The following is a 60948-nucleotide window of genomic DNA, read 5'->3' on the forward strand; positions in this document are numbered from 1 at the left end:
AATTATTTTGATAACTAAATTTAATTAAGTTGGATTAATAATTTATCGAATAACAAAAAAATTTAATTAAAAAAATGAGAAAAAAGAGACACAAAAAAAAAGAAAAATCTAGTTAAATTTAATTAAAAAATAACTTGTTCATCTAATATTTTTCTATATCGAATAATATATATGCTGTGGTTCTTAGAAAGTACTACACAGCCTTGAATGAATTTAGTTCATTTTTCATTAATATCTTCTTCTAACTATAAGACTTATTTGATTTCATAATCAAAACTAATATGTTTATCTGGGTTCAAACACAACCATAAGAACTGAGTTAACTAACTACACTTTTTTTTTTTTTTTAAGCAAATAATATATAATAAGATGGTTCTTGTCAGTTACACATTATAATAAAAGCAAAACATAGTCTTCCTTTTCTTAAAAAACAAAAAAAGAAAAAATAATCGCACACCAATGCTACTTTCTTTTTAAGATTTTGAATGAACTTTTTATGCCCCCTCTCTCTTTTTTGTGTTATATATGTAAAAACTTGCATGACTTTAGCACAAACTTTTAAAAAGTGATATCCACATCGTATTGTCTTCTAAGTTCTATCCATTTATTTGTTGGTTTAATGTTATATAAAGAATACTCAATTTGGTTCTTGAAGTTATATCCGAGTCTCAATTTAATTTTGGAGGTTTTAATTATCTCTATTTAGAGCAACTCCAATGTTGGAAAATAGAGTCCCTCTTCTGACATACAGAGACTCAATTGCCGTTAGAGTAAAGAGAGAAGGGAGACTCTTCACGTAGATCAAGGTTGAAAGTCCCTCTAAAGAGAGACTTGCAGTAGCCAATAAAATTATGACATGTGGTAAATTAATAAAAAAAATTAAAAATATATTAAATATATATATATATATTTAATTAATTATTTATATTAATTATATTAAATCATAATTAATATAAATAATTATATTAACTCAATATCAAATATTATTTATATTGTTATATTGAATCATAATTAATTAAATTTATTTACATAAAAAATAAATTTAATTTTTATATATTATAAAATAATTTTTAGTTGGATTATTTATTTTTATTTGTAAAATTTAAAATACTAATCAAATTTGAGTTATCTATTTTAATATTTTATATTTTTATAGTATTGAATTATTTTAAATCATAAATTCAAATAATATTATTATAAAAAATAATAATTATATTAATTTTAAGTATTTTAATTAATTAATTAAGTGGAACCACAACATGGACTAAAGTTAATTTCTCCTAATGGAGAAGAGAGAGATGCTTTGAGTTCCTATTTACTGTTTTTGACGCAAAAGCTTATGTAGAGTTACTTTTTATGACAGGTGGGCCATAAATATGGAATGGGATGAGTTTCCTACTGGAGATGGTCTTAGTCCTCAATCTTTATAAACGTGTCTCACATTAGTCCTTGAGACAATTTTCAGTACAAAAATATTAATGGAGCACTAATATAGATAATCAGATGTCATGTTGAAACTTAAAAATGATGCAGTTTTGATTTTGGCATTCAAATAGCTTAAAAATGGCGTTGTATCACTTATTTTATTAGGTAAAATTTTAATAAACATCACTTACGATGTTATTTTTGGGTTATTTGAGTGCCAAAACTAAAATGACATCATTTTATAAAATTTAGTGTGGCATCTCGCTGTCCACGACAGTGTTCTGTAAAGATTTGTACGTTGAAAATTGTTTCAAGGGCTAACATGAGTTATATTCACAAAATTTGAAGACTAAATAAAGGCAATTAAAATTTTAGAGACTAAATTAAAGCTCACGTATAAATTCAAGGACCAAATTGAATATTATCTCTTATATAAATTTGAGTTAGCTAATATATATTCTTAAGATAACAAATGTTAATGCATTATGAGAAAATTCAAGAGTAGCAATTTTTGAAAAAGACATATTATTAGAGGTAATAAATGAGTGGGTTTTGTACTTTCATTTTTTTAATTATAAAAAAATACAGGTTATTCTTTTAGTTGAAATCTGAATTATTAATAAAATATAATAAATAAAAAATAAAAATTTAATTAATTTAAAAAATATAATAATTTTTATTTAATAAAAAATACTTAAAAATAAACTTATTAATAAGAATATAATTATTTATATAGCTCTTTTTATTAGTTTAAGTTTTTAGAAAGAATAACTTATTTGTTTTAAAGTTATTGTCTTACGAAAAAAATGAGTATGTTGAACAAGAATTTTAAAAGAATGGGGTTAACTTTATCTTAAATTTCTTAAAGTGAAAAGATCTATTTGGTCCATAAGTGGAGAGGCTTTTAGACAGATGGGTATTATTCTTTAATTTTTGAAACCATAGAAAAAATTGATATCCTCACCTTTTATTTTTAACAAGAAAATTTTTGAATTTTTATCCTGAAGAATGTTTGCCTTCTATTTAGAATAGTGTAAGTTCTTTGGTTCTTGATCTTACATTTACACATTTCTTTGCTGCAAAAATTAGAGAAAGAATTTTGTTAGATCATGGGACTGGCATGATTATTAGTGAATTTGCTGTTATTTAAAAAAATTTTATTAATGCAAGTGAGTTTATTTTACTTCTAATTATTTTATGTGAATTTTAACAAGTTGAATGTTTCCTAGTCTGTTTCTAGATCAAATAATTGGGTATACTAATTAAAACAAAGCTTTCATATTTTGCTTTTTTATATAAAAATACTAAGGGTAAAGTATAGTATAATTTTTGTTCCTGAAGTTTGACAAAAGTTTTAAAAATACTCATAAATTTTATTTTGTTTTAATTTTGTCCTAGAAGAAGTTTTCGATTTGTATCAAATATATATTTGCCTGCTAATTTTTTAAAAAATTTAAGACCAATTTAACAACAATTTCATAAGAACAACCCTCAACACAAGCAAATTAAGCATCATTTTCATGCATTATTGTTAGATTGGTTTTAAATTTTTTGAAAATTTAGTCGTTGGGAGTATATTTGACACAAATCGAAAACTTTTGAGACAAAATTGAAACAAAATAAAACTTAAGAATATTTTTAAAATTTTTGCCAAACTTTAGGAACAAAAAATATACTTTACCCAAATCTTAATATATTTGTTGTTTGTATGGTTTGAGATTTTGAATTCTTTTAGTGTGTATTATTTATGTTGTTTAACTATATTAATGTTATTTATTTATTTTTTTAAATAAATACAGGATTCTATTAGTAGTTCAAGAATTCATACCACATGCATGAAAGATTCAGAGTTCAACGTGATACATATAAAATTGTGTAATCAATAAAAGATATTATATTAATTTATATTTAGAATCTTGCTTAGGTCTGTTGTATGGATGTTAGTTTCTATAAGGGATAAGAGTGAGAAGAGTGAGTTGGAGTCAGGGTAAATATGTAAATATTCAAGGGATAACATAATTTAGTTAGTTAGCATTTCTAGTATAGAATTAGTATGTATATATATATGTGATGCGTGTATTTAATTCTAGTGTATATGTGAAAAAGTAATAACAAATATCTTTCCATTACCCTTTATCTCTACTCTCAATTTTCTCTGTCAAAAAACTAACACTTACTACATAGCTTCTTGCTGCATCCTTTAGTTTCATTGTATTGAATATATAAATTTTTTTCATGTTATATAGGATGTTATTTATAAGAATATCAAGTGTTCATCTAGCTTAAGCCTGTTGCACAACATATTAGCCCATTGACAATTAGATGGAGCTACAGCTTGCTTTTAGGAAATATTTGAATAATATTTCGGATGAGTATATGGATAAATATAGTGCTTAATATCTAACTTTTATTGACCGTATCATATTTAAAAAAGCTTAAAGTATATGAAAGATAATAATTATAATTTAATTTAATAAAAAATAACTTACAATGTGTAATAGTTAAAGATAATATGTAAACAATAATTTTGTATATTTTTAGAAACAGTCAAATTATTGTGTAAAGATATTAAAAAATTTATTCTTCCGTTTCAAAACTTCTATATTTTTTTTCAATCTCTTTAAATACTTTGAAATAGTAAAAAGAATTAAAATTATCTTAAAAAAGTACAATAGTTTAAATAAGTTTAATTATATTGTTATTTTTATTATGTGAAAAATATTTTACTCAAATATAATAATATATATGCAAAAGATGAATTCCTCCTCTCCTTGAATTGAAAAGGTTAAATATCTCTAATTTGATTTAACTAATTTTTACAAAAAAAAAAAAAAGTGAATTGAAACCATGCTATTTACACATTAATTAGATTTATTACATATACAAAGTATAAATTGATTACAATAATACTATAATTATTTTTTAAATTGAAAAAAGAAATCTGTTTTAAAGCCGTGCAATTTACTACTAGTTAATTTATAAAACAATGAAACTCTGTTAGCTTTCTTCTAAGATAAAAAGATACAATAAAATTTAGAATTTTTTTAATATAATTTTCTCTTAAAAAAGCTCCTAGATTTAATTGATGCTATCTTTAAAATCAACGTTAGAATAATAACTTGGGAGAAGAAAATATCACACTACCTACTTATGTACGAACTTATTATCAATATATTCTCGTTCTTTGTTCTTTCTTATGCACTTATATATATATATATATATATAACAGTTGGAAACGGCTGCTAATACCTCGTAGGCTGAGGAGCAAAAGGAAGAATCCGTACGACGGGAGGTTCGCATCTGATTAGCTAGTTGGTGAGGCAATAGCTTACTAAGGTGATGATCAGTAGTTGGTCGTCTGAGAGGATGATCAGCCACTGAGACTGAGACACGGCCCAGACTCCTACGGGAGGCAGCAGTGGAGAATTTTCCGCAATGGATAAAAGCCTGACGGAGTAATGCCGCATGGAGGTAGAAAACCTACGGGTTGTGAACTTCTTTTCTCGGAGAAGAAGCAATAACGATATCCGGGGAATAAGCATTGGCTAATCATTTGTAATATATATATATATATTACAAATGATTGTTCTTCTAATTGATTTTTTGCCCTAAACCATGATATATATCATGTCACGTGTTTCTTAATTAGTTGGACTTTCTTGTAAAGCATGTCTTCTTTATTTTCTAGTTTTTCTTATAAATAATCATCAAGTAGTTGTTTTATTAGCTAAAGAACTAGTATACACGAGTTCAATGTTTTACCATAGCTTAAAGAAGCTAAGTGAAATTCATATCTTTTAGATGAATAAATATATCATTTAATTATGATCATTTTTTTTTTCAAAAATTGAAATTGTATTTTATAAATCGCGTAGCATTTTACTCTCATATTTTTTTATCTTTAAAATATTTTACATATTCCAAAAAAATATATATATAATCATAATATGTGTATATTAAAAATTAATTATTAAATTTATTATTTATATAATATATATATATTAAAATATTAAAAATTATGAAATAATAAATATATCTACATACAAATATATAATGATTATTGATTGATTTAGTAATTAAATTTTAATTAAAAATAATATTTTTAAGGTGAATTATACCAAAACTTTTCTCTAAAATAATATGTAATTTATTCTTTACAACGTGTCAACTTTTAATTAGATGATATCTTAATTTGATTATTAACTATACTAATAACTTGAGTTACTTTAACTTAATTAGAGCTAATATCTTAACTATAATAGAATTATTTTTTAATTAAATTATTATTTAAAATAAGTAATTATATAATTTTTAAAAATATTAATAACTAAACCATTTCTTTCTTCAAATCATTTTTCTCGAAAGAAATTTTTTTTTATTATTTTCATAACTTTTTGCATCTTATAATATTATTTAAAATGTGAGATAAATAAATAAACGAGTGATCTGCATCTTATTTATTAATGATTCTGTCAATAGTGAGTTGAGTTTTTAAAATTTTTTGTTATTATTTAAGTTATTATATATTTAAAATAGGTGATTATTTGACATTGCTCTTAGCATGTTAAACTAAAAAAAAATTATAGAAATTATATTTTTAAAAAAAAATTAAAGAAAGAAAATTTTCATTTATTAATATTTTAAAATTTATATAATGATCTATTTTAAATAATGATTTAATTATAAATTATTTTATTATAATTTATTTAAATATAATTAATAATTAAATTAAGATATCGTTTAATTAAAAATTAATACATTATAAATAAATTATATATTATTTTAGAAGGGGGTTGGATATATAATTTATGTATTTTAAAACAACATGTATAATATAAAGTTTTTGGGTAAGACAGTTGCTGACAAAACCCACGCCACAGTCCACACCGTACTTTATGGCAGTCATAGATACATGCAAGAGAACCCAAGCCACATTCTCTCACTTCTTCTCTTCCATTAAATCAATGGCTGCACATTATTAATATAATTTACTATTGCACATTTTATTATTATTATTATTAATAATATATTATTCATTAAAATTCAAACTATTTTGTATTTATCTTTTATCTTTGTATTTTCTATTCTAAATCAATTATTACTGTGCCTCAACCATGCAAATGTAAAAGAAAAATAAGTAAACTGAATTAAAAACACTCATTTGTAGAGGTGTTTATGAGAAGTTGATAATTAAAAACAATTAAATTATTTAATATGTTTAACCAAATAATTTCAACTATTAAGTACATTATTATCTTAAACTAAATTAGAAGGTGAAAATATAGGTACAGACCATAGTTGTAAAAATTGGATCGGATCGGTCGGTTCAATCGAAAAATCGATGAACCGAATCCTATACCGATCGGATCCGATAGACCGTATAGAGAAAGGAATCGGTACGAATCGGTCAGACCCGGAATGAATCGTTAAAAATCGGTCAAATTCGGTCAAGACCAGTCTGATCGAACCGATTGAAAATGCTAACAGAGCCGTTAGGCTGTCTGAATCATTTATATGCAAATTATAATATATATAAATATCTTTTATCAAATAACTTACTTTTATTTAATTTATTTTAATTTTAGTTATAAATTCGATCTTTTTAATTATATTTTTATTTAACAATAATTATAAACTCACTTATTCTTTCTTTTCATAATTATATAATATATATTAAAATTATTTTTTTAATAAATACTTATAGTATATAATAGTATAATAGATATAAATTAATTAATAAATTATTGAAATTTAAAAATAATAGTTATTTTAATACAAAAACAAAATAAAAATATTTATGATAGAATAAAAATAACAAAATACTTGTTATTCCTGTTTCATATTATTTTAAAATAGTTTAATATTCTTAAAATGTTAGTGAAAATATGTATTTTAAAATTTTAGTTATTTTTTTATTTATATAGGACTGGATTAAACGGTTCAACCAGTGATTCACTGGTTGAACCAGTAATCTAGTGACTCAGTAATCTGATCGGTTTGATTATCGGTTCGGTTCTGACAACTATGATACAGACATACAGTTAATTTTATGTAAAGTTATTTGTTGAGAGTCTTTAAATAATTTGATAAATTTGACTAAATTATCATCTGACGACTCTTAACTATCAACTTCATAGGAAGCTAACTGCGCTTGAGTCTCTCTGTTAGTAATAATGAAGATTTGTTTGTTTACATTGTACATAAAGTTTTGTTTGTGTCACCCCACAAGAACAGTAAAAGACATAAACCAATAATAAAGATGATGAAAATAAAAGAAAGCAAAGAAGTGAAGAACAGTGTGGTGGGTTCTGTACTGTCTTAACAATGTCCCCTCCACCAAGCACACTCTTTAACTTCAAAATCCACTAACCAAACCAAATTGGCTTCTTTTGTTTTTGGTTTCATTCTCTGCTTTGCTTCTCTTATTACTACTGTTTGCACCTTTGTCTATGTCTGCTTCTTCTGCTCCCTCTTCACTACTTCACCTCCAAATGGCCCTTCAATCTTACTTTGAATCCCTTGTTATTATTTGATCCTCTCTTCCTCTTCTCTTCTCTTTCTTTTCTATATAGTCTCCACTTTTCTCTTTAACTTTGGAACATAGTAACTGCTTAGTGTTCTTGCTTCATGGACATTGATCTGAACCATGCAGTAGTAGTGAGTAGTGAGGATGATGATGAGAGCAATGTGGAATGTGACAAAGCTGCTTCATCACCTTCTCCTTCAGGTTCTGCTATGTCTTCTTACCTTGAACTTTGGCATGCTTGTGCTGGACCTCTAACTTCACTCCCAAAGAAAGGGAATGTGATTGTGTACTTCCCTCAAGGACACTTAGAACAAGCCTCTTCTTTCTCTCATTTCGCACCAATTGATGTGCCTAATTATGATCTTCAGCCTCAAATCCTTTGCAGGGTTGTTAATGTTCAGTTACTTGTGAGTACTACTCTCATCATCATAATCATGTTCTTGTTAATGTAGTGTAATGTGATGTGATGTGATGCATTTTGGTTTTAATGATGAAACTGTTCATGTTTCTGGGAACAGGCTAATAAGGAGAATGATGAGGTTTATACTCAGATTACTTTGCTTCCCCAATCTGATGAGGTTGCTTTTTCATGAACTTAGAATAATGATTGATATATAGGAATTAGGTTCAAGTGAATTCTCAATAGTACTTTCTTTTTCTTTTAATCTTAGTTGGAAGATAAGAATTTGGAGGGTAAAGAGGTTGAGGAAATTGGAGGAGATGAAGAGGGAAATGGAGTTCCACCTTTAAAGCCAACAACTCACATGTTCTGCAAATCACTCACTGCTTCAGATACCAGCACTCATGGAGGATTCTCTGTTCCTCGCCGAGCTGCCGAAGATTGTTTTCCTCCTTTGGTGTCAAATCTGAACTCTTCTCTTCTACTTACTACTCTCTTTGTTCTAAAACTGTATGTCACTTTGGAAACTCGGTACATTAACAACTCAGTGTGTAGTTTACACCCTACACACTGAGTTATGAATGTATCGAATTTTCAAAGCGTTCGATGTTTTAGAACTAAGAGGGTCTAGCATAGTAGATAAAAGAAAATATATGAATGCAAGTTTTGATTGTTTAGTTCTCTTGTTCTTGTGGTGCTATGTTTTAGGATTATAAACAACAAAGACCCTCTCAAGAGCTTGTAGCAAAAGACCTTCATGGTGTGGAGTGGAAATTTCGCCATATTTATAGAGGTAAATCTAGTATTCATATATTGATTAATTGATTATACTTAAAAAGAATTAACAATAAAAAGTTGTTGATGTAATTTGTTCAGGGCAACCAAGGAGGCATTTACTCACTACTGGTTGGAGTATGTTTGTTGGTCAAAAGAAACTTGTTTCTGGTGATGCAGTCCTCTTTCTAAGGTATATGCACGACTGTATAAAACGCTTTACCAGTGTATCAAAATTAAACTCTACTTCTCATATAAAATATTTTATATGTGGTGTACTGTGTATCTGTTTCTGTTCCGTATCAGAACGTATTGCATTTCATGTAACTATCTAATAATTATATTCTAAAGTTGCATATTGATTGATTGATGTGTTTGTAGGGGTGAAAATGGAGAACTGAGATTGGGAATCAGAAGAGCTATTAGACCAATAAATGGTCTTCCTGGAACAGTAATTGGAAACCAAAACTGTTATCCCAATTTTCTTTCTTCTGTTTCTGATGCAATATCCACCAAAAGCATGTTTCATGTTTTCTACAGTCCAAGGTACTAAACTTCACAAATCACAATGCAATTCATTTATACTTAGATTTTGATTTTGGTCAATTATAAATTGAATTAAGTACTGTTTTTTCAATCATAGGCTTGTTGAGTTCATTGAACTCACAACAGTTGAGTTCACGGATCCAAATTTGACCTTAGGATATCCCAATTAGGTATTTATGGTAGCAATGAACTTGTCAAATTCCAATGACGTGGAAGAAAACTGGCCCTTAGTCTTTCTAGAAACCATGATATTATGAATATGATAATATAATTAAATCTTACTAGCTTTGACCCTTTTGGACAGTAGATCATATCTACCTTTTATTTTATTTTATAGATAAATATTGAATTTCATATGAATGTAGCTTGTTCCCTTTTTGGATACCAACTCATGATTGGTATGTGACTATATCAAAAGTATTAAACTTGAGTTATACAAATAAGAAAGATATTTGTATACTTATTTTGTCTTTTTTATCGTAGATATGCAAATAAGACAGATATTTTGTATACTTATTTTGTCTCGTATTTCGAGCTAATACACATATTATACAGTAGTCGAAGAACGTGTCAGATGCAAATAACTTCTCCTTTTGTATGATACAGAGCAAGTCATGCACCCTTTGTTGTGCCATATCAAAAATATGTTAAAAGCATCAACAATCCTGTGACAATTGGGACAAGATTCAAAATGACTTTTGAAATGGATGAATCTCCAGAAAGAAGGTAAACTACTGCATAATTTGTGTCCATACATTAGAAAAATCATTGTGATTCACATAATAATTTGTATTCCTATGTTGCAGGTGTGGTGGTGGTACTGTGATTGGAATGAGTGAAGTAGATCCATATAGATGGCCTAAATCAAAGTGGAGATGCTTGATGGTACATATGAAATTTTTCTTTATACATTGATCATATTAAAAACCATTACATTAGTTTCTTTTTTCTACTTAATCTCTAGTTTTTTTTTGTTTCTTTAACTGAATTAATGATAAGATGGATATGGCTTCAACAACAGGTTAGATGGGATGAGGATATTGATACTAATCATCAAGATCGAGTATCTCCATGGGAGATCGATCCTTTCGCTTCCCTCCCTCCTTTGAGTCTTCAGTCTTCCCCAAGACTGAAGAAACTAAGGACGGATGGGCAAGCTGCCGCTCACAGTCACCTCATCACTGGTATGTGTCCTAATAAAGTTGCAGTTTCAGTCACAGTTGTGTTGCAATCGTCAAAGATTGCAACAGACTATGGCTGAAGCTGACTGCAATTTAGATGAGATGTATGTCCTAAGCGGACGAAGACTTGCTTGTTAAGGCATCCTAATAATCCTCTTCTTGGCAGCAGGGAGCAGTGGATTGGTGGACTTTGAGGAGTCTGTAAGATCACCAAAGGTCTTGCAAGGTCAAGAAAATGCTGGTTTTCTGTCACTCTATTATGGATGTGACACCTTAACTAACCGGCCGCGATTCGAGATGAGCCCTCTTCCACATGTAGCATCAACAACTGGAGTGAGAAGGGGCAACACTGCTGAGCTTATGAGTGTTCATCCATTCAGCTATGCAGGCTTCACAGAAACTACTAGGTTTCCAAGGGTCTTGCAAGGTCAAGAAATAGGTCCATTGAAATCCCTTAGGGGAAAAGTTGATTTGAGCCTTGGTTCTTGGGGCAAATCCAACAATAGTATTGGTTGCACCACTTTCAACTTTCATCAAGCAACCAAACCACAAGTTCTTGAATCTTATTTTCCCTATGGGGATATTCACAACAAAACTGCTCAAACCAACATGTTTTACTCGAAACCGACGAATTTCCACAGAGAGAATGTCTCCTTCAACACACATTCCAATCAAGGGGTGATCAAGAGAAGTGAAGTTGGAAGAACAGATGTTCCAAATGAGCATAAGAAGACAATGCCGGGCGAAACTTGTGCGCCGGATATGAAGATTCCAGATGACAGCAAAAATGTTAAGGCAAAGGTAAATGGCTGCAAACTATTTGGATTTCCTTTGTCTGGGGAAACTACCCCTCAAAATTTACAGAACACTGCTAAAAGGAGTTGCACTAAGGTGAGCGAAGAGTGATATCGACGAAATTATGTTATGATACAGATTTTTATCTTTGATGTTTTTGTTGCCACTGCATGAAGGTTCACAAGCAAGGAAGCCTAGTAGGAAGAGCCATTGATCTATCAAGATTGAGCAGCTATGCTGACCTGCTGAGTGAACTCGAGAGACTTTTCGGCATGGAAGGCCTTCTTAGAGATCCTGATAAGGGATGGAGGATCCTCTACACTGATAATGAGAATGATATAATGGTTGTTGGGGATGATCCATGGCAGTAAGTTTTCTTCTTCATAATTGATTTTCATGTTACAATGTCTTGCATTATATTTTATGAAAGCTAAAAACTTGCAATGTTATCTTTGGCTGCAGTGAGTTTTGCAATGTGGTGTGCAAGATCCATATATATTCCCAAGAAGAAGTGGAGAAGATGACAATTGGGATAATCAATGATGACACCAATAGCAGTTTGGAAGAGGCACCAATGATTATGGAGCCTTCAAAGTCCTCCTCAGTGGGTCAACCAGATTATTATTCTCCAACAGTTCTAAAAGTCTAAAGTTTCAGGGCTGTAATTGAGATAAATCATGTTATGTTATGTTAGCCTTGTTTCTCTCTTATTTACTGCATGCACTTTGATGCTATTTGTGTTATGATAATTTATCTTATGAACTCTTCTTAAGCCCAGAAAAATGTGAACTATTAGCTATAAATAAGGGCTGTGCTATTAGCATTGTGTAATAACCTATAACTGCTTGAGTTACATATTCTATGGAATCATGGTGATCATTTCTAAATTTCATGCCATGGTTCCATGTTGTGCAATATATTTACTCGGTATTGTTATGAATGTGTTTGGTGGTGTGATCATCTTTCAGCTTCAGAAATTAACTACAAATAACAGATGAAACATTTTTGGTAAAAATAGCTTTCCTTTATTAATAAATGGATTCTCATGACTCTAATTTTATTCCCCTTTGATGAATGATGAATGAACATCTACTGTTACATAATGAACATTTCACTACTGCTCCTTGAAGAGTTCACGTCCAATAATCATTCTTCTGATCTCACTAGTTCCTGCACCAATCTCATATAGTTTGGCATCTCTCAGAAGACGACCAGTTGGATACTCATTCACATATCCATTTCCTCCCAAACATTGTATTGCCTGCAAATTTTGAAGGCTAATATAAGCACAGTAACAAGAAGAAAACAACGAAAAAATAGTTAGCGTAAATTATGCCGACCTTCCCTGATTTTCGGTTATTATCCCAAAATTTCTTAATTTGTCATATCGATACTAACAACAAATAGTATCGTCTGACTTCAAGAGAGGTCAAATGTAATTTACCCAAAATGTTAGGAGTAAGAACCTATGCAGAGTTGATAATTTTCTAAAATCATGATTTCTATAAATTTGGCTGAAAAGTATTACCCGAAAAACTCAAATAGTAGCTGCAACAAATAACCTGTGCAAACTATTTACCTGCAAAGCAACTTGGGTTGCTCTCTCAGCTGCAGTAAGTATAACTCCAGCACAATCCTGAAAGCAGTAGCCATTACATCATGTTTTGCGATGAATAGGAAACAATACCAATGAAAAATCAGGAAACTATGGAAGTTTCTTGCATTGAGGATCGGACAGAAAATCCGCAAGTAGAGTTGTAATTAGTCAACATCTTAAGTTCAATTTGATGCTTGAGTTCAGAACAGTTGCAGAAACATATGCTAACATTTTAGCAATGAAATTTATACTTAGTCTATCGTTACAGCATAATGGTATTGCGTTTCACGCGTGCCATGACACTCATATGTTGGTATATTACTATGCCAAAATAGACCCGAAACAAAATAAAAAGAAAAAAAAAATGAAAGAGAATACCCTGTGTAAGGAGTTCCAATAGTAAATAATTGTCATTTTATTTAAAAAACCTGATGGTGCTTATGTTTTCAAGAAATATTTAATGTACTATGTTAACCACAGGATGAAGATATTGTCGACACACCTTTGGGTCTACTTTTCCATTGTCGCAGTCCCGAGCCACCGAATACACATAAGCCCTGAAATGAAAAATGTTACCCTGCTGCCAAGCAAGCTAAATTAGAAAGAGAAACAGCATCATGACATTAGAATCTCATACCTTGAGGACTGTAAAGAAGTATACATGTCGGCAACTTTCCCCTGTAACAGAAGATCGATCAACAATGTAATGTCTAAAAATCATATGCAATAAAATGCCAGGATGATTGTGGAAAAACCATTTCTCAACGATATGGACCTGTATAAACTGAAATTCCCCGATAGGACGACCGAACTGCTCTCTTTGTCGAACATAAGGAAGGACCACATCAAGACATGCCTGCATGATACCCAGGGGACCAGCTGCCAAAACAAGTCTCTCCAGATCCAACCCAGACATCATGACATAGACTCCTAAAACAAGAAAGAACTGATATTATAAACTATGGTTGGCACGCGTACGACGAATAACACGAGTGGTTTTTTATTAGGATATTACAGAAGACCAATGATGGTCATACAACAAACTTTTGCAGGGTTGAATATACAAAATAACATAAAGATGATTTTATTGTAAAGTTGATAAATATGATCATAGAAGGTATTGCAAGACCTTTTCCTACTTCCCCAAGAACATTTTCTTCAGGAACGAAGCAATTCTCAAACACTAGTTCACATCTGCCAACACAAGTCATATTTATTATCAGTAAAAGGAATGGACATCGACTAAAAATGTATTAAGTATAAAAAAGTTGTCACAGAGCATGCATACATACGTATCACTTCCTCGCATCCCAAGTTTATCCAATTTCTGCGCCGTGCTGAATCTGAAATCAAACACAAGCAAAATTCATAATTTTCATATTCCACTCCTAATTTTCCCCATATCCAAGTGACTTATCATTTATGCACTGCCTCAACGTTTTAGCCATTTATTTTTCAGTTACATGACTCTACTTTTTCCCCCTCAATTTTCAGAGAAGGAATTTTGCAAGCTAAGGACTTGGTAATCAAATTTGAACTATAAGATGCGACAAGGAGCCAGTAACCAGCCTTTTATATTTGATAAAATTACTGCTTTAATATTTATTTTCAAGAATTAACTGAACTGTAAGCTTGAAATGCAGAGACTTTAGCACACTTTAAATTTGACTAGGTTCAGTACAAGTACCCCGGCATTCCCTTCTCGATGATGAATGCAGTGATTCCTTTTGACCCAGCTGTTGTGTCTGTCTTTGCATAGACAACCTGATTCAGTTCAATATATCAAATGGGCTATACATTCTCAGCATATGTGTAGACTATTAATCAAATGCACTATAATTAGCATTTTCATTGACAATTTGACGAAACATTACCCTTCTACGTTTATAAAGGCAAATTAAACAAGCGCAAAGTCAATACAAAAAGGATGGGAAAATGCAGAAAAGATTGAAGAAGCATACCAATGTTTGAGCGACTGGACCATTAGTACACCACATCTTGTTTCCATTAAGTACGTAGCCACCATCAACACGACCAGCCTTGCATTTCATGCTGACAACATCAGAACCAGCTGCACGAAAGACCAATTCGCTCTATGAAATCCTTGGAATATCTTAAAAGATGCAACACACTACAACTATTCGGTTTCGCAAATCTTACAATTGGGCTCGCTCATTGCCAAAGCTCCCACATGATCTCCAGAGATAAGCTTCAAATTGAAGGCAGTAAAAACAACTTAGCTTATGAAATGCTGACAATAGGGCGAGGCACAAATTGTACTAAAAGAAACAAGATTAAACTATGTGGTAGAACTAGAACCTTTGGCAAGTATTTCTGCTTCTGATCCGGGTTTCCATTCCTTACCTAAACGAAACAAAAGATGCAATCCTAAAGGCTTGTCAGATTATCACCAAACATACAACGAATGAGACTTAAGCTCCATTCAATTACCAGTTGATTGATACACAGGTTTGAATGAGCACCATAAGAAAGGCCAACAGATCCTGAAGCACGGCTTATCTCTTCCATTGCTATACAGTGATACAAGTAACCGAGACCAAGCCCTCCATATTCCTCTGCAAATAAGCATATATAACATTTGATAAGTTTGTTGGAATACAAGACATCATAATCTTAAAAAGAAGCCAAGTGTACTAGTATGAGGTTCACAACCTGCAAGGTAAACTAGCATATACCCTTTAAGTTGAGTGCATCGTATTGAATTCATTTATGAACATTTATTATGTTTACATTCATCAAATAATTTGCAGAAGAAAAAGGATCGAAATCAAAATAGCGGATAACACCCACAGAAAATTGAGTCAGTGAAGTAAGGGGGAAGAATCAAACTACCTGGTGCAGTAATCCCATGAAGGTTAAATTCTCCCATGCTTTTCCATAAGTTAACCTCCTAAATTACATATAAAACATAAACACATTTCAGAATTATCCAAAAGTTTGTTTTGTGGAGAAGATAAAGTAGATCCTCATACTAACCTTTGGGAAATAATTTGTGTGGTCTATTTTTGAAGCATGAGGTGCAATGTGTTCCGTTGCAAATTGAGAAACACTTTCTTTGAACTGTACAATGCAATAAAACCTTCAAATTGTTAAAAGCATGACATAGTACAATTTTCAATAAGCAGAATAAATGTTGGTGCAAAGAATTAAGTTTTTTTTTTTAAGATAATAAAGTAATGACATTGGTGGGTGATATCATTGACCATGTTCATGTCAAGGATCTTAAGTCAATGATATGATTGATCACATCAACATTAAAAACACTCTTCCCTCATATTAAAGGTAACAATCACAATCACAATCACAATCAACCCTACAACAACCATTTCACCAACCAGTCTTCTAACAATAATAAATCATCTGTACTTAATCCTAAAGAAGAATTAATAATAAACACCATAAAACCCAAACAGGGGATCCAGATTTTCCTTCCAAAAAAGAAAGTTGAATACTTTTTGCTAAAAAGGAGCTTATGTTTGTGGGGAACCTGAATCTGAGTATCATCGAAAAGCAAGGAAGTGGAGAAAGCAGCAGCACGGTGAGAATGTGTTGTTTTCAAACTTGTGAACACTGAAGAACAAAGAATGGAGGTTGCTCTCTTGATCCTGTGCATCGTAGCAGCAGCAGCAACAATAAGGATGGTATGATTATTGATCTCTCTGCCACTGCCACACCCTATCGGAATGGGCTTTTACATAGAAAGTTAGAATCTTTGAACCTCTTTCTAATTATTATATTTAAATTTTAAAAGAGAAGTGATAATAATTCCACGTCTTAATAAGTTGGTTAAATAAAATGTTTGGCGGTTTAGATAAGGATCAAGGAGACTAAGTTTTACTTCCTTACGAAACCTTTTCTCTCTCTCAATTTAAAAAAATATATAAATACATTTAATTATATATTATTAATTTATTACATCAATAAAAATAATTATTTTTTATTAAAAATTTTTAATTTCACTATCTACAAAAAAAAAGTTTTCTTTTTTTATAAAAAATATGGAAACTCAAATCTACAACTTTTTAATTTTATTTGACATGTTCTTTTAACAAAACATAATATATTGATGTATTTAAATATTGGCAAAATTAAAAGAAGCGCCATTATAATTTTTCTTTTGGGAAAATAATAACATAGGAAATGAAAATTGATTGAACTTGGAACTTGGAAGTTTAAACCCCAGTGAATAGCTTAAAACCCCGGCAGGAACTGCATCTTCTTCTTCGTGTTGGTGTTGCTGAGATCGAAACGCAAAAACCCTAGCGAGGGTAGGGTTTGAGCTCAGCCATGGCTTCTTCGTCGAATTCCAAGCCCTCAAAGTTCTCTGTTTACCAAAACGCAGCTTTCTCCGCCGTTTTGACATCTAACAGCATTCAGCCTTCCAACTATGCTCTCTACTCACTCCTCTCTTTCTTCTCCGCCTCCGCATTCGCCTTTCTCGCCATCCTCGTCAGGTGCACTCACTGTACTAATCCACTAATTAGTGTAATTACTGTGCTAATCATTCTTAGATGTGATTACGCGTAACGGTTAGGTCTGTATTTTTAACTGTTAAAGACTAATCTGCTTTGCTACATGTATTGCAGGGAAAATGGGTTCATTGACATGCTGAAACTCAAAAGTGTATCCCATGTCACAGCTTGTAAGTTATCAACCTTAGTTAGCAATCACCATTGTAGCTTAATTTAGTTTAAGTTGTTCATTTTTATTGTAAGGAAAACCAAGAACAGCATACTGAATGTAGATTTAGTTGTAATGAATGAATGTGTATATATGAATGAAGACAAAAAATGCTATATTTCTCACGGTGGAAAATATATTTAAGCTTTTCCTTTTGTTGTTTTTTCCATTGAAACTTCAGATTGGCTTGTTAAGACACTGCAAATTCTTGTGGGTGTAATCTTTATGGCAACTACGTTGGCTCTTTTCAAAGTTATGTTAATTCGTAGAGCAAGACATGGTGGTGGAGTTGTAGCTGTGCCCAAGTCCAAAGTTAATAACACTCAGATGGTTCTCAATAAACATCAACTACAGCTTTTAGGGGCGAAGCCAAAGCTTGAATCGGTCCAATCTGACTCATCCAAGAAACCCCCCAAGTCTAAATCCCAGTCGGTGTCTTCAGATTTGCTTGTTCCACTACACCAGCCAATTACCAGCCCCTCTCGTTCCTCTCGCATTGATGCCAATGGTTCAAATTCCAACAGAGGAGCCACAGCACGTGCTATTGGCACCCCTTCAAGGTCACCTGGTTCCTCATCATCTTTGTATCTTGCTCCTGGAGTGATTTCAACACCAACTTCTGCTCAGAATTCAGCTGGACTGGATTCGGTAGTTTCAAGCCCTTGGTCTAATTCACGAGCCTCCTCTGCAAAAAGAATAACATCAGAGGAAAAGCTAGAACAGTTCTTAGCAGAAGTGGGTGAAAGAATTATTGAATCTGCAGGCAAGCTGTCTACTCCACCCCCCACAGTCCCTGGTTTTGGCATAGTGAGCCCTGGTACAGTTACAGGCTCAGGCAATACGTCTGGAACTACAAGGCTGACACCATTGAGGCCTGTGAGGATGTCTCCGGGATCCCAAAAGTTTAATACGCCTCCTAAGAAGGGAGAGGGTGACCTTCCCCCACCAATGTCCATGGAAGAATCAATTGAAGCTTTTGAACATCTGGGCATCTATCCCCAAATTGAGCAGTGGCGTGACCACCTCAGGCAATGGTTTTCTTCAGTTTTGCTTAATCCATTGATTAACAAGATTGAGACAAGTCACACTCAGGTTCTTTTTAGTCTAAACTCTTTTATGTTATGGTGTTGGCTAGGTTGTAGTCATGTTCTTTTATCCTTTTCCTCAGAAACCAAGGCAAGAGTAAAACCAATCAAGCAAAATATCGAGTGTGTAAGTCAATATATGTGTTGGTATTGGTAACAACAATGTTCGATTATCTCATGGTAATGTTTAATGTTTGGCCCAAAAAAAAATCATGGAGGATTTTAGGATCAAAATGTGTGTAACTGCAATAGAAATACCTTTCAAGAGAATCAGTGTTTAGCTAAGTTAATTTGTAGGGGATGAGTTCTATATTGGAATATGTAATTACCTGTGAAATAAGAGCATGAAAGATATACCACCTTGTTACTAGTATGACTATTAATACTATACCCAGCAGCTGAACACTCTTTTTATTTTACATCTGCTGAAACGTAAGTTCCTGAAGTCTAATGAGCCCAACTTCTTGGATGAGCCACCCAAATAAGGCAAAGCCAGTCAAAACCTGAATTCGGCACTGTGCAGCATAACCACACAATTTCTTACTTGTTTTAGAGGTGTCAAGTTTCCCGGTATTCAGGATTGGCCATTTGAGTCTATAGTATTCGTAGAGGTTCACGCATGATTTTCTTTAGTATGAGATTCACTTTAAATGGGTAATGCACAGAACGTCCAATATGATTGTACTGTCAACTTCTGCTTCAATGGTCCTAAGATTTTCATATTCATATCATAGGTTATACAAGCAGCTGCCAAACTTGGTATTTCAATCACAATCAGTCCATTGGGCAATGACATGCCATCTTCTGGAACCCCTGCTACCTTGCCAGCAATTGATAAGACTCAAGAATGGCAACCAGCAATGGCTCTCAATGAAGATGGATTGCTCCATCAGTTACATTCAACACTTGTCCAAGCTATAGAGGCTTCCAAGTGTACATTGCTTCTCATTATTAAATTAGAACTGATTTTTTTTGTCTTAGTTTGTTTGTAATTGCTAATAGCTTATGAGCTCTGACAAATTCCTTTGGGACTTTAATTGCATACAGCCAAGCTGCCTGGATCTAATATGCAACTGTCCCCACAACAGACTCCTTCGGTTCCTATTATGCAGGATTGTGTGGATGCCATCACGGAACACCAAAGACTCCAAGCCTTGATTAAAGGAGAGTGGGTTAAAGGCTTGCTACCTCAAAGCAGTGTTCGTGCTGATTACACTGTGCAAAGAATCCGAGGTAGAAAGAACTGTGGATATATTGCTAATTGGTTCATTAAGTTTCCTTTTATAAATTGAAGTAGGAGTGTAGGACTATTAATGATTAATCTGATGTTGATTTTATGGCCAGCACATACCTGTCTTGTCTAATTTCTAATATCTTTCTGAATTATCAGAGCTGGCAGAAGGAACCTGCTTGAAGAATTATGAATATCTTGGAAGTGGCGAAGTTTATGATAAAAAGAACAAAAAGTGGACGCTTGAACTGCCTTCGGATTCTCACTTGCTCCTGTATCTGTTCTGTGCTTTCCTAGAACATCCAAAATGGATGTTACATGTGGATGCTACATCGTATGCTGGAGCTCATTCTAGTAAGAACCCCTTGTTCTTAGGAGGCCTTCCCCCAAAGGAGAGGTTTCCAGAGAAATACATTGCTGTAATTTCGACCGTTCCTTCTGTGCTGCACCCTGGAGCATGTATCCTGGTTGTTGGGAAACAGGCTCCTCCAATTTTTGCTTTGTACTGGGACAAGAAGCCGCAATTTTCTCTTCAGGTTGGTAATGAATATACGCCAAATACTGTTGAACTCTTTTCTCTATACTATCAGAAGTCCGTACTTAAACTTGTAATGCTGTTCTTGTGCATACTCTACACATTATGAGTGAGCATGCTACAGTCCAGAGAAGATAATATTGTCATTGATGGTCTTATCAACCAGCAAAATGATCATTTTATTATAGTCGAATTCTAACAATTCCATGATTCATGTCAGGGAAGATCTGCACTTTGGGATTCTATATTGCTTTTGTGCCACAAGATTAAGGAAGGATACGGTGGTATCATCAGGGGCATGCATCTAGGTGCTTCAGCTCTAAGTATTCTTCCAGTCATGGAAACAGAAGCCGAAGATTGAAATCGTTGTTAACTAACAAACCATTCTGCTTTTACCCTACATGCTGACTTTAACTTGTGCAGCAAATGACATTTTTCTCACTGTAACATTTCAGAAGGGCTTGCTGCAAATTGCAGAGGTAAATTACCCCCTTTAGGGGGGGGGGGGGGGGGGGGGTTTGATTATAGTTAATGTTGTGTCAGATAATTCATCTTGTATCATTTCTAGGGACTTTAGAATGGCCGGCTCATTGATTTTATTGCAAGTGGATTCCTGAACTCTTGTCAAAAGTAAAATTTGGAGAGCTCATGAATCATGATCAAGAGATTCAGGAATAACACATTTTTGTTGGTTATATATTTGTAGGTATTAATCACGGTTCTATAAAGCTTGCATCGATATCTGTATATATTTATAATAGTCTCTCGTTTCATTTTTGGTAATATATCCATGATCAAAAGATTATGTAATAACATTTTTAGGTTTGAAAACCCTAAACAAATCTCCACTATTTTAAAATTATTAACGGTTTCAACTTTAGAAATAAATAAATTTTAGAATTTTAAACTCCAAAAAATATGTTCATTCTGTGGGAGCTGACCCACACACTCAAATTATTAAGGATTTCAAACCCTTATTAAAAATGTCGGTTTATTCTAATGGGAAAGCCAAATTTTATTTTCATCAAAGTTTTCTTAACGTTTTGCATTAAATAACTTGTTGAAATCTTAAAATTTTCTTAACATTGTCTCCCTAATTTAATGTGATGCTTATTGCTGATTTGTTATCAAAACTCGTTTAACTTGGTTACGCCTTTTTTACCCAAAAAAAAAACCTTACTACACGTTTAGACCTTGCTGGTGTAAAATTATATTTGATCTAAACAATTTATTTTGGCTTAGCTAAACTCAATATTATTTACGCATATAAAAATAATTAAATATATTCTTTACACAACAAGCCCGTCTAGCTCAGTTGGTAGAGCGCAAGGCTCTTAACCTTGTGGTCGTGGGTTCGAGCCCCACGGTGGGCGAAAATATTATTTTTTGTATTTTTCCTCAAGTTTAGTAACCCTTTTACTATTTTCTTTTCTCTTATTTTAAATATACCCTTTACACAAAAAGCCCGTCTAGCTCAGTTGGTAGAGCGCAAGGCTCTTAACCTTGTGGTCGTGGGTTCAAGCCCCACGGTGGGCGGAAATGTTATTTTTGTATTTTTCCTCAAGTTTAGTAGCACTTTTACTATTTCTGCGACATATTTTTAGGGTAAAAAAACACTTGCATTGTTCACCTTCAAATACTTCATTATCCGTGAGAAATTTGTTTCCTACTAATTTAGGAGACCAATGTGATTCTTCTCCATAATGGCCAAGAAGACATGCATGGGCAGCATAGAAAGTGCAAGGAAACATATTATAACGTATTTAGCAATTTATTTGTGATAAAAACTGACAATTATTTATATCAACGGATTTCACAAGTCATAACATCTTTTAAAAATAAACTACTACTGTTTGCGAAAGTTCAAAGCGTTGACAAATCAATCTATAAATGAATAAAACTTTTGTACCTAGGAAAAATAATTTCATATAACAAAGACACCCAGAAGTTAATTTCATTCGTAGCTTTTCTCTTGTAAAAATAAAATTAATTTTGATCGTTCATAAATAAAATTACGCTATTCTAAATTTTCATAGGTAGATTATAATTTACTCAGTTGTTCATCTTGAAACGCATTTATTACTTGACTTTTTTTTCGTGGGTTGCCTTAACTAAACTGTTATTGCAGGTCTAAGTATAATCGCTCAACCCTCGGCATTTATATACACAGACTGTTTGTAGCTGATTTCTAATTTTACCAAAAACTGATATAATTTAAATCAGGATACAAATGATTTCGATAACTAACAACCAGCACTACAATTTATTGACAAGATTATTATGGAACTGCTTAAGCCTAAACCATGTTAGCTTCTGTGACCGTGTCCCTCATCACCCAGGTCTTGTGGGGTGTTCACACTACACATAGATGCTGTGTAGCCACATTTCTTCAACAGGCAAAGTATCACCATGAAATATTGGAATTGTTTTCCCTTTTTATGAAGAGACTCACTTTTTCAGCCACGCCAGGAAGGCTGGTGGATCAATGCATAATACAAGAGAAATATTGTCACTTGGATGTATAACCCAAGGGGGCACCTTAGTGCCTAAAATGGGTGCCTACCTGCATGGATCATAAGCAATGAGGTCGAAAAACACACAATATGACAAGGAAAAATTGCCCAAATTGGTTGAGAAACAATATTTGATTTCACTATTGAATCAAGGCTAAAAATTTACAGGTTATTTGTTCTTGGTACAGAAAAATGCAGATATAATGTTTCTATGGGGAACTCCCCACCAAATTAAAAAGTTGAACTACCATCTCTGAATGATCAACTGTACATTAAACCAGAACTATACCCCCCCTAACCCCCCACCACCCAGTGTTTCATCATTGAAAATTGAAGAGAACAACAGCTTGAGCCTGATCTATTAACATGTGTGGTAAGGACAACTTAAATATCAAGCATAAAGAATTAAGAATCTTTATAGCAAACATCTTTGCCAACAGGGTAGAAGTAAATATGTTGGCAGGGCATATCTGCAGCTCTATTCCGATGGAGATGCCTCAGAATAGAGATGCCTTGGACATCAACCGCTGTTTCATGAGGATCAAAAATGCCTCCCAACTTCCTTCACTTACTAAATACAAAATCTGGCATTAAGGAGAGTGCCTAAATGTCTTGAGACACAAGGTCTGATACCTATTATTCAGAATCTGTGTCGATAGAAAGATACAAGCGTGGCCTTACAGAACGCTTTTGGCGAGGAAATGAAAATGGGCTATCAGATCTTTGTCTACTTGACTTGTCGGATCTAGCATCATTCATACCAAGAAGCAAAGATGCTGCATGAGAAGAAATAATCAGTCAAGAAAATGAAAAGAAATGTCAAACTGCATTAATACATGACAGAGTATATTTACGTAAGGGAATGAAAACCTCTAAAACTTTGCCTAGAAGTTAGCATCCTTTACATCTTCAATTGATACATTTTCTACATGAGCAAAGAAATAATGGGCATTTGGGTCATTTGTCAAACAAGATTAAACTCAATATGTTGCTTTTCTAATGCAAGAATATGATATAGAAGAATAATATAACTAAACAGATTATGTATTCAAGACAGTAAGGCAGTGTGTTTTCGCACCGTATTTTAATGAAGAGATGGTTGATATTGTACTTTTGGCAAAAAGATATAAGCATATGTTACAAGGATGACTACTTAGCAGTCATTTTACAATTTTACAGAGACATGCTGACAGGCAAATTATTATTTTCCTAAGATAGTAATATATATTTCATAACCATAATTTACGAACTTCATAGTAAAAGTATTCATTCTTTTATCAATTAGTGTATATTTTAGTTTTCTCTCTCCATAAAAAATATGCTTAAAGACCCAGCTAACCGTATATACTTGGTATAGTTTCCAACAAGAGTAACTTCCACTACTAATTAAGGAAATAATATAATTAGGGATATGGAGTCACAAACCAGCATCATCCATATTGGTATTTGCGGCACCTTCTCTAGCTAGATCTCTGGGTGCGATTTGAAGTCCAGAATTCAACCCATTTTGAGTGGAAGTATCACCATTTGTACCAGCGGCACCACCACCAAGACTAAGAGATATCCAATCCTCATTTAGGACACCATTAGACATATTTGCCTGATCTCTCAATTCATGTTGCACTGATGGTTCAGCAGGTCTTGTGGGGAGGAAAATTTGAAGTGAGGGGTCATCTCCCCCAAATGCCAATGGATTGTCAACCAATCCAACATTTAAATCAGCATCCGATCGACCAGCAGAGGAATCTGGTATAAGACTACCAGACCCCAAACCAGCATCCGGAGCCAATGCATAACCATTCAATGAAGATGAGCAATTAATAGGACCATGCTGCAAATGCACCAATGCATCTGACACATCTGCATCAGGACTAAATAATTGGAATCCTGGGCCAGCCTGAGTTCCAGGTGGTAAGGACCACAAACCAAAATCATCATCATTAGGGAAAAGTCCTAAGCATGAATTACCACCAAGATTAGTGTGCTCATCATTATACGAATCAACAATTCCAGGCGGTGGCACTGAGTAACCATCTTCAGTTTCGTTGTTCTTATAGGTAATTGCAGGAGATACCAATAAATCATTATCTTCTTCAGAATCACTAAGAACAATAACTTCTGCACCACCTACCTGAGCAGAAGTGTTATTTGCAGTATAATCATATGCTAAATTAACATTATTGAGATATGGAGAATCCATCTCAATTCCGTTGGTGGTAGAATAATCAATATGCCCACCACCACCACCACCACCACCACCACCACCCCCACCCTGATTTACACTGGGATCATCACCATCACTACTGCTCATTGGAATAACCACTTCATGATTTCCAAATACCTCTTTCAATCTATTACCAGAAGAGGTGTTTGTGTCCTCAGGTTTGCTGACTTCCCAAAGTCCATCGCGATTCTTCCTAATGCCAAGCTTTAAGCCAGTAGGACTGTCTGAAACACCCTCCTGTTTGACCAGCTTCAAAGCTTCCACTCTTCTGCCTTCTCCATCAGCCGAAACACAGAGGGACCCGTCAGGGAAGTGCCATTGTGCAAGATTCCCCAACTCCAGGCGCTCACTTTCACTCTTTGTCTTAACACGCCAAGAACCATCAGGCTTCACCTCAATATCTGTAACCTCCTCACCACAGTTTGTCATCTGTAACAGCAAAACAATTTAATTATAATTATTGCTCCATCAAATATACAATTTACAAAGACGAATTATTTTGAAAAATACCCGAGAAGTGATGCGATTGAAATAGGGATCAATAATGATATTCTCCAACGCATAGTTTTTGAGACATATTGGGCACTGCCACTGCAGAAACAATTTAATGCTTATCAGAGAGGAAAGAGGAGATGACTTGAGGTGGATTAGGCACACCAACCATCTTTATTACAGTATTACCTTCCTTGACCTTTGGTTCATTTCCACAAAAACTTCAAGATCAAAACATCCCATGTGAATACAAGGCTTGAATCTACCTGCAATCTTCATCCTTGAACCACTCATCTATTTCACCAAAATGTAGAAAAATTTAGTACCTGAACTTATTGAACAAAATAGAGTAAGAAATCCCAAACATGAAAGCCTTACCGGACAACGAAGGCTGATGCTAAAAGTGTCTGAAACCACTTCCAAATCACTGTCACTGTCAGCATTATCATCTTCATTTCCACCTCCAACACAACGACGAACTCGTGCAAGAGCATCATCAAATTGTTCACCTTCAGGTTCCTTTGGAATTATGTTTAGGATCTGAACAACAGATACTCAATTATTTCACAATAATGGGGAAAAAAATAATCATACCAGAGCAACAGCTACAAAAATCAAATCACAACTTAAAACTGTATTGGACCTGTAGGTTCAACAGTGTGACAAGCCCTAAAGTGAGACAACAATTACACAGAAAATCCAGTTAAAGTCAGTAAACTTGGTTAACAACCAGAAACCAAATCTATTTATCTAACTTTTCCAAGAAAAAGTAAGTTTCGATGTCTGGTGGACTAGACACCAAAAGCTTAGATTTAGCTAACTGAACCAAACCTCAAATGATCAGGATTTATGAGGCCTGTTTGCTACCATACGTTCCATTTTATTTGAACAAACATCTTCCTTGGTACCTAGGCAAGATGGAACTTCGGTTCCAATATTTGTGTTCTAATAGCTATTAAAAAATCGCAACAGAAAATAAAAAGGAAAACAGTTCTCATGTTCCTAATTTTAAGAAATCAACAAAAATACAACAAACATAGGAACTTCACTCCGTCATAGTTGAATCAGGAATATTAAGACCTGTGCTCAGAATTCTGAATTGGAAGTTAAGATTCATAATCAATTTTAAAAGTATTTTTTTTTACAATTTACTAAGGCATAAAACGTATTATAGAAATTAACTTTTTGAATATTTTATTCTTTGGAATCATTAATTTCCTTAGACTTATTGCCTTTTATAATATACGCTATAAAATTGATCCCCTCTCTCCGAAGGCATAGAAACCAAAACCCTATTTTCCCACTAACCCATCTACTGTTCTCTGCCGCTGTCAACCTCATCCAGAAAACTGACCCATCTCGCAACCCACCACCCTTTCAACTGGTCCACTGTCCAACCACCAAAGGCTCACAATCACGGGGGTTGCCACCCTCCCACAGTCACCGCTGATTTACTGCATCTATCAGTCTGGACAGCATTGACAGTACACCCTTGATCCAAGAGATTTGTCGTATTTACAAAACTCTACACCAAGAAGATATGGTCACACTCAGTCATCACTTCCTTGCCTTGTCAGCGGAGAGTGGCTGTTTAGTTCACAACCCTCCAAGATCCACCACTAGAACTGCATCATCACCACATAGTCATCGTTTGGCTCCAAAATGACCAAACCATAGGAATTCTGTGATTCTCAGACAATTACATCAATTCAACACATGATTCTTCTGATAAAACAGCAATATTGATTGATTGATTGGGGGAGACTTCCATTATGTCACATGAATCAAATTGCAGCTCAGATTATTTTGACTACAATGCTTTGGATAGATATTATAAAGAGGTAATTAGACAGCAAACTCTCCATTCCAATACAAAGCTGGATTGAAGGTACACATTCAAAGAGTTATATTAGCATTTTAATCAGCTTAGAATACAATCTACCTGTTGCATGCTGCGCCTTTTAACAATACGGACCCCCACACAAAAAATGCGAGCATCACATCCTGTTAAGGTAATCTTATTAATTCCGTCTTTTGTATATGGCGTGATCTGACAAGGAAAAATTACAGTAAGAAATTTAATAAAACCAGAAGAAATCTTTTATTGCATAAAAACTATATCCAATAGAAATGGCATTTACATAGAAAATCAGCCCTTGTTAGAACTAAAATTGGTACAACATAATTGACAACAAACTTACAATTGGACCATCATCACGCCCATTAGCCCCAAGTAATTGTGAACCAGGTCTGTTAATTGCACGAACAGGAACACCTGTTCAAGGATAGAGTTTAAAATACAACCACAATGAAGACCACTCATTACACACACATTTGATGTTTAACTTTAATGAGCTTAAATTTGCTCAACAAAATATGAAATTCAAAAATAGATCAATATAACTAAACAAAAATCCAAACTGGAAATGAGAGCAACTTATATAATTATATTAAACATACCATTGACCTGTAGGTCTGTATACTGTGGCCACTGCATCCTGAATGAAACCTTGTCGTTCAGAAGCATACACCAAGCCTAAATATGATGTCATTAATAACTGAACAAACTATATAAAAAAAGTCTACCAATTAATCTACCAGCACTTAAATACCACTATTAAAACCAACCTGAATATCAAATTCTGGTTTTGATACCAAGTCCTTGTCTGCTCTTGTCAATTGAAATGTTCTATCCACACTCTGCATTGGGTTGGATCTGAAAAAGAAATATGAGTATATGATTAAGGATCCATCTAAAAGCCACATTGAAAATTAAATTTAACCATAGAAACAGATAATTGATTGCATGGGACATGGTCATTGGGTATCAGTGTGTGTCTTGAGAAGAAAACCAATTTTCCTAGCCTACCTCCATTTTACGGAGATTTAAAAGCATTGGTATGAGCGAAACAGAAAAGAGAAGCCAAAATAAGTTTCCTACTTGATCAACAAAAGCAAATTCAACCGCTAATGAATTTTATTGAACAAGATATAAATAATAGCTAGCATTAATATTATGATCAATGCAAAGTGTAAAATACTTGTTTATATAATATATAATACCCCAAGAACTCTGAATCTATCACTTGTTTTTTACATCTTTCAACCATTGTGGAGATTTAGTACATTATACATTCTCAGTGATACTACCTTCTACCAAATTCCAAGGCACACAACATAATTAGAAAATGCATTCACCTGGCCAAGACACACAAAAATCTCAATCACACGAACTACATCGAATTTCAATATATCCAGTGTACTCACCCATCAGTTGGATTACTTGTTATGCTCAACTTCACAGGAAACAAGGGGTGTCCCATTGAAACCCAAAACCTGTAACAGAATAAACAGAAATAAATAGATATGTAACAGCAAGAAAATGAAATGCTAAATAATGAGTAGAAAATTTTGGTCAACTATGAGAATACAGCAGATAAAGTAAGGGAAGAACCATTCAATATGCCAGGCAAACAAAAGAACAAAATATTCAAATCCTTGATGGGAAAGATAGTATATAATTCTGAAGCAACAAGTTGAGTGGCAAACTCAATAAGTATCCATGTAGGATAGAGATAACTAAAAGATTACTACTAAAACCACTTCATCATAACAACGGTGAAATCAACGTCAGGAAATTCAAGATCACATTATAGGCAAATGTCAACCAGCAGAATCCCTTGAAGACATAAACATATTATTATGAAAAAATTCAACTTTATTTTGTCCATTGCATATTATATATATAAACATGAAGGAAATGTAAACATACGGGTCTGCACGGCTGAGTCTACAGAGTTCACAATAAAATTTATCAGGTACTGGCAGGACACCTTCCATAGGTTTTTCTGGAACAATAACACAATTTATGTGCTGCCACACATGGCATCGTGGATCGTCACACTGCAATAAGATGAGAAAAAAAGAAATTCCATAATGAAATGTCGAATATAGGAAACAAGAGGTCCTATTGAAAGTACGTGCAATTTAAAAGAACATCTGCAAATGCACAGAATATATCGAATATTACACCTTGACCAATGGATCTGTATCCAATGTACTTCCGCAGATACAGCGAATCTTTGTATCTGATTGAAAGGAATCATCTTTTTCACCTTTAATTTTCACATTACTGCTATCTGAGGCTCCCTGTCCCTTTGATGCAAGGTCAGTGGCACCAGATATCTGCATTTTTCTGGGCCAAAAAAAAAAAAGGTGAACGAAGAACCAACATAAACCAGACACAAATATATGCACCGCATATGACTATCTAAGTATTTTATATTAGTAGAACAGAATACCATCAAACTTGTTGCCAAGACTTACCTATATGTGTCGTCCACTAATTTTGCCACCTGTTCTTTTCCAATAGCATTCTTCTTGGCAAACATTTTGGATACTGGGGGGGAAAAGTGACAAGTTGGTTAAGTTTAACAGAACAATGAGAGAGGAACACAAGAAAACCAACTCCGCATATTAAAATCATGAAATAGTGCACAAATGCCAAATAGGTCAAATGTTTGTGATTCACCACACTGCATCTGAGAAAAAATTGCCAAGATTCCTAAACTATGCCAAACCAGCTTTAAACATAAATTTGAGGCACAAATAAAGCCATGATGGGAACAAACAGCTCAGAATTTTCTAACCAACAACAAGGGCTAACTATTGCCACAAATGAAACTACATGACCTTATCAAGAGACTCCCATCAAAACTTGAATAAAATTCAACAACACAAACTAAAATTGACAGGTTCAGCTAGATATTGGAAAAACATGTAGAAATTTTGAAGGAATTAAAAATTTAATTCCTGACTCTGTTATACTTATTGCCGTATATGGATTTTATCTAAAATTATTATAAAAATAAATAAAGAAACATAAGGCAGTGTTAGATCCTAAGATTGACCTACTTTTCGTTTGTGCATATAGTTTTTACCTTGATCATCTGAGAGCATAGATAGTATCCGATCAACAAGATCCTACAAAAGATGAAGAACAAACATCATTCATTGTATCATCCTAAGACTCCAAGACATCAAAAGGCAATAATGCATGGGATTCAAACCAAAGTTACAACAGTCACAAAAACAAAAACATTATTGCCTGTATTCATCAATTTTAAGAGTAGCAGACTCATTAATAGTGAGACAAGTATGCTCTTTATGCACGTAAGATGTGAATGCAGTAATCCAAATTCAATTAACATAGGTGAAAATGGCAAAATACAAAAGATTAGATTGATAAATCAATGAAAGAAATGGTGGTTCTGATGTGTTTCGCATCACCCACATTCCACAAGAGCCACGAATCAGAACATAAACACTATAAATTGGGATTTTGGAGGAAAATCCATATCAAGTTTTGTTATCTCACCTGCTTTTTTCCCTGCTTTGAAAGGCCCAACTGTGTGAGGACATCTTTGAGCTCTTTTATTCGAAAATATGCCAATTTTTCCTACAAGAGATGCCATTAAATCAGTAAAGTCGAATGACAAATCACAATGATTAATATATCACAGTGCATACAACCCAAAACAAAAAGAAAAATGCCACAGCAAGAAGTATTCAAACCATCAAATTGTCCATGATGTATCCGCTATTAAATTACTAGTTTACATTGTCATTGGGGAAAAAAAAAAAGAAAAAGGAAAAAAACGGTTAATGGAAAAATGGAAAACATAAAAGGGAAAAAACGATAAAACCTTGGTTAACCATGATAATTCCCTATAAATAAACGAAAGTAGATAAAAACTAAAACCCAACCAATGACCAAGAGTTCGAGGCACACGAGGCAGCTTCCTGAAAAATTGTCTTTCGGTATCAATGTAAATCAAAATTCAAAAAATCAAATTCCTAATACAGGTCCCTATTTCCTCTAGTCCTCAGATAGCCAATCACCAAGAAAAATCAAAGATTTACTCTGCATTAATACTCTTACAAAATACGCCAAGCAAGCATACAATTTGCACCCAAAAAGTAGTATCCAGAGAATCCATTGAACTAGCCATTACCAAAAACCAAATTAAACCACACAAAACGGTAACCAGTTCCCTCAAGTCATGCAAAATTAAATGAACCATTCCAATTTACTAGGAACCCTCTAGAAATTATGTTGAGGAACTATAATACCATCACTAAATCAGGATCACAAATTACAGAAGAAAATTTAAAAAAAATCCTAAAACCTTAAAACCCCACAACTAGATTGTTAAGGTGAAGCCTTTAATCACTTACCTTGCAACTGGATGCCAAATCCATCTCCACAAACCCGATAATTCAGCACAGGATCAATCAATCGAACAGCAAAGGTACAGAATCTAACGCATGCTGACCCAACCAGTCTAATCAAATCAACCCAAAAATTAAGAATCAGCAATCAATCAAATCACGAACCGTACTAAAAATTCTAAGTAAAAAATAAAAAAAAAATGATAATTAACCGCACAAAAAGAAAAAATTGGAGGCCAAATCATAGAAATAGAAATGATTAAGAATTAGGGTTAGGGTGTAAGATAGGAGTATGTATGCTTACACCGACTTTGGGGATGGTGGCTGGTTTGATTGCGTGTTTGTGTGTTTTTGACCGAAGAGAATAGAAGCGAAAAAGAGACCAAAACCAGAAAAATGAATCTGCACTTAACAATGCCAAAACGAAAAGTTTCGGACCTATCGCCGATTATTCAATCCGGTTTTGTGCGGCCAACAGGTCCGGGTTGCGTTTCGCTGCGCTCTCGTGCAAAGATTATGGTGAATGCTAATTGAATCATTCAAATCTCCTATAGCATTCACCATCCAATAATATCAATATAATTTGGACTAAATATGAATTTTATTTTTAAGAAATCTCCTATATAAAAGAATTTTACATGAATATTTAATTTTATGATATTTAATTAGATTTTTAAGTTTAAATTATTTCTTATGAAAATTAGTTATTTGCTAATAGGATGATGGTGAAGACTTGCATGCAATTGTTTTTATATAAAATTAATAGTTAAAAATCGTTAAATAATTTGACATATTTAATTAAATTGTCATTTAATGGTTCTTAACTATCAATTTTATATAAAAAATGAAAACAACTACGTACAAATTTTCAAATTTGATAATACATGACTAGTTGTTTTTATAAAACTCTTTTATACTTTTTTTTTCATTGCTTACTCTATTGATTAAGGACTAATCTATCATGGATTGAATTTTTATTTAAAGTTTGTCAATGAGTTATTGTATATACAATACTGTAGGGGTGCACATGGGGTCAGATTCGCCTTGACCAAGACCCGATCCTAACTGGATCTATTTTTTGAAACCTTATCCAATACTAGACTAAGTGAAATCACACTATTTTCTTATCATACTAAAATCGGGTTTATACCGGGTGAAATTCGGATCTTGATAAACTTTATGCCAAAAATTATAATAACATTTATTTATAAAGAAGAAAAAAACTTACTTGTTATCGAAAAGTTGATATACATATTAAAACTTGAGGGTGTTTATAAATTCTAATTTTATAATTGTTTGATCTATTTCTAAGAGAAATCTCAGGTAAGCACTTTCATTAAAACCTAGCCAGCACTTAACCATCAAGAAAAGAGTGTGTAATATCATACTATTAGATGTAATTTTACACCATTAAAAATACTAATGATGATTAATTAATGGCTATAAATCACAAAATGTGCTGGGCCATATTACCACTGCTATTTCTAATTCAATAAGTTTGATTAAAAACAAAACAGTAAGATTGAAATTAATTTAAAAAAAATATACCTTTTATAGTTCATCACGACATCACCAAAGTTTGGATCTTACATCTTTTGAACCTCTAAATTTTTTAAAACAATTATGTTATAACATTGCAACATTCACATAATAATTAGAGTCTAATAATAATTTAAAGTCTGATAATAATTATTAAGTTTGAAAATTTTGAATTATTATGATGATCAAAAATTATTAAAAATATTAATTAAAAAATTGTTATTTCAATATTTGCTTCCAATTGTTTGGTTAATATGTTTGTTAGTGTACAGATTTTAATTATTGGGGCAAAGACATTTTAAGTCCAACTTGTTATTTAAAGATTAATTAAGCCTTGTGCTAAATTACTTCATACTATGTGGCTGAATTGTTTAAAGGGATAACAAAGCTAATTAGGCCAAGAAACATGGGCACAACTCAAAACAATTTTCTTCTTAGACCAACAAAACCTTGGTCTGAATTGGAAGGAGAGAGAAGGACTCCAAGCAAGCCACGGTTATCCACTTTCTTTTGATAGTGGAATTTAAATTTCAATTAAATTGAATGCACACATTGATAACCAAAACTCACAATTCAATTTCATTTAATTGTGCATTGAATGTTGTGTATCTTTTCTCTCCTCTCTCTTCTTTGCTATTCAGTCACTTCAATCAGAAGAAGAAAAGAAAAACAAGTTTTCAGACAGAGTAACAGTGAAACTATGGAAGAAGAAAAGGCTAGGATGAAGAAAGCCTATGAAGAAGGAAGATCCGAAGCAAGGCATGGCTATATTTTTACCACTGAAGGCAATATTTCAAGAAGAGCCTCAAGATCTTCCATACCAAGAAAAGAAAATATCCGTCTCTGTCAGAGAAGAAGGTCTCAGTTGCAAAAGTGCATTTCCATTTTTGTTCATCAAAGAAAGAAGATAGCTTCTAGAGCTACAAGATAGGAAGAAGCAAGAATGGAAAGCATGGAGCTATCAAGGATCAGAGGTTCATCAAGGGTCAGAGTTCTTTCTTGGAATCAAAGTCAAGATCAAGGGCTCAGAGTGAAGGAACCTGATGAGAAGGGTTGAGAGAGGTACATGCATGTTGGATTTGTTTCGGTATTTTCCTCTCTCTTCTCTCTGTCCGAACCGTTGCTACTCTGGGTTGGAGAAAAAGTTGCTTAGTTGAACCGGTTTTAACCTTGGAAGCTTCCTCTTCCATAATATGGGTGAACGGCCAAGGGTTGAGATAAGGAGAGAAAGTGTAAAGCACAGAGTTCTCATAGCTACCCAAGCTTCCTGAGTTCTTCTCCTTCAAAGATGTTCATTTTGTTTTCTTTTTCTTAGTATCGTCTGTCTGGGTCTCATGGTAAAAGGCAAACATAGTGAGGTTTGTAAGAAAAAGCCAGTGAGAGGAAAAAGGCAGTGATCAATATAGAGAAAAAGCCATAGATGTATCAGAGTTTCTTTGTACATCTGTATGTTGTGTTTCATGATCCTGTGAAGATTTTCTTACAAGTTGGGTTAGCACTTTGCGGTTGAAAGTTTGGTAGGAGTCCAAGTCAAGTTCAAATTTGGGGATAGAATCTGGATTTGTCCCAGATAGGATTGGGTAGATCCTACGGAAGAATTGGTATTTGCAATCTGATGATTATAGTGAAATTTCGTCACTATTATGATGGAGACTGCATGTATGCTACATTGCACTTAGCAGCTGAATCAGGATACATATGGGTATGATTCTCTCTTTCTCTTTTACTCCTATTCTGTTTCTGTTGCGTTGTAGACAAAAATAAAAAAGATCTCCTAACCCGTTACGAGACAAAAAGAAAATGCCTCTTGACTTGTTATGAGACAAAAACAGAAATATCTCCTGAAGTTTCTTTGAAAAAACATAAATTAATATTCAGCAAAAAGGGGCTAAGATTCAACCCCCCATTCTCTTAGTCACTCATTACCATCAATAATAATTAAGTCAATTACAAAATGGCATAGTCTAATTTATAACTCAAATGACATAGTCTCCCCATACTCACTTAAAAGGTCGCGGATTTGAGTCTCCCTACTTTTAGTAAAAAAAAAAATTTAGTCAACTACATACCAAAATGCATATTTAAAGTCTTATGAATACAAAATGTATATTTTTTTTCTATGCAGGCTCAACGGGACGAGTCCGAGTGAACCGAGCCTTTACCCGAACCCGATTTAATAAATTAGTCGGACCATTTATTAAAACTTCATATCTTACTGAGTCACAATGAAGCCATGCCAAATTAGCCTCAAAATAATTGGATTCGGGCCGATTTTTGGGCCAGACCGATCCATGAGCACCCCTACATCACGAAATTCAAATTTTCAATACTTATCTAAACGGACAAGTAAATTAGCCACTTAATCAATCTAAACCAGCTATAAAACTATTTTATAGCATATTAACAATACATGAAAGTTGATTTGTTTTAATTCATCGTTTAATAAATTTAATTGAATAACCACTATTTATAATTTTTTTTGTTGTGTGGAAGCCTATTAAAATTAATTAATTCTATCTAAATAAAGACTCAAATTAGTTATTATTAAACTTCACTCCTAGCTAAATTTAATCTTGAAATTTTAATTAAATCCAATGTGATCTTTCAAATTAACATTCTTAGCCCAAGTTTATTCCTCTGATGAGCTTCTCATCTTAAATTCTTAATTATGTTCGCTCTCAAATCTCATAGCTCTCTCTCTTTGTCATGCCCCTCAATCCCCAACCTGCAAACCAAATACATTTAGTCCATTTTCAAAGAAACAAATGGGTTATTAAAATAAGAAATTGTACACAATTCTCACTTTAAATTATTCCAGCTATAACCTTTTTTTTTTTTTTATTTTGATACACTTTCGATGTAGAATAGTTTTACACGTGCATCTAATTACGTAATGTCATATTAATAAAAATAACTACATTTCACATTGATCGCGTGAATTATCATCCAAAAAAAGGATATGATTGCACGACTGTATAAAACGATTTATATGTTAATGCATCAAAATTAAACTCTTGATATTTGAGCTGCAAATTAAAATGATCTTTGAAAAAATTTATTGTTTAAAATCGTGTCTGGTATATTCAAAATTTTTTAAGATTGTCCTCCTTTGTTCCCTCTTCTTAATTTTATTTCATCATCGTCACTATTATCACAACATCAATATCAATACTAACATAATGAAATAAATTGAATAATTGTATTATATATAAAATAAAATTTATAGCTTAAAATTAATTAAACGTGTCTAATTCAAGTCAATTTAAGGGAAAAAAACACACATTATAATTATAAACTATATAAAGATTATATACTTAAATGATAGCTAAATATTCTGGTTGCAATTAGCATGCTACATTATTACGCATGATTCGATAAGATATATGTGATAATAATTTCCCCTATTTTAAAATAAATAAATAACTATGTGATGATAACTTTATAGACTATTTTTTTTTTTTTGTTGACTTATAACTTTGTAGACTATAGTTTAAGTGCACATTATTTAAAATTAATTTGTGTTTGTTGAATGATCAAATTAATATCTGCTTAGGGAAAATGATTATTTTGCGATATTGATATGGATTATTAAACCATGAGATTTACGTGAAATTTCGGTCAAATTAGAAACGAAATTGTCTATTGCTAATTGTTTTTTGTTATAAAAGAAAACATTAATTAAAAAATAATAATAGCACATGTCACATCTTACTAATTTGACAAATGCATTGCGCACAAAAGGGGAAAAAAAAAAGGAGAGAGAGAAAGAGAAAGAAAGAAGATCAAGGTGCTCAAATATATATTTCTTTCATTTATTGGAGTATTTATTAAATCTCAACTCTCCCTGCATGCAACAAATAGATATTAGGTCTTAGTGCACAACAATAATGATATTAATAATGCAAATGCTTTAGAAAGTCACTAAGATAAGATAAAGACGCCTAAAATATTTTTTTAAAGATATTTTTTAATAATTAAAATTGAACATATATAATCGATTAAATTATATTATTTTTGTCAAAATTAGATTAGACAAATTGATTTAACTGAAAAAATGGTGAATCAAATATTGAATTGGTCTAAATTAAAATTATTTTTTTATAAAAAATGACTACAATACCTTTTTTATAGAAAATGATTAAAATACTCTTATTATATATATATATATATATATAAATTCTAAATCCTAACCCTACGATAGAAAAATAAAGGACTAAAATTTAGGATTCTTAAAATTAATATATATAATAGAAGTATTTTAGTCATTTTTTATAATAAGGTATTATAGTCATTTTCTATAAAAAATAATATTAATTTAGACTAGTTCAAGATTTGATTCACCATTTTTCGATCAAATTAATTTGTCTAGCCTAATTTTAACAAAACTAACACGATTTGATCGATTATATGTGTTAAATTTTAATTATTAAAAAACATCTTTATAAAAAGACGTTTTCAGCGTCTTTATCTGTGTGGCTCCTAATGCTTTAAACTCGAATTGTATAAGGCATATATAGAAACCAAGCTAGTATAGTGAAATAAATTCAAAGCTAAAAAAAAAAGAAAAATTTGAAGTATTTTATTTTATATATTATTTACAGCTATTTTAAGTTCCATGATTTCTTTAAAGGATGAAATCTTGTTTTAACCGTAATATTCGAACTAAATTCTAATTTCATTCCTATTTTTTAAAATATTTTTTCCCAAATGTTTCATTTCATTTTATTTTATTTATTTTGCTAAAATTAAATTTTTCTTTCAAAAATATTTTTTCTACTGTTATCTTCTTCTAAATAGTGTTAATAATGTAGTTGTGGTAATTTGATAGTAAAAGTAACAGAATAATAATAATAATAATAATAATAATAATAATAATAATAATAATAATAATAATAATAATAATAATAATAATAATAATAATAATAGAAGAAGAAGAAGAAGAAAAATAATATTTTTGAAAGAAATTAATTTTAACTAAAAAACAAAAAATGATAAAATAAAATGTATGAGACAAAAATAAAATATTTTAAATATTACAAACGAAATTAAGATAAAATTTAAAATTTTCCTTATGGTTGTGCTTCTCACATAAATAAATACCTTATATATATATGCTTTTTAAACACAATTCAATCAATTTTTTTACCATAATTTAAGAAGGATGCATTTAGATTGTGTTTTCAGTTTTAATATTTTCTGTTTCTAGGACAAAAAAAATATTAAAAATAAAAACAAAAAAAAGATTAAAAATAAAGATAAAAAATACAAATAGGAATGCTTACCATATTATTAAAGAAGTAGCTTAGCTGAGTGTTTCAAAGCAGTTTGTAATGCATTTCATGAGCTCTCGTGGTGTTTGACTCCAATATTTCACTATGCAATTTTGTATACACTCTCTCAACTTACCTGCAATATAATAAGATGGAGTCCCAAGTTGTTTAGGAATAATATTGCAAACCTGAATGCATCCCAATAACTCTTTTGGATCATCAAAATTTTCTTTTTTGCAGTAGTTACATGCATTATGCTCATCCCAATACTTTTTATTAGGAGGAGTAATTTCATGAAACTCAGCACTAACAAAATAAATAACCACTCCAATAATAGTAAGCAACTTTATTTGTGCATGTATTACACTCTTCGTAGTCATATCTTTCTTCTTCTTTTTTTCTTATAATACGATATGATATGCCAAGTTTTTACACAAGTTTAAACTTTGATTATTATAGAATTAGGAAATTCTTTATTTGAGATTTGTGTCGTCCCTTCCCTATATTAAAGTTGTAAAACGCATATTATTAAAAACAAATCTCATTGTAAGCAAGTGTTGTTTAGTGTATTCTATAATTTTGATTAAGGTTGTTTGCCCCTTGAGTTTAATGAATTCTATCTAAAAGATTATATTATTACAATAGTGTTATATATTTGGTGTTTTGTAACAATATGTACAATACATTATATATATGAAATATTGTGATTTCAATATGTCTGACTTGCTGAAAAGGACAAAAAAAAATTAATGATAAAGTATGTTTTTTGTCTTTTAACGTTTAATTTTATTCAATTTTGTCTTTAACATTTTTTATTGATTCAATTTTGTCCTTAACAATTATCCCGGAATATTTTTAATTTTGTCTCTAACATTTTAGATAGAGTTAACGTTCAAGGATAATTCTGATACAAATCGAAAACGTTAGGAATAAAATTGAATACAATTAAATGTTAGAGATATTTTTAAAGAAAATTACAGATGTTAGGGACAAAAATATACTTTACCAATTATTTAATTATAATTGAGTTTCAAATCAAATTAGTCGATCTCTAATAATAATTGAGTATTATCGTACCAAGAGTAATATGTACTTCAAATGTTTGTGATACGAAAAATTAAGTGTTATTTAGAATATATTAGTTTATATTTTTAGAATATTTTAATTCAATTTGATGTATTTTAATTTTGTTTATTTAGTTATTATAGTGGGCTTTATGTTAGTGGACTTAAGATTTCTCTATTTTGACCTAATAAGAAGTTATAAATACCTGATAAATTAGGGTAGTCGGTGTATAGTGAAATTAGATGAGTGCACATCATTTTTTGTTTCGTAATGAAACCATGATCTGGACAGGTGAGGTTGAATAAGCCCCTCTTGTTACATCAGGAAATTGAGTAGAAGGTTGAGGAGTCTCTTCCATTCAATTCCCAAACTATGGTGTAAACAAGTTAGGTTGAGAAGCCTCTTTCTTGTTGCATCAAAAAATTGGATAAAAAGTATAGTGATTTTCTTTGTATTCAATTTTAACTTATATCCCTTTCAATTTCAATGTATCTTTTTTATTCAATTTCAATCTTTATCTTCTTATTTATCTTTTATTTCTGTATCATTTGGTATCAACATTCACATATTAGAGATATTAGAAAGAGAAAAAGGGGAGAGGGAGAGTTTTCCTTATATTTGTTTTTTTTTTAAATACTATCTTTTTCAATTACAAGATTCAAGCACAATTTTTTTTTAAGAGGGGGAGAATAATACGTGCTTTAAATGTTTGTGATATGAAGAGTTCAAATTTTATTTAGAAGTTATTAATTTATATTTTTAGAATGCTCAATCTAATTTGACGCATTTTGATTTTGTTTATTTAGTTATTATAGTGGGCTTTATGTTATTAGACTTATGATTTTCTCTATTTTGACCTAATAAGAAGTTATAAATACCTCATAAAATAAGGTAGTCCTCATATAGAGAGATTAGATGAGTGCACAACACTTTTTGATTTCATGATGAAACCATGATATGGACAAGTGAAATTGAGTAAGTTCTTCTCTTGTTACATCGAGAAATTGGGTATAAGGTTGAAAAATTCCTTCGATTCAAGTCCCAAACTGTGGTGTGAACAAGTTAGGTTGAGGAGTCCCTTTCTTGTTGCACCAAGAAATTAGGTAAAAAGTGAAGTGATTCTATTTGTATTCAACTTCAACCTATCCCTTTCAATTTCAATCCCTATCTTCTTATTTATCTTTTATTTTCGTATCAACTTGTTTAAGCGAACAAGCGAGTTGATGACCACTCGACCAACCCAAATTGGTTTAATATATTATTAAAGGATGGAATTTATATGGGATATGCACTAAAAATTTATCAAAAAAATCAGTCATCTGTATATAATATATGTTAAAATATAAAGTATACACAAATAAAAATATATATTGAAAAATAATTGAATTAAACACCATATATATTTACTATTTACAAAAATATATGCTGATTAATTTTAGTACAGATAATATTTTTGAATTACCTATCTCTAATTGTTAATTTTATTAGATGATTGTATTAGGAAAAATATCACCTGAGAATTATTTCAAAAATTATATATCTATATAATTTTGATACACTATCATTATAAAATAGTTTTACACATACATTTAATTACGTATTGTCACATCAACAAAAATAACTATCTTTTACATTGAATGCGTATATAGTCATAAAAAATAACGAATGTGATTTTACGACTATGTAAAACCTTTTATATTGCCAGTGTTGTATCAAAATTAAACTCATATATATACATATTATTTCATTTGTTAGTGACTAGTTATTATTGTTTCATAGAAATTTAGAATTAAATTGTTTTAAAATTTTAGAGTAATTATTGCCATAAAGATACTCTATAATTACTAAAAATTATTTATTAAATTAGTCCAAACATATTATTTATATATTTTTATATATTTTTTAATAATTAATCACTAAAATAATTAAAATTTTTGTTGTACTGTAATTAAATATTTTATAAATACAAAAAATAACTACCAATTAGTTCATTGGAAATATTTAAAAAAAAATAATTAAAATTTATTTTATTTAATATTAATTAATATTAATCATAATTAATAAATACTAAATAAAATAACTTCTATGTTTTTTTCTTTTTGTCTCCCAAGTGCCTAGCATTATTACCTTAACTCGTTACTCGTTGCCACTATAATAATGTTAAGTATTACTAAAGGCTTTAACGACATTAATAATCAAATTTACAAACGGTCAGACCGCAATAAATCCATTAATAAAATTCGTCAATTTTTACTCCCGTTCTATATTGCTGCTAGTAACTTATTTATGATGTAAGAAAGAAAATTTAATTAATTTAATTAAATATGGCTAAAGTGTGATGAGTAAATTATTTCTAAAATAAAAAATAAGATTTAAATTATTTATCATTAATGAGGTCTAGTCGTTTTTTAATTTAGAGATGAGCAAGATAAATTTATTTGTCCAGAATAGTATTAGTCGCAACGATGAATAGGCGCAAATTTTACAAATTACCGACGGCCACAATAGCTCAAATTAGTGGCAACGATTAATAGCCTGATAATAACTTCTCTTTAGTGCGTTCATTATATTTTTGTATCTCTATACGCTATTTTAATTACGAATATAAATTTATTTCGATTATATTATTATTTATAAAATTTCATCATAAATGTTAGCCATAGTTTGATTACACTGGTAATAAGATTTATATAAATTTTCTATGAATATAAATATAGTTATATTTATATACAAATACCTGAAATTAGTCATTTATATAACAGTTGTTGGTGTAAATGATTACACATCCAATAATTAAATCAATTCTGCTACGTTGTCAACAGAGTTTCTGCCAACTTCTGCCAACTCTTGTTTATAATTGTGTTTAACGGAAGTATCTTTATGGATATATCTAACAAAAATATTTTTTTATGGTTGTGTCTAATGAAAGTGTCTTTATATATATATTTTCTGGATGTGTCTCTTTATACATATATTTAAAATATAATAATTAATTATTATTGACAATAAATTAGCAGATAATATATTGGTACCCTTTACTTTTCCTAACTAAATATATAATAAACAATACCATTACAAATAAGAGCGAGTGTGAATTACGGTCAACTACTTCTCCACCAATATATATATATAGGGAGAGAGACTATGTAATAAACAATAACAGCTATTTGATTTTACAACATTTATTACTCTTTTTTCATATTACAACAATTCACTTGTACTACAATAATGATACAGACACAAGACACAACACGAGAAATGATTCATACAACTGAATTTATTAGCAAATGTTTATATAACATGATCTGCTTAACAACTTAAATACTTACCTTAATTATTTTAAAGTACGTATGAAATGGTCGACGCAATTTTGAGCGCACTCCATGGTCCGTAGCATACAACCTCGGGTCTTAGTTTCTGGATGGGGCCAATGTTTTTCTATGCAATTGTCGATACATCTTCTCATTGCTGGAATGCTGCTATCGTCTCTAGGATGCTGTATTTTTATATAATAAGATGGAGTTGATGACTCTTTAGGAATAATTTCATTAGACTCAACCAAAACGAAACACATAACTACTCCAATAATAAGCAACATTATTATTACACTCTTCATAGCCATTTTTCTTTCTTCAAAAAGATATGATATGCCAATACTTTATATACAAGTTTAAACTTTTCCTTAGTAGCATTATTTTATGTAATATGATTATTATAGAATTATATATGAGATTAATTATTTTTAATTTGTTTGGTTTGTATGTGTCCCTTCCCTACTTTGTAAATCAAATAATATAAACAACACAACCAAAAGTTTCTCATTGCAAGCAAGGGATGTTTAGTGTAATAATCTATAATTAATAATTAAGGTTGTTTGGTGTTTTGTAAAAATATGTATTATATATGAAATAGTAGTAGTGTGATTTCTATTATTTAGACTCGCTCAAAGGTAAAGAATTTTAATTTTAATTATAAAACTTAAATCTACGATTAACCTCATCACATTTATCATTTAAAAAAAATTAGTAAACATATTAGTGGCATTATTAGTTACCAATAGTACAAATAGATTATCACTAAAAGAGTGATTATGGTGTAATCATAAGCAGAAGGTGTCTAAATAGTTAAAAATTATTAAATAATTTAATTAAATAATTTAATATATTTATTAAATTATTTGGTCTAAATCTCTGTTTTTTTTATTGGTTTTATAATTTTATCTAAAATTTTTGGCCATTTAAGTTTCGATATTATTATCAACAATGCTAGGGAACTAAGAGGGTACCAACAAAAAATCAGCCAAATATCTTTAGGTGAATTCAAAATTTCTACGTAAATGGTACTTATGCTAGACATTAAGATGTTTTTTTTCTTTGTAAATTAGATGGTTCTGAATCTATTTTCTAATTTATCATGTTTTAGATATTTGGAAAGGAAAGGAAGGTGAAGAGACAGAAGCTAATTGAATCAATTTCCGTGATTCACATTGCAATAATACTGAACGTATCTCCTCCTAATTTAAATGTGGTAAAATATTTAATAGCTAATATTTTAAATCATAAATAAATAAAATTAATTATTATATTTATAATTAATTAAGTTGTTCCATTCTTAACTAATTTGAAATTAGTTCCATATACTTTTCCTATTATTATATCATAAAACTATCGCTCTAAAAAAAGTTGAGCTTTTTGGTGCATAAATATTATTGTTTTTGGTGTAGCATGCATTGGGTCAAGAGAAGGTTTACACTAACGTAGTTGTGATTGGTCCATTAAAATTCTTACATTTTTCAAAAATAAAATCCTTTATAATTATTTACTAAAAAAAATCTATATAATTTATAAATATGTGATATCCTTTATTTTATGAGTTAGTTTTTGAGTTAAGTTAAGCCCATTTAATTTAATTTTAATATGATATATCCAATCTAATATTAAAAGAAACAATACATTACATACTCTATAACAATCACTACAAGAAAAAAGATGTTTAGCAAAAAAATTTTTTAGCGGCCATAATATTATTGTCATAATTTTTTTTTAAACTATCTTTTAGTGGTAATTGTATATTTACCATTAATACCATAAATTATAATGGCAATTTAAACTATGATCACTAAAAAAAAGCTAAAATTTTAAAAATAACGAGAAAATTTAAACGGCTAAACCAAAATTATTTTCACTCTGGGTGCCTCACCGCCACTTTACTTCACACAAACTACACTTTCAGTGCTTCATTCCCTCTGAGAACCACACACCGTTCTTCTTCACACAAACTATTCTTCCAGTGCTTCATTCCCTCTGAGAACCACACATCGTCACATCTCCATCATTCCATCTTTTTCATCCCTCGAATCTCTTCCAAGTTTTCATCTCAATGTTAATCGCGATCTGAATCCTTTTCTCGGACAAGCTAGTGCTGATTTTGATTGAAATCTGAATCGCGCTCTAATCATCAGGTACGAGTTCCTTAATCTCCTTCTCAATTCTAATTCTTGTGCTCCCAATTTGTGTTCTATCGCAACCTGGTGCTTTTTTCCAATTCTTTTTTGTTCAATGTACATTGCTGAAATTCAATTGTCATTGTTATTCTGAAATATTCATTTGATAGGATGAATTAGGATTATTAGAATACAAAATTGAGCTTTTCTTTTTCTCCTTTATTTAACGGTTATAGATAGAAGTAGGAGGTGATTCTGATTTGAGGAGTGAAGTTAGAAGAAAAGTTAAACCTAAGGCTGCAACATTTGGGAGACAGAGGTTTGATTGGTTGGATTAGGTTTGAGATTTATTATACATTTGTAAATCTGTTTTGGCATGGATGAATTAAGATTTTTGTTTATATTTGATGGAAACCTTGTATTGCCTTTGATTTTCTGTATTTAGTGAGTTAAATATAATCTTAGATGATTGAGTGTTAGGGGTCTTTCCTTCTTCTAATTAGGTGTGGCTTTAAATTGTGTAGTTTTTATTGCTTGGCTCTGTTTTAATTTCTAGGGTTTGAAACCTTATTCAAATTGAATATATGTTTGATGAAGTGAAAAAAGCCTCTGCATCCTGCATTCCTTACGTCAAAGCCTTCTTGTTGATACTGCTATGACTCAGCATGGTATGGGTGATGAAGCTACTATAAAGAAAATAATTTTTGAGGTGGATACAGATAATGTATGTTGGTTCTAAACTTAAATCTGGGGAACTTCCTTATGAAAATATTGTTATCATTACTGAGATTTTTAAACTAACAGGATGGAAGAATAAACTGTGAGAAATTCTGTGCAATGATGAGAAGTGGAACCCCACACCCCGAACAACTATACTAAATCTCTTGAATTCAGTCAATTTCACACCATTGATCTGTATTTGTTGAAGTATTGTTTGGTACGAATTTAAATTCGAGCTGTCACATGCTATTGTACTGATGCCGGAATTTTCATGTTAAAGTATCAGCTATGATATCCTATGAGGATTTATCATTTTGTATGTTGGTTGAGGAAAGAGCAGCCAATGAGGCAAGGCAAGTTTGGTTTGCTGAATCTATAATGAAGTACAAGTTTAAATATAGTTGTTCAATTTGAAATTCTTTCCTGCATATTCTTTCTGGTCATTACTTCTCATTCTTGTGTGATTACTTATTGAAATCCTTTTCTGCATATTCAATTTGAAAGTTTAGTGAAGTTACTTATTGAATAAATTCTAAAGAATTTAAGCTTTATTTATCACTTTAATTTTTATGGTATTATTCTTCCTAAAGTAACACCAAGACTTCTCTTCAGATATTTTATTTCTGCGTTAAATTACTGCTACTTAATGCTTTTATTTCTTGTTTGACACATAGGTCTTGAAATTCTTTATGGAAAGGAATATTGTCAATGCCCTTCATGGTTAGGTTACAAGTGGAACACTGATTCTGCAGGTTTGTACTATTATATTTATATTTCAGATGCATATATTTGATTGGAACAGTGCTTCTACCAATTCTTAAAAATAGAGTGCAGACTAATGCTATGAGCTAATATTCTTTATTGAGGATTTTCCTCACACAATTTCTAATGCAATATTCAAAATCATTAGTTCCTGTTAGGATTGTGCTGTTAGTTTGCTCTTTGCATTGTTTCCAGTATTGGGTGGAACATCAGGTGTTCTTTAGGGAGTAACACACATGACTAAATTGTGAGTAAATTATAGAATTGATTGTGTTCCGCTTTGATTTGATGTGCTGATCTGATTAAATTCTTTTTTTTTTATGATATACCTATTTCAGTTACTTATTCGGTTATTCCTTGAGATTATGAGATAGGGGAGAAAGGGGTTAACCTGAGTGGAGGCCAGAAGCAACGGATTCAGCTCGGTCGTGCTCTTTACCAGAATGTTAATATATACCTCTTAGATGATCCATTCAGTGCAGTTGATGCACATATTGCCACAAATCTTTTTAATGTAATGACAAATTCCTTTCTTTACATACTACATTTAATTTCTCTAGTGTTGTTTACTTTCTCTTTACTAATAAAAGGGTTTATTTGAAACTTTGCAGGAATACATCATGTAAAGACTTGCAGGAAAGACAGTTTTGCTTGTCACGCATCAAGTTGACTTTCTTTCTGAATTTGATTCTGTTTTGGTAAATTGGTAATCTTAAACCAGTGTTTAATTTTATATCCTACTTCTCTCATTTTATTTTTGCAAAAATATATGATGATTGTAAATATATAACAAGTTCTAAAGATATGATTTTATGAATTTTTTAATTGAATTATGAATGGACTAATTAATTCGTTTTTTACATTTGATGTCACACGGGGTTGTTCATGACTAATTTTTTTTTTATTTATTTGATTTGTGCATATGCATCATTCAATTGTTGTTTCGGTCCTTAACTCCATTCTACATTATAGTTGATGTCAGACGGTGAAATCCTACAAGCTGCTTCTTATCATGATCTGTTGGCCTCAAGTCAAGAATTTGGGTATAAATATTTTGAATTTAATAAATATTTCATTTTGCAGTAATTAATTTTAGTATATTTATATTATGTACAATAATAATAATTGTTAGAAAAAATAATTTGAAACTTTAGAAAAATGATAGGTTGTTATTTCTAAAAGAGTGAGTATAATTAAAAAAGTCTTAAGATTTTAGCGGCACTAGTAATGGCAATTAAAGGCAAAAAACATTACAATGTTAGAATTATTTTTAGTGGCCATATAAATTGCCGGTGAAATGGATTTTGGCGGCAATAGTAATGGCCACTAAAAGTGAATAACATTACAATCTTAGAATTACTTTTGGTGGCCATATAAATTGCCAAGAAAATGGCCGCTAAAAGTTATATACTTTTTGCGGCCATTAAAATGGTCTTTACCGGTAAATGTTATAATTTCCGCTAAAACCTTTTAGCGACAAAGTATAAGACGGCTAATATCTAATTGCCGGTAAATGCATTAGCGGCTATTTTTATTGTCGCTAAAAGCAAAATAAATGGCCGCTAAAAGTAATTTTTCTTGTAGTGACACCACTCATTGTGCTACTATTCTTTCTCCTTGCAGCTGCATCAACAGCCACCGCCACCTCTAATTTATTGTTCTTCATCTTTGCTACTCGCTAGAAACAAATTCGGAGCCTCTGTCATCGTATTCTTTTTTCTTCGACAGACGCTCTCCTAACCCGAAGCACTCAGCTCGCCCATTCTCTATCTTCGATGCCAGTTACTGTTTCCATCATCGGTGAGCTCCTTCTCACTACAAGAAAAAAGGCCTATGGCCACGCTTTTTTCTTGCTACGCTTTAAAAGCATGGCCAAAAGTGGTCAATGGCCACGCTTTTATGTGGGTGGCGATTGATTAGAGATTTGGCCACGTTTTTTCTTGCTACGCTTAAAAAGCGTAGCGAAAGGGGTCTATAGCTACGCTTTTATGAGAGTGGCAATTGATTTGAGATTTGGCCACGCTTTTTGTTGTCACACTTAAAAAGCGTAGCCATAGAGAAAAACAAGTACACTTTTAAAGCGTGGCGACAACCTTTTGTTATAGTGACATTTTAAAAGTGTAGCCGTTTCCTACAACTCTTTTGGCACGCTTCAAAGCGTGGCCAAAAAGATTAAAAAAAATGTTTCGAACGGAATATAATTACTTAATTACATTGCACACCATCTTTCAAAATCTCTTTCTCCTTAGAATCCTGAAACTCTTCGAACCTTTTGTATTCAAGGAAGGCCCTTCGAAAGAAACCTAAACTCTTCCAAAGACCCCAGGGTAGTACTCGGCAACCCCAGCAATCTGAAGAACATCGTCGGGGCTCCCTGTTCCGGAACACTAACCTTACCCCGTTTTAATTAACAAACCCTAACCTAACACCCACCACACGGGCCCCCTTTCCCCTCACAACAGTGCCGCATCCCCACTCCCCCTTTTCCCCTCTCCAGCGCACACAACACAATACACACACGCGGAAGAGGAGAGCCCGAGGAAGGAGACGCTGCCTTGCTCCCAGCTCCGTCGTGCCCAGCCTGCCGCCGCTGTTGAGTCAAACCCAAGAGAGAGTGTGACGATGAGAGAGGAGGAGCCGTCACCAAACGCGTCGCCGCCGCTGGAGGAGCTTCGCGCTTCGCCGTCGCCGTGGAGGGGAAAGAGGAGCTGCTCCTGTCGCGTCAGTCACTGTCATGCTTCCTGGTTGCTGATGAGGGAGCCGCGAGAACCGTTGCCGTCGTGGAGGAGGGGGACACGCGAAAGGGAGTCGTCACGGTGGTCGCCATCATCGCTGTTGAGTACATGTTCATGCTTTTTCAGTAAATCTTCTTTCATCATTTAATCATTTATTTTGAATATTACAATAAATCTGTGCTTTTAATTGTTATTACTCTTCTCCAATTGAAAGGAACCGATGGAAGGAGAGAACCGCAGGTACCGTCAATTTCCCGAAGAACAAGGTTACTCACAAGGTTTAGCTTCTCATCTGAACAAAATTCATTTGTGCTTCTTTGTTTATGTTGTTTATTCTCTGATTCATTTGTTTATTATTTTCAAGTTCAACTCTGTTTCTTCAGCTTTTCGATTTTCGCTGTTTGAATCCACTTGCTTTTTCTGGATTGAGATATATAAATTAACTCCTTTTTTGATGTTGCTTGTTGTAGAGTTTTCTTCTGCCGCAGCAGATTCCATTCATTCAGTCTTATGCTGGAGATGTCAACCAAGTCATCCACATTTTTTGTCAGTGTTTTCGTTGGGTTATGTAACTTATTTGTCTCGTTTTGTTGTTATTGGATTTAATACTTTGTATGGTTTATTGTGGATCTTCAAAATAATACTTTGTTTAGATTAGAAGCTTAGTTTTGCATTATTTCTCACTTGATTTGCTCTTTTTTTGTTGAATTGCCTAATCCTCTTACTGTGTTCTTATGTGCCCTAATCTGACTGTTATTTACTAAAAGAGTACCAGATTCAATTTTTGGGAATATACCTTTCTGTTACCTAGCTATCAGTTGCTGCATGTGAAACCAATCTGTGGTTGCAATATCTTTTGGGTTTTACTATTCTGTCACTGAAAAATTAGGGTTTCAAAGAACTTGTTTATTGTGAATGAATGGAATAATAAAATGGTGCAAGAACAATGAGAAGTCATTTGTTTATCTATAGAAATGGTTGGGACTTGGGAGGGAGTGATATTTCTTATGGCTTATTTTGCCTAGGCACAAATTCAGTCATAGCTTTAATATCATTAACCTTTTAGATTTTCATTTCACTATGTTGCTGCGGCTTATGGATTGTGTTTGTTTTTGTGAGTACATACATATCACATATGCTTGATTATAAACAGGTGCTGGTGGGAAGAATATGCTAGTGCACCCTGTTTAGTTTGAAGTTAGAGTTTATAATCATTTGATATCTCTAGTTCTCTAATGAAAGTCTTGTAACTTGGCTTGATTTGCTTACAGATTTCCATGTTTGTATGATCATATCTTTGCTGAGAATTTTAAGATTATGGGTAGAGGTAGAGGAAAGGTAAAAAGCTAAATGTTAATCATGAAGATGCTGGAAGTGGTGAGGATGAAAAGCTTCCCACACAAAAGAGAAGAGGAAGGCCACAAAAACCTCTTAAAGATGAATTTGATGATGAAGGAGTTGAAAAAGTAGAGTGCTTACGTGTTTACGTGTTTTGAAATGTAGCTAATTTCTTTGGCACAATCCGGCCAACCAATAACACAAGATCTTCTTTCTAGTGGTGGTGAGTTTTTGTACTTCTAGATTTGTTTGCCGTTGTTTGGTTTGAATATTTTTTTTTTAGTATTTGAAGACTTCATGATGGCTGTAAGTATTTTCTAACTTTTAGTATTATTGTGGTAATTGATATCTTAATGTTTATTTAGGGAAAGTGCTTACTATTTGGTTTTGTTAATCGAGAAGAAAAGGCATAAAGAAAAAGTTGATTCAAATGGTAATTTATTCCCACTATTACTGAATATGGGCATTTGTATTCCTTTGGTTTCTATATTCCTTCTGTCATCTTGAAAATCCAGTTTCAGTAGTTAGCAATAATGCAGGTAGTTCTCCATTGCAGCCATCACCATCTTCAAGTAGTTGATTCTCTTCGAAGTCAATAAGAAAGGTAACAATCTTGTTACCGTTTCATATGGAATATTCATTTCATTTTTCAACTATTGACAGTCATTTATATAGTTTCTTTTTACTTTTTGTTTTGCTGCTTCTTTGCTATTTTTATTTCTTTGCTATAATTCTCAGTTTCTCGCATTAAAAGTTTTTAAAAAAAAATTCAATCCAATTAGTGCTCTAAAGAAATTCTTTTAAAATACAAAATTGTTCATGTATTTGATGTTATTAATTAAAATCTAACATTTTTTCTATTGGTAATAGCTATTACCAAAGGAAGGGTAATGCTCAAGCACTCTAATGATTTCACTGTCACTTTCTTTGCTTCGCACAGTTGTTGGATTGGATCACATGGCATGGCATGTTGGTAAATGGTAATTGATGTATGAGCTGACTGTGATTTGAAACTAGTTTTGTGGAATACTTTTAACCAATTAATTCACACAAAAAGGTTTGAATTTCCTCTGTGCATTAATTAAAGTTTGGTTTATTTTTCAGGGGATGCACAGTTGTATTGTAAGCCTCACTTTAAGGTACAATCAATGTATTTTTCCCTCTTTTTCTAGTTAGAAAGGTAAATCAATTTTCTTTCTGTTTGATGTATGTTCTATTAATTTCTCTCTCTCTCTCTCTCTCTCTCTCTCTCTCTCTCTCTCTTAAACTATGAGCAGAAAATGTCTTGGTTCCGTCAGAAGACAGTGAATTTACCTCTGTTCGGGGAGGCCTCTATTGTCTCACTTGTAGTGTTACTATTTTTTGTGGCCTTTGCGATTTTTTGGGCTGCTACTACTGCAATCATATTCATGGATTGGCCAAGATATTCTTGTAAGTTCTAGATACTAGTACCTGCAAAATGGGTTTTTCTATTATCATTGCTATTTCTGAATTCTTTTAAATGGCTAGCAATTCTAATATCTGTCTTGTAAGGGTAACTTATTATATCTTGGAGGCAACATATGTCTTCCACGTGGCTTAAAAACTAATCTTCACTGTGTGGATGTTAAGGATTCTACAACCAATCTTGAAAGATATTCCCTTATATTCCTTTCTTTAAACTCAACTTAGCCACTATAATAAGTCTTTATAGTGTTCATTATTTCCTCTGTAGTAAGTACAATTACTCTATGCTGCTACAAGGACAATAACACAGCCATGGCAACTTCAGTTTCAACCATAGGAGCTGTCAAAGGAACTCTAATCAAGTATGAATATGATCTGTTACCTTTCATGTAGTTAGCTATAGCTTCTTTCCTATTCATAATGTGCAATTTTTATGTGAAATTCATATTACTGTTTTTCATTATGATTTGATTTTTGATTTCATGTGTGCAAATCCTTTTTCTCTCTTGTCGTATTTGCTTTTATCATTGTGAGCATTTCTAAACTTGTCATATAAGGGAGAGGGCCTACCGAACTAGATATATTTGTTTAGGATGATCTTAACCAGTAACCGGTGGTGAGTGATTCTGATATGAAATATCATTTTGATTGTTTGATCTACTAAATGAATGTAGCAGCAATGCAGCAATGTGTTTAGGACTTGGGAGTATGACAGTGTTGTAACAAGTTATTAAGTAGGTGAATCATTGATATTTGAGCTTAAAAAACTGAGATGTCTAGTTATGTAATATTCATAAACATCTGTGTGGAAGTCACTAAATCTTGAAGATATCAATGAATATCTCCGTGATTTATAATTCCATTTAAACATCTTTATTATATTCATTGAGGCATCTCCTTGTGTGGTTGAATGTCAGTCTTGATATTCTTGAATTTCTCTTCATGTATCATTTCTTATTAAGAATGTTCTGATGCAGTGGCCGGTGTATATCTCGCTGAGAGGCTTAACACTGTTCTGAGGATGAACTGGAAAAGCTTCTCTAGTCAAAACTATTTTGATCCAAATGGATTATTCATGTCAGTTCTTTGGTCGGAGCCCCTTCTCGTCATTGCTATGATAATTCTGGTTAGTATTTTTCATCACGTAACTCATTTAAATGATGGTCCTCGTTTCTTATTTAATACATTGAACTGAAGTATCTTGTCTCTCTGGCAGATCAACACACTCTTCTCCTTGTGTTACTTGATTGTTAGGTGGAAAAGTAACTCTTAAATTACAAGAGAATAATGTAATTTTACATTGCAGGCGAGTTTGAATGGTTCTGGAGCTGTGACTTCATCAGTTCCCAATTCATCAGCTTTCTTTGGAAGCGGCTTGAAGAAGGTTCATCAAGAATCCCTAGCAGCAACAAGGTTTCCACCGGAAGCTTCAAGATTGCGGCGATCGATGAGGACAAGCAGACAGATAAGGACAGATGGAAAGGGTTGGCCTATGATATCTCAAATGACCAGCAAGATATCACAAGAGGGAAGGGTATTTTGTAGTTTTTAAAGGAAGTAGATAATGTAATAGTTGTTGGAATTGTAATGCATGTATTACAAATTCATGGGTAGCTGTTCACTTTGACTTTTTGTTAGAGCTTGTCATGTGATCAACCACTATATTTAGTGTACAAGTTTATGAAGGTTTTATATTGTTAATAGTAATTAAAATTGTTATGAAGGTTTTATATTGTCTAAATTTTACATTATCTATTAATTCTGTTAGATTTTATTATGAAGATTAAAAAAAAAAAACAATTGAACTTGAACAAACCTATAGCCACGCTTTAAAAGCGTAGTTATTCCGTACAGGAGCCATTTTTCGCTACGCTTTAAAGCGTAGCCATATCTCTAGCTACTTGCACGCTTTAAAAGCGTAGCCAAATGTCTTGCTATTGGCACGCTTTTAAAGCGTAGCCATATGGCATGCTATTGGTACGTTTTAAAAGCGTAGCCATATCTTGATATTGGCACGCTTTAAAAGCGTAGCCATATTTCACACATATGGCCACGCTTTTAAAGCGTGGCGATCTTTAAAAGCGTGGCAAGAAAAAAAGTGTGGCGATAGGTCACCAAAAGCGTGGCGATAGAGCAACCGGCACCCTTGCTGTTGTGACCCTTTCAAAAGCATGCCGGTTGCTCAAAAAGCGTGGCGAAAAGCTATCGCTACGCTTTTTTGAACTTTTCGCCACGCTTTAAAAGCGTAGCAAAAAGCTTGTTTTCTTGTAGTGTCTTCTTTCTTTTTAGAGAGGGAGAGAGCACCCAAGTAGAAAGAAAGAAGCGAAGAGAGAGACAGAAAATCAAGGATGGAAGAATTGAAATATAAAACTCTAAGTTTAAAGTTATTCACTTAGTTCTGATTTAAAATGCTTATTCAAATTTTGTGTTTGAAATTTGAATTCTAACCCCAAAAAGAGAAAAAACCCGCTTATAGCCAAAATCTCCTTTGCAATCTAATATGCTTTGAAGTTTCTATTTGAGAATAACATTTTTTTTTTGTCAAACACACTCTTTTCAGAGCTATTATTTTGGCAACTACAATACCTATTTTACCCATTCACTTTTCAATGTTGACATTTTATTTTTTTTAGTTGATAATGTAATTTTACTTGTTGAGACATGCACTAGTTATTTATTATAGATAGATAGATAGATAGATAGATATAAGATAGATATATAGATAGATAAATAGATTCAATCATGGTACACTCATTACACACAATGACAGACAACACTAGAAAGGATTCATATTATATTTAGGAAAAAATTTCAAGTGTATTGGAAAATACCGATATTTCAGTTGTTTTAACCGTTGATTTTAATTAATATATATTATATATATTTTTTATAATTCAGATCAACGGTTAAAATAACTGAAATATCGATGTTCTTAGTATACTTAAAACTTTTCCTATACTTAGAGGCACTAAGATGTGCCATTTTATTATATTTGTTGATAATTTTGGTAGCAACTATATATTGTCTTATAGAATGCATAACTGAGCCAATAGACTTGAAGCCCGAGACATGAAAGTAACAACGGTAAAGAAAACATTACATTAAAGTATTTATTTAAATTTCATCAATTCTAGCAACCTGTTAAAAAAAAAGGGTCAAAAGAGGTCTTAAAGTACAATTATTGTGAAATATATATTTTTTATTTTCCTAAAACTAATGATAGTAATAATACAGTTCTATAAATTTGAATTATAATATAAAGCATAAAAAAGTTTAATTTTATTGCTTTATAATAATTTATATAATCATTCAATCACATCATTTTTTATATGACTATTTACGTTATTAATATAAAAAGTATTTATTTTTACTAATATATATGACATTATGTAATTAATATACTTATAAGATTGTTTTATACTTACAGTACATCAAAATTAAATTTAACATCTAATGTATCAAAATAATTTAAGACTAAAAGGAATTTTTATAAAGTATTTTATTTCACATATTGTTTAATTAGAGCTATGTTAGTTTTATGATTTATTTAAAGTTCTCTTTGTGTGGCTATGTTTGTCATATAAATGAAGAGTTTAATTTTGATGTACTGATAGTATAAAACGTTTTGTGTGGTTATATTTTACACAGTCGTGTAATTATATTCGTTTTTTTATATGACTATACAGACGCTTAATGTAAAAGGTAGTTATTTTTTTTACAGATGTGGCGTTACTTAATTGGATGCACGTGTAAAACTACTTTACACTGTCAGTGCATCAAAGTTAAATTCATAAATAAATACCTTATATGATTTTTCGAAAGTTGTTCGATAACTTTTTTTACCTAAAAAAGGTAGAAAACTTATTAACAGAAAATTTTTATATAATCTAAACTTAGGAAGGATTGTTTAACAACTTAAGTACTTACCATTTTTAAAGTATCGTAGATATGAAACTCTTCAAGCAATTTTCAGCGCACTCCTTCATCGATCGCATTCTACTTATGGACTTATCTTCTGGATGCGGCCATTGTAGTTCTATGCATTTGTTGATACAGTTTTTTAAAGTTGGCTTGGTTCCATACTCTCCGGGATTCTGTCTAGGAAACTGTTTAGTATAATAAGATGGAGGTGAAGGCTCTTTACTAGGAATAATTTCATGAGACTCAGCAAAAACAAAACAAATAGCTACTCCAATAATAAGAAACATTATTATTTGTTGTGCATCTATTATTACACTTTTCATAGCCATTTCTCTTCCTTCTTTTCGTCTTATCAAAAAGATATGATATCCCAAGTTTATATACAAGTTTAAATTTGTTCTTAGCAGTATTATTTTATGTAGTATGATTATTATATAATTATGAGATTCTTTAATTTGTTTGGTTTGTGTCCCTTCTCTATACTAATGTTGTAAATCAAATATAAACACTGTTACGGATCCGGCCCAACATCCCGGATCCAAGACCGAACCCAACACCGGTTTCCCGGGTCCGACCCGTTCCTCACTTCTAGAAGGCCCGAAAACGGCATTCTCAGACTCCTAACCGACTTTCGAATTCAAACGCCCCCTTTATCTTAGCCAAATAAGATAAGATAAGATATCCTCCACCACCTATAAATAGAGGACTCAGGCCCCTCCAGGTATTCATTCATTCCTCACACTTTCTACCTCTTAGATCCATTCTGACTTGAGCGTCGGAGTGTCTTTGCAGGTACCACCCCCATTGCTCCAGTCAAGCGACCCGGCCCCAGCTCTGTCCGCAGGTTCCTGATCCACCCTTCAAACCGTACCAGAGACATCTCGTACATTGGCGCCGTCTGTGGGAACTCCGCGCCAGCTGGGCCCAATGGGGGACGTCCTAGAGGAAACCCCCTCAAGCCAGGATGACTCTCAACCGATTAATCCAACCCCCGAGCACCGTGAAGTCACGAACCAAGCGAGAATAGCAAGCGCTATCCAAAACGCGAACGATCGCGACATCACGGACCGACGACATCCTGAGAAAGCCAGCGACAAAGCAGCACAGATCATCCAAGATCTTTGCCTCCGAGTTCAGGAACTCGAAGGCAAGATAACCAATAAAGGAAAACACAACGACGAGCACGGAAGCCATGCAACCTCCAGATCAAGATCTCGCCGCGGTAGGTCGCCAACCCGACGACATGACAGAAGAGACGGTCGCAGCTCATCACGCGATCACAGACACGAAGAATCGCCAGAACGGCGATACAATAAGAAACATAACCGCAGCGCTTCTCAAGATCTGAGTTATCAACATCACTCGGACGAAGATCGAAGAGACCGAAACACCAAACGCACAAGAAACGACCATACAATAATGGGAGCTACACCCTTCACAGAAAGAATCCTAAGGGCAAAACTCCCCAAAGGCTTCGACAAACCTACCGACATGAAGTACGATGGAACCAAAGACCCCCAAGAACATCTAACGGCTTTTGAGGCCAGAATGAACCTAGAAGGAGCGGCCGACGCGGTCCGATGCAGAGCCTTCCCGGTAACCCTCGCCGGGCCAGCGATCAAATGGTTCAACGCCCTCCCGAACGGATCCATAGCCAGCTTCCACGATATTACACGAAAGTTCATGGCCCAGTTCACTACTAGGATCACCAAAGCCAAACACCCCATCAGCTTACTAGGGGTCACGCAAAAACAAGAAGAATCCACAAGAAAATACCTCGACCGCTTCAACGACGAATGCCTAACGGTCGACGGACTCACGGATTCCGTCGCAAGCCTTTGCCTGACCAATGGGCTAATGAATGAAGATTTTCGCAAACACCTCACCACCAGACCGGTATGGACCATGCATGAGATCCAGAATGTCGCCAAAGACTACATCAACGACGAAGAGGTCAGCCAAGTCGTCGCGGCCAACAAGCGGCAGCACGGCAACAACCAACGCGGCAATTCGGCTTCTCACCATAACGCAACACCCAAAGAGAATCAACGAGACCACCCGAGGCCGACCAACCGGACACCGAGAATAGGCAAATTCTCCAATTACACACCCCTAACCGCACCAATTACCGAGATATACCACCAAATAGCGGACCGAGGCATCATTCCAAGAGCCCGCCAACTCAAGGAAAGGACAGGAGGCAACAAAACCCTCTACTGCGAATACCACCGAGGCTACGGTCACAAAACGCAGGATTGTTTCGACCTTAAAGACGCCCTTGAACAAGCCATACGAGACGGCAAACTCCCAGAATTTACCAAAATCATCAGAGAACCGAGACGCGCGGAGAGAGACAGGTCACCGGAGAGAGAAGGACGTAACCCGAGAACCCAAAAGCGACCCCCAAGAGAAAGTCCAGAAGAAGACCCGACCATCATAGTAAACGTCATCACGGGCAAAGATGCACCATGCAAGTCAAAATCCAAGATAAAAAAGGACCTCCAAGTAATGGCTGTCACAAACCAAGCCCCAACTCCCGTGTCCAAAAAAGCAATAACCTTCCTACCCGAGGACTGCCAGCACGGCACCGCAGCCGAAGATGCACCCTTCGTGATCTCGGCGAAGATCGGAACCGGGCTAGTCCGAAGAATACTAGTAGACATCGGCGCAGATTCCAACATCCTCTTTCGAGGGGCCTTCGACAAGCTTGGGCTCCGCGACGAAAATCTCCAAACGCACCGCAACGGCGTCACGGGACTCGGAGACAACTTCCTCAAACCGGAAGGCTCCATCACACTCCCCCTCACCATAGGAACCGGTGACAAGAGGAGGACACTCATAGCCGAATTCGTGGTCCTAAAAGACTCCACTGCCTACAACGTCATCCTCGGAAGAAAGACGATCAATGACTTTTCGGCCATCATCTTTACCAAATACCTCCTTATGAAGTTCGTAGCGGAGGACGACTCCATCGGGACCATCCACGGAGATCGGGAAATCGCGGCAGAATGCGACAACACCAGCCTGGCTTTACGGAAAAAATCCCGCGACGCAGCCGGGATATTCCTGGCCGACCTAGATGCCCGACAAGACGGCCAACCTAGACCCGAACCAGAAGGCGACATGGAGAAACTACAAATAGGACAGACCAAGGACGAATACACCTTCATCAACAGGAACCTCCCTTACGACCTGAAAGAAGACCTTTCCCAATTCTTAAAACAAAACAGAGACCTGTTCGCTTTCACTCCAGCCGACATGCCAGGGATAGATCCTGACTTCATGTCCCACCGACTAGCCGTGAACCCCAAAGCCAAACCCGTAGCACAAAGAAGAAGAAAAATGTCAGCAGACCGAGCGGCCGAAGTCAAAAGACAAGTACAAGCCCTGCTCGAAGCAAACTTCATCCGAGAACTTCCCTACACAACCTGGTTAGCAAACGTTGTACTTGTAAAGAAATCCAACGGAAAATGGCGAATGTGCGTCGACTATACGGACCTCAACAAAGCCTGCCCCAAAGACGCCTTTCCCCTACCGAACATCGACGGACTAGTGGACTCCGCATCCGGACATCGATACCTCAGCTTTATGGACGCGTACTCCGGCTACAATCAGATACCCATGCACCGACCCGACGAAGAAAAAACGGCGTTCATTACCCCCGACGGCACGTACTGCTACACAGTCATGCCCTTCGGTCTGAAAAACGCCGGAGCAACATACCAACGGCTCGTCAACAAAATATTCCAGAACCTATCCGGAACCAAACTAGAAGTCTACGTAGACGACATGCTCGCCAAAACTGACTCCGACGAACAACTCATCAGCGACCTCAAGGCCGTAACGGACACCCTAAGGAGACACCAAATGCGACTCAACCCAACAAAGTGCGCCTTCGGAATGGAGGCAGGAAAGTTCCTCGGCTTCATGATCACACAACGCGGAGTTGAAGCCAACCCGGAGAAATGTCGCGCCGTTCTCGAGATGACGAGCCCAAAAAACCTACGCGACGTTCAGAAGCTCACCGGTCGACTGACAGCCCTATCTCGCTTTCTCGGAGCATCAGCCCAAAAAGCAATCCCCTTCTTCAAACTAATGAAGAAAGGAGCCCCCTTTGTATGGAAAGAAGAGTGCGAAAAGGCATTCCAACACTTCAAGAAAACCCTGGCGGAACCACCAATCCTCGCCAAACCCCAAACAGGGGAAACCCTATATTTATACCTCTCCATAACGGAAGAAACACTCGCGGCGGCACTCATCCGAGAAAACAAGAAAAAGGAGCAAAAACCTATATACTTCACAAGCAAAGTCCTACAAGACGCAGAGACCCGCTACTCGCGCCTAGAAAAACTAGCCTTTGCCCTCCTCACGGCGTCCCGACGCCTGCGGCAATATTTTCAAGCCCACCCCGTAACGGTTCGAACCGACCAAGCAGTCAAACAGGTACTACAGA

General features: G+C 33.2%; 5 protein-coding genes and 2 non-coding genes across 11 annotated transcripts; 5 read left to right on the forward strand and 2 right to left on the reverse strand.

The window, feature by feature from the left end:
• Nucleotides 1–7776: 7776 nt before the first annotated feature.
• On the forward strand, nucleotides 7777–12587 carry LOC107629191 (auxin response factor 4). Of its 4 annotated transcripts, none has more exons than XM_016331909.3 (12): nucleotides 7777–8358; nucleotides 8470–8529; nucleotides 8623–8808; nucleotides 9060–9144; nucleotides 9228–9318; nucleotides 9507–9671; nucleotides 10278–10397; nucleotides 10478–10556; nucleotides 10693–10855; nucleotides 11019–11653; nucleotides 11824–12014; nucleotides 12110–12587. In XM_016331909.3, exons 1-12 carry the CDS (start codon nucleotides 8053–8055, stop codon nucleotides 12294–12296), a joined length of 2268 nt encoding a protein of 755 aa, XP_016187395.1. In that variant the 5' UTR covers nucleotides 7777–8052; the 3' UTR covers nucleotides 12297–12587. The 4 variants fall into 4 exon arrangements, with proteins under 4 accessions (XP_016187395.1, XP_088364574.1, XP_016187394.1 ...); XM_088508448.1 differs by having other exon boundaries at nucleotides 11022–11653; XM_016331908.3 differs by having other exon boundaries at nucleotides 7817–8358; nucleotides 11022–11743.
• Nucleotides 12588–12649: 62 nt separating this feature from the next.
• IVD (isovaleryl-CoA-dehydrogenase) lies at nucleotides 12650–17111 on the reverse strand. The gene is made up of 15 exons (XM_016331911.3): nucleotides 16753–17111; nucleotides 16242–16325; nucleotides 16098–16155; nucleotides 15696–15820; nucleotides 15564–15608; nucleotides 15405–15453; nucleotides 15206–15315; nucleotides 14932–15008; nucleotides 14537–14587; nucleotides 14374–14438; nucleotides 14020–14174; nucleotides 13882–13922; nucleotides 13747–13801; nucleotides 13227–13283; nucleotides 12650–12908 (listed from the first exon to the last, which is right to left on the reverse strand). Exons 1-15 carry the CDS (start codon nucleotides 16876–16878, stop codon nucleotides 12762–12764), a joined length of 1245 nt encoding a protein of 414 aa, XP_016187397.1. The 5' UTR covers nucleotides 16879–17111; the 3' UTR covers nucleotides 12650–12761.
• Nucleotides 17112–17384: 273 nt separating this feature from the next.
• On the forward strand, nucleotides 17385–21524 carry LOC107629190 (cytochrome B561, amino-terminal protein). Its single transcript, XM_016331906.3, has 7 exons — nucleotides 17385–17719; nucleotides 17852–17907; nucleotides 18127–19037; nucleotides 19765–19963; nucleotides 20078–20263; nucleotides 20421–20797; nucleotides 21017–21524. Exons 1-7 carry the CDS (start codon nucleotides 17553–17555, stop codon nucleotides 21155–21157), a joined length of 2037 nt encoding a protein of 678 aa, XP_016187392.1. The 5' UTR covers nucleotides 17385–17552; the 3' UTR covers nucleotides 21158–21524.
• Nucleotides 21525–22096: 572 nt separating this feature from the next.
• On the forward strand, nucleotides 22097–22169 carry TRNAK-CUU (transfer RNA lysine (anticodon CUU)). Its single transcript has one exon. It is a non-coding gene; the product is annotated as a tRNA-Lys (tRNA).
• A 90-nt stretch (nucleotides 22170–22259) lies between these two features.
• Nucleotides 22260–22332, forward strand: TRNAK-CUU (transfer RNA lysine (anticodon CUU)). The gene has a single exon. It is a non-coding gene; the product is annotated as a tRNA-Lys (tRNA).
• Nucleotides 22333–23422: 1090 nt separating this feature from the next.
• Nucleotides 23423–32802, reverse strand: SIZ1 (DNA-binding protein with MIZ/SP-RING zinc finger, PHD-finger and SAP domain-containing protein). 2 transcript variants are annotated; one of them, XM_088508922.1, is made up of 18 exons: nucleotides 32561–32774; nucleotides 32263–32369; nucleotides 31403–31483; nucleotides 30966–31008; nucleotides 30352–30424; nucleotides 30058–30220; nucleotides 29798–29928; nucleotides 29293–29361; nucleotides 28654–28741; nucleotides 28486–28561; nucleotides 28227–28300; nucleotides 27968–28075; nucleotides 26404–26565; nucleotides 26215–26319; nucleotides 26044–26124; nucleotides 24735–25962; nucleotides 24180–24234; nucleotides 23423–24085 (listed from the first exon to the last, which is right to left on the reverse strand). In XM_088508922.1, exons 2-17 carry the CDS (start codon nucleotides 32284–32286, stop codon nucleotides 24194–24196), a joined length of 2547 nt encoding a protein of 848 aa, XP_088365048.1. In that variant the 5' UTR covers nucleotides 32287–32369; nucleotides 32561–32774; the 3' UTR covers nucleotides 23423–24085; nucleotides 24180–24193. The 2 variants fall into 2 exon arrangements, with proteins under 2 accessions (XP_088365048.1, XP_016187389.1); XM_016331903.3 differs by lacking the exon at nucleotides 24180–24234 and having other exon boundaries at nucleotides 32561–32802.
• Nucleotides 32803–52095: 19293 nt separating this feature from the next.
• On the forward strand, nucleotides 52096–53662 carry LOC107629187 (uncharacterized). The gene is made up of 5 exons (XM_088508173.1): nucleotides 52096–52108; nucleotides 52233–52267; nucleotides 52406–52559; nucleotides 52822–52936; nucleotides 53552–53662. Exons 1-5 carry the CDS (start codon nucleotides 52096–52098, stop codon nucleotides 53571–53573), a joined length of 339 nt encoding a protein of 112 aa, XP_088364299.1. The 3' UTR covers nucleotides 53574–53662.
• The last annotated feature ends 7286 nt before the right edge of the window (nucleotides 53663–60948 follow it).

This window comes from Arachis ipaensis, chromosome B3, assembly GCF_059453495.1.
Source record: "Arachis ipaensis isolate K30076 ecotype BB chromosome B3, ASM5945349v1, whole genome shotgun sequence".
Taxonomy (NCBI): Eukaryota; Viridiplantae; Streptophyta; class Magnoliopsida; order Fabales; family Fabaceae; genus Arachis; species Arachis ipaensis.

Bases quoted from the DNA above. Each gene is read 5' to 3' on its own strand.
- LOC107629191 (XM_016331907.3), top strand. From the start codon at position 8,053: ATGGACATTGATCTGAACCATGCAGTAGTAGTGAGTAGTGAGGATGAT. The intron at 10,398-10,477 runs GTAAACTACTGC...CCTATGTTGCAG, and splicing joins GATGAATCTCCAGAAAGAAG to GTGTGGTGGTGGTACTGTGA. The intron at 11,744-11,823 runs GTGAGCGAAGAG...CACTGCATGAAG, and splicing joins CTAAAAGGAGTTGCACTAAG to GTTCACAAGCAAGGAAGCCT.
- IVD (XM_016331911.3), bottom strand. From the start codon at position 16,878: ATGCACAGGATCAAGAGAGCAACCTCCATTCTTTGTTCTTCAGTGTTC. The intron at 15,316-15,404 runs GTAAGATTTGCG...TCTTTCGTGCAG, and splicing joins GGCAATGAGCGAGCCCAATT to CTGGTTCTGATGTTGTCAGC. The intron at 15,009-15,205 runs GTATGCTTCTTC...GAACTGAATCAG, and splicing joins GTCCAGTCGCTCAAACATTG to GTTGTCTATGCAAAGACAGA.
- LOC107629190 (XM_016331906.3), top strand. From the start codon at position 17,553: ATGGCTTCTTCGTCGAATTCCAAGCCCTCAAAGTTCTCTGTTTACCAA. The intron at 19,038-19,764 runs GTTCTTTTTAGT...TTCATATCATAG, and splicing joins TTGAGACAAGTCACACTCAG to GTTATACAAGCAGCTGCCAA. The intron at 20,264-20,420 runs GTAGAAAGAACT...CTGAATTATCAG, and splicing joins CACTGTGCAAAGAATCCGAG to AGCTGGCAGAAGGAACCTGC.
- SIZ1 (XM_016331903.3), bottom strand. From the start codon at position 32,286: ATGGATTTGGCATCCAGTTGCAAG. The intron at 29,362-29,797 runs GTATGTTTACAT...ATTCTGTTACAG, and splicing joins AGACTCAGCCGTGCAGACCC to GTTTTGGGTTTCAATGGGAC. The intron at 28,742-29,292 runs GTGAGTACACTG...TTTCTTTTTCAG, and splicing joins ACAAGTAATCCAACTGATGG to ATCCAACCCAATGCAGAGTG.
- LOC107629187 (XM_088508173.1), top strand. The intron at 52,560-52,821 runs GTAAGTTCTAGA...AAGTCTTTATAG, and splicing joins GGATTGGCCAAGATATTCTT to TGTTCATTATTTCCTCTGTA. The intron at 52,937-53,551 runs GTATGAATATGA...GTTCTGATGCAG, and splicing joins GTCAAAGGAACTCTAATCAA to TGGCCGGTGTATATCTCGCT.